The sequence below is a fragment of the Balaenoptera acutorostrata genome, chromosome 17, assembly GCF_949987535.1.
Source record: "Balaenoptera acutorostrata chromosome 17, mBalAcu1.1, whole genome shotgun sequence".
Classification (NCBI taxonomy): domain Eukaryota; kingdom Metazoa; phylum Chordata; class Mammalia; order Artiodactyla; family Balaenopteridae; genus Balaenoptera; species Balaenoptera acutorostrata.
The window spans coordinates 16,056,141-16,117,088 of record NC_080080.1 but is presented as its reverse complement, the minus strand read 5'-3'; the positions used below and the strand labels follow the sequence as shown (position 1 = coordinate 16,117,088).

Sequence of the window (60,948 nt, the reverse complement as noted above, 5' to 3'; positions counted from 1 at the left end):
GCATAGGCTTATTTCTGGGCTCTCTATTCTGTTCCATTGATCTATGTGTCTGTTTTTCTTGCCAGTACCATGATGTTTTGATTACTGTAGCTTTGTAGTATAGTCCAAAGTTGGTACTTCCCTGATTCTTGGCATTAGCCTTGGCCATGTAACTTGCTTTGGCCAATGGGATGCTAGTGGATATGATGTGAGCAGAGAATATAGAGGATATGATGTGTGCGCTTGTCTGATTGGGCTAGTCCTCTTGTACTTCTACCAGCACCCTGGCAAGAGCATACCTGAGGTAGCCACTGCTCCTCAAGCTTTGGTCCTAGGATGTGACACATGGAGCAAACACCCCAGTTGTCCTACAGTTATGTTAGCAAGAAATAAATGTTTATTATCGAATGCTACTGAGATTATTGGCATCTTTTATTATACAGAATTATTGTGTCAATAGCTGACTACTACAAAGGGTTGAGTAGATAAAAGTTTGTGAAAGTTTTAATTTGAAAGATTCAAGATTCAAGCACAAGTAGGAAATCACAGTTTTTGGGTCCTTGTCTTTTTGGGTAAGAACTAATCTCAGGAAGCCTCAGTGTTTGTCTCTAGTCCTTTGGTTTTCTCCTTCTCAAAAAAAAAAATGTGGCTATCATATCTTAGCTCAGCCTTTACTGAAGTATGAGTGACTGCTTTAGATTTCCCACACCATTAAAAATCCAACTTGACACTTCTTCCAACACATGGTTTCTAACTAGGAAGCCTTGTAATGCTGAGCCCTTCAAGATAAAGAATGTGCTAGGCCATGTCTAGACCAGTTACCTTCACATTAGATGTTGACTTGACTTTGCAAAGCCTCTGGAATTGGAATCCTTATCATGGCTGAGCATTTGAGAACCACAAAGACAAAATATCAGTGTAATGGCTTTGGACTCAAGATATAGAGGCAGAAGGATACTCTGAGAATTTCACAAGGCACAGACTGGGGAGGACAAGCGAGGCCTGATGGTTTGAGCAACGCACAGGATAGTTTGGCCATGAGTTCCATTGCACAGATACCGAGCCTCTGCCACTCCTGAACAGCTTTGTGCAACAGATTGACCAGATCACATGCTGGGTATTTGATTATTTACATGTGCTTCTCCCCTATGGGACTGTGAGCTCCTTGTTGTCAGGGCTGTTTCTTAGTGGTTTAGTCGTCACAGTGCCTAGCATGGTGCTTGGTACATGACAGACAAACCAGAAATAACACAATAAATGTTGAACTAATGTGGGATGCTGTTAGTCCCATGTCTTTACCTATTGACATATTATTTCTAAGGACATCGCAGAATAGAGAGGTGGGAGAGTTCAGATATGCAGTCCTGCCCTGCATATCTGAATTCTCCAAAAATGGTGCCTTACCAGTTGGTGAGACAAATAGAGAAGGTGGTCAAAATCCTAGAAAAAGATGTTTTAATGTGCTTGTTACCTTGATGGCAGATATTAGCCATGCTAAAGATGTGTGCCAAGCACTTTGCAAACATAATCCTGTTTAACACTCCTCACAAAAGCCTGTGAGCTAAGTATCATTATTCCCATTTTATAGATGAGGAGACTGAGGCTCAGAAAAGTTAAATAGCTTGCCTAGGATAACTCAGCTAGTATGTGGTGGAACCCAGGCTGGTACCCAAGTCTACCTTCAACCCCAACTGGAGCCAGATTGACTGGGTTCAAATCATAGTTCCCTACTTAAATAGCTGTGTGACCTTGGGCAAGTTACTTAACCTCTCTGTGCTCCTTTTCCCTCATTTGTGAAATGGGAATGATGACAGTACCTACCTCAGAGGGTATTGTGAGATTGAAGTAATATGTATAAAGGTACCTATAACAGTGCTAACATCAGTAGTAGTTATTCTTATTTATCTTTATGCAAAACTTGCTTAAGTCCATTTATGTCTTCCCCACCAGATTTTAAGTTTTGAGGGCATGGAGCCCAGCTCACTTAGCTAATTTCCAGATATGGGAAAATGTGTCTATTGGAGCAAATTGTACAATGAAATGATAGTTTACATATTATTAGTTATTATTTGTTGCACTTGAACTATGGAAGTGGGCTTTATTCTGTTCCAAAGACTACGTTTTCAAAGGTAAAGCTGACAAAATTTTAGCCTGGCTGCTACCTCATAAGGCTGTTTAGAGAAATTGTTTGTAGAAAGGACTGTGAAAAACTTGATAAGTATAATAAATATGATAAATACGTTTCTAATCCAAAACGACATTTGTTTATAGCTTTGGCCGAGGGACTGACTACTTCTCACTGAAATGTAATGATATTTTGTTTTTTCATAGTTTCTCTTTCTAAAAAGGTATTTTTTGGTGTGAAAAATACTTAACAGCAGTAGTTGTAAGTTAAAAATAACTTTAGCTTGTTGGGTTGGGCGGGGACTGGAATCAACCAAATCTGTTGGCTCACCCTGTTCAAGTCAGAGTAAATTTGATAAAGGAGGAGCTAGTGTATTCGCAACCTGCTAGTGCTGTCACGAGGAATGTTTAATGCCACAGCAATTTGCATATGACCTTGTGCCCTGGCTGTCTAGGGTAGGGCATCCTTGAAACAGTGTGAAATACGTCCGTTAGTTGTGTTTGAGCAGGAACTGCCAGCTGTGTGTTATTTCTGGGTCTCTGGCTGCCAGGAGTCCTGCCAACTAAATTAAAATCAGTCAGACACATGTCACTGAGAATATTCTCATTACTTTAATGAGAATCATTTGCTATTCCTCAAATGGGGGCCTGGTTCTGTTTCTGAGAGAGGGTCAAGGACATTTTGCTATAATCCTCCTCCTTTTATAGCTCAATGGCTCAATTTTAATGAAAATTCTTTTTTTTCTTTTGGTAAGTAGCAAAAAGGATTTGGAGACAAAACTACTAACTTTTGTATAATATAGGGAAATGAATAAAACCACAACATTTACACCAATAGCCCAGACTTCTAGTGTTTTTTAAAAAATCCACAGATTTTAAAATGTGAATGTTAAATTTGTTATATTAAATTTTTGTTACATTTGTTATAGATGTAAAACTTTAAATACAGTATTAGTTCCTGAAATTGGTTAAAACTAGCCTATCTATAATTCTTCAAATGGTATCTTGAATGCCTGAGTAGCAAATTTTAATTCTGAGATTTAAAAAAATAGCAAAAATAGCTCAGACTGAAATTCATCTAGACATTGTGTCTTGTGATTTACTTACTTATATTATCACTCACATTCACATAACTTTGAAAAATGGTGTTTTATTCCCAGTTTACAGATGAAGAGACTGAGGCTCAGGTATGTTAACCACTTACTTGAAACTCTGCTTATAAAAATCAGAACAAACTTTTAGAGGTTACCTAGTCCAATTCCAAAGAAGAAAAACTCACTCAGGAACACAGAGCTGGTTAGTAGCAGTCCTGGGAACTGGGTACCGTGAGACCAAACCAATAAGGTTAGAATATTCCATTAACCTTTTCTACTGACCAATGTCCCTGAGAAAAGTAAATTTCAAAGTAAAATTCAAACCCTTTGATTCACACATTCCAATGATTGGATTTTATCAGGACTTCTCATCAGTGAGTTTGGTCCAAAGAGTAGAAGAAAAACAGTGACAGGTATTTGAGCCCTTAAAGAGACTCCTCTTCAAAGTCAACGAGGATCCTTAGAGAAACAGAAGATTTGAAAAATCAGGTGCCTTGTAAGTCCTTACCTGACTGTCAGATTGAATGCAGATCTATAGTTTGTTGTATTTTGACAAATTGTGATAACTGCATATTTGGACTTGTCAACCCTAGTTATTGGAGAAGAAGTTTGTTAGTCATGTTAAGTGTGTTTCCTCATATGAGTCAGCTACTGATTTGTCAAATCCTGGAGAAGTCACTTAACCTATTTGGTGTTCAGTTTTCACATTTATGTACATGTACATGTTACAGAGATCATTAAATTATTCTATGACATCATTGGTTGAAAGGTGATCAATAACAATAATTACAAATTTTCATCGGGAAATAGAAAAACAATTCTCTCCTGTCTTTTCTTGGGTGATTTGTATATCTCTGCCTGTCTTAGCCATTATTTTCCCCAGAAAGCTGAAGTCTGTAAGTGGATTCTGTTCACTGATGTATGCCCAATAGCGGGCACATATGGAGTCTCCATGTATGTGGAATTGAATTTCTAAGTTGTAGCCTAGAAATTGTGGTCTGTGACCTAAAAACCATTCTACTGTTAGTCTCAGGTTATTCGATAAAAATAAAAATAAAATGAACCCACGATTTCTTTTAAACAACAGTACATTCATTTCAGGAAGAAGAAAGTAATTTAAAAAGAAGTACAGAATGTTCATCTTCTTTCCCATTCTGACTACTGCCTGAGAAATTCAGTCCCTTAAGGGACTTAATATTTTCAACCAGAATTTACTGTTGATAGTAATTTAAGAAATAATTTAGTCTTTTAAACATCTGCTTTGCTAAAAATGGTATTCCATAAAAGCTTTTGCTAAACATCTTCAAATTGTGTGTTTATTGAAGAGATGGCACATAAATTAGATTGTTTCTCTCTTCTGTCAACTAAGCAAAAGGAGTGGTTATCTTTCGTTCTGTTTTTGATCATTTTACAGGCTGTAAAGTTTATTATAGAACGTCATTCATTCATTGTCTCAGCAGGGATATATCACACCCTTGCTATGTTCCTGGTCCTCTTCTATCTAAAGCAGCTTAGGGAACACAGATGAACATTGACCCTCAGGGGTGTAGAGGCCATGGGGAGAGAGAGAGACACATAAATATGTTCTCCTAAAACTATGTGATGTGTGCAGTGAGAGAGGTTTGCACAGAGGTCGTTGGGACACACACAAGGATAAAGCACCTAAGTCAACCTGGAACAGTCAGGCAAGGCTTCCTGGAGTTGCTCTTAAGCTGGGTCTTAAAGGATGAGTAAGAACTGATGAAGCAAATGGAGATAAAGATGGGAGTGGGGTGGCCACCCAGGTGGAGGAGACGGACCAATGACAAGAGGAGGGGAACAGCACTGGGTGCGGTGAAGGTCAGAATGTGAGGCAGGGACTGAGGAGAGCTGGGGATGAAGAGGTTGCGGGCAGACAGCAGAGGGCTCAGTGAGGATTGTGGGAAAGCCTGGGCTTGATCTGAAGCGGTGGGAGCCACGGAAGAGCTGTAAGCAGGGGAATCACATGGGTCAATTTTGCTGTAGGTACTTCTCTCTTGGGTGTCAGAGGGGTGAATGGAAGAAGCACAAGGACAGGAGACAGGACACAAGTTAGAGGATGTTGCTGTTTCCAGACAGCAGCTGATGAGCATCAGAGCCAAGAGAGAGGCAGCGGGGGTGTGAGGAGAAGAGGGACTTGAGATGTGTGTAGGAGGCAAACACTGCAGGATTTGGCGATCGGTTGGATGCAAAGGATGAAGTCAGGGAAGCACCAAGGAGGGCTCTCAAGATTCTAGCTTAGGTGAAAGGAGAAGTGAATGGTTGGATGGAAGGCTGAGGACTAGAGTCTCATTGTTTGCGTGAGGCCTCACTTTCACTGGTTTTAGGGCCGAGAACAGAGCAAACTCTGTATTTCCTCTGCCTGGGGGGGAGGTCGCCTGTGTTTCTGGAAGGACTTCTTCCTAATTGCCCAGACCTGCCCAGAAGGAGGCAGGAACTCTATTTGGAACAACATTTAGAGGGACCCTTCTCTTTTGCCCTCTTGTATCTGATCCATCTGAGATGGTTTTTCTCTGCCAGTGGTTACAGCACACAGCCCTGTAACCATGAGATGAAATGTTCCATTTTCAGGCCTTAAAAAATGTTACAAAATATATGTAGTGCTCTTTCTCACTACAAATAAGTTATAACAAACTTTCTTTTAAACAAGTCAGCCAAGGATTGTTAATTGCCTAAAACCAAGTGAATGAATGTCTGTTGAAAATTTGTTGTGTGTATATATTTACCATCCAGTTAGTAGCACCCTCCCGCTAGCCCCCTGATTTAGGGGGAGGCCCCACTGTGTCTTGGTGGGAGGTAGTGCTTATTTCCAGATACAGAACCTAAGGGGACCAGATTTTCTTGCTTCCTGCTGTGGTCAGGCCAGGGACAGGCATGGACTTAGACTTGACTGATCACACTCTCCTGGGGAAAGATGGAAGGAAGCTGGTGGTTCCTCACTGGCAGGCGTTCCTGGCCAGCATCACTGGAAGGGGTGCTGACTCAGGTGGTCCTTGTGGCAGCAGCTTTGCATGGTCCTTGCTGTCTGGTCCTCTTGGGCTGTCTTGGTTCCCACCTGTTTTCCACATCTGTTTCTTCAGCCTCTTTCCAATGCTATGGACCCTGGTAGTCTGATTTCTGTTGCTTGCAAACAACAATCTTGACAGTATGGAACTCCCATGCAGGAAAGTTATTCAAAGACTGGGTCACACACAAATACACATTCTCCCCTCCACCATTCTCTCCTCTAACCCCCTACAGTCTCATGTGCTTACGTGTATAACTCGGGCCAAGGGTTGAGTTAGACCAGAGGATGATTTGTAAGTATTAGGGCTTACCAAAAGAAATCATCTGCTGAGAAAACTGGACTCAAGCCCAGACAGGGGATTTTGGCTTGCACAAAACTGGCAGATTTAGAAACATTGAGACAGAGAAGAATGCTGAGCTGGCCATGTGTGAAAGTAAAAGATGAGGAATTGAAAAGCTGAGAGCTGTAGATTTTTATGATAAATCTATGCCATGCGCATCATCAGGGCAGCAAGGGTGAGGCAGAGAAAATTCAACTGGTATTGTTTTATAAATTTCCCTAAGGTACATGTTTTGTTATAAACAGTTTCTAAAATGGATGCTTCAGATGTGGAATTTAGTTTGAAGGCAGGAGGGAGGGAGGAATGTTTATTGAATGTGTATTGTGTACCTGACTTTTTATCTACATTAGTTTATTTAATTCACCCCAAAACCTGCAAAGTAGGTATAATATGCCTATTTTATTCACAAGGAAACTGCATAGTTAGAATCTCACAGGTCACATGGGGCAGAGCTGGGATTTGAATCTGGGACTTTTGACTCTAAAACTCACGTGCTTTCCTATGACACCATTCTGCCTCCTGAAGTTTACAGGAAACCAGCAGGGAGGATAAAACAAGGGTAGGCTGCTAGACCTTAGGAAGAGAATTCTTCTTCCATGTAGAGGAGAATCGGGACCAGAGACATAGCTGAGTGGTTTTTTTTTTTTTTTTTTAAATTTATTTATTTATTTATGGCTGTGTTGGGTCTTCGTTTCTGTGCGAGGGCTTTCTCTAGTTGTGGCAAGTGGGGGCCACTCTTCATCGCGGTGCGCAGGCCTTTCACTATCGCGGCCTCTCTTGTTGTGGAGCACAGGCTCCAGACATGCAGGCTCAGTAATTGTGGCTCACGGGCCCAGTTGCTCCGCGGCATGTGGGATCCTCCCAGACCAGGGCTCGAACCCGTGTCCCCTGCATTGGCAGGCGGATTCTTAACCACTGCGCCACCAGGGAAGCCCAGCTGAGTGGTTTTTAGCACAGCTGCCATGTGGACTCTGAAGGGACCTCAACTGCCTTGGTGTCCTACACCATCTCACCTCTAAATAACCAAGGAACTCACTTTATGGCAGAGGAAGTACAGCACTGGCCTCTTGCTGACAAAATTAGCTGATACTACTGTGTGACCCACCACTCAGAAGCTTAATAGAACTGTAGAATGACCTAAAGACCACCGGGAAATAACGTCCTTAAAGTTTGGGGCTTCTGTCCTGTGAAATATAGTAAATACAGTGTTTCCCCCATATCCAAAATACAAGGCCGTGGAACCAAGGGGGAGGTGGGAGTAACCCCATCTCATTTTTAGACTATTACACGTAACAACCCACTTAGAGTGTTTTGGCTTGCCATCCCTGAAATCCCTGGTTGGTGAGTTTGGAGGTCCTGGTTTCCACCAGGGACCACAGGCATAGTTCTATTAGAGCTGAAGCTGAAAGTGTCCCTGGCCATTTGAGGCTCCTCATGCCACTGGACCAACAAGCAGATGGAAGCTTACTGTGTTGACCGGGGCGGGGGGGGGTGGGGGTTGATCCTTATCATCAAGGAAAATTAGGTTACTGCTACCCAACAAAGGCAAAAAAAAAAAAACCATATCCAGAGCCCAGAAGACTCACTGGGTCACTTCTTAGCACTCTCATATACAGTAATAATGGTTAGTGAAAAACATGACAACCCAGTGAATATTGAGTCACTAAGGGCTCTAATCCTATGGAAATAAAAGGTTGACTCATCCTATCAAGTAAATAAAACTCTAGTCATCTGCAGTGCTGAGAGTAGGGAGAAGGTGGATTGGGTGGTGGAAGACGGAGGCTTGGTTGTCGATTTCAGTCCCTTGATCAGCAGGGGACCGAAAGGTGTGGATGGTAGTTGTTATGCATGTCTTATCTAATCAATCACAGTTTCCTTTTTCTGCTTGCCTTTCTGCTACCTCACGTGAAGGGTGTGTTACAATTTAGGTTCCAAGTGACAGTGTGACTGAATTGACATCTCCTTTCCACGACAGGGCAGTTTATGGAATTTGATGTCTCAGTAATGCTGGGGATGAGAGTTTCTTCATCCGAGTGAGGGGCAAGATGGATGCTGAGAGGATGCAACAGGGCGGATCATGCAGGAGACCCTCAGCATCCCTCCCCTTGCCTCCCCTCAGTCCATGTGCTGTCCTTCTCTAGACCTAGGGCTGAGCCCTGCAGATCACCTTACCTGGGCTCCCTTGCCCTCTGGTTTCCATTTTGGTTTGGTCAATGGAAGTTACGGGCAAAAAAATTAGAGGGTGGGAGGAGAGAAGTCAGAGTATTTCTTCCTCACTCCCTCTTTGCTTTGGCACCATCAGCTCGACCCTTCCATGACTTTGATTCCTGCCAGGCAGCTCCTCCGCCCTGATTTCAGTTCTCATTGGGTTCTGCAGAATTGCTTTTCTCCCCTTGCCCTTGAAGACCCAGAGCTAGCAACAGCTTCCTGCTGCCCTCATCTCTTGAAGGCTCCCTTAACTCTATCCACACCTCCGTAACTGATCCCTTCATTAAAACCTCTTAAATTAAACCATTTGAGCAGAGTTTTGTAACCTGCTGGGTCCCTGTGATACAAATTGGGAGCTGATTTCATTTTACTGAAGCATAACATTTTCATTTTATTCATTTTATTGAAGCAGTCTTCATTTTCTCAAAGGATATGTAGTAGTGTTTCTTGAAAAAGAGTTTCTACAATATTTAAATCAATTTGATCTACAAGTGTTTGATTTACATGCAGCCATGCCAGGAATAATACAAAATAATTATATGGCCATTCTTCACCTTGCTCTTTTGCACTTACCGATGTATATTAGAGATACACATCAGTAAACACAGAGCTGCCTTATGCCTTGAGCAAGTCTTATTCCATTGCGGACACACGACAATATATTTCACTGACCCCCCCCCCCCCCCCCTGTTAACAGTTGGTTTCCAGTCCTCTCTGACCATGCCACGGTAATTAACCTGAATATACACCCTTTCCCCACTTACCAAAATATTTGTTGGATAAATTCCTGGGAGGATAATTCCCAAGTCATAGGGTATAAGAATTTTAAATTTGACAGGGATGTCCAAATGTTATCCAGAGAGGCTTAATCAATGTGCACCCCATCAGCAGTGTGCCAGGGTGTGGGGCCGTTATTAAGTACAATAAGGGTCAGTTGAACACAAGCACTGCGATACCATGACAGTTGATCTGATGATAACCCTAACGGCTACTAGGTGACTAAGGGATGGAATGCGCTGGACAAAGGGATGATTCACATCCCAGGCAGGATGGAGCAGGATGATGCAAGATTTCATCACGCTGCTCAGAATGTGCGATTTAAACCTTATTACTTGCTTATTTCTGGAATTTTCCATTTAATATTTTCGGATGGAGGTTGGCCTCGGGTCACTGAAACCGAAGAAAGTAAAAGCGTGGATAAGAGGGGACTACCGTGATATGAAAAGTCAGCAGAATTAAACAGCACGAAATGATGGGGTGGATGTGTGTTGTTTTGGGACTCTAAAATCCATCGCCCTCCTTCTTTTGGCAACAGCACGCCGTCCTTGATACTTAACTTACCTGTGTTGTATGGGGCTGCCTCACCTACAGGTGACAGGGTGGGCGCTTGGCCCAGGTGAAGCATTTCTCCACAGGACAGGGTTGGGGGCTTGACAAAACCACCCCGGAATCTTACAGATAGCACAGTTTCCTGTGACAAGCACAAAGGGTACAATCTCAGCAAAGTGGACCAGGAAGTTTCAGGCTGGAGGATGCACTGGGAGGACTGCTTCTTATTTTTTTTCTTTTAATAAAGTTTTTTTTTTTAAATTTATTTTTTGGCTGCGTTGGGTCTTTGTTGCTGCTCGCGGGCTTTCTCTAGTTGCGAGCGGGGGCTACTCTTGGTTGCGGTGCGCGGGCTTCTCATTGCGGTGGCTTCTCTTGTTGTGGAGCACAGGCTCTGTAGGCACACGGGCTTCAGTAGTTGCGGTGCATGGGCTCAGTAGTTGTGGCTCAAGGGCTCTAAGCGCAGGCTCAGTAGTCGTGGCACATAGGCTTAGTTGCTCCATGGCACGTGGGGTCTTCCTGGACCAGGGATCGAACCCGTGTCGCCTGCATTGGCAGGCGGCTTCTTAACCACTGTGCCACCAGGGAAGTCCCAAGGGAGGACTGCTTCTTTAGGTCACCCCATTTCCTCCTAGGAGATACATTTGGATTTGTGGTGATGGGCTTCTGCCTGTCCAGGGTGAGGTCCGGTTGAAACTCCTGTAGCATCATTTCATATGATTGCAAAAAGTGCCTTTGTCAGGGTATGTCATCTGGATCTGAAATCTAGGTCCTGGGAACAATTTCTTACAGGGTCACCAGCACCATCTTGTTATACAGTTGCTAGGTTATATATCTTGTTATACAGTTGTTTATATGTTTGTCATCTATGTATCAATCATCTTTTATGCACTTATATACATATATTTTGTTATGCAGTTCCAGGCATCGCACATGGGCATCAAATTACAGCAATGAAATAGTGACCAGTGTGTGGTCTTGTGTAGTCATTTCTCTACAAGGTCTAGGAGAAGCTGAGCACAAGCCTGACCTCTTGGATATAGTGAGGCATTCAGTACATGTGACCCAAATCTGGCCAATCAGAGAGGACTGCAGGACTCCTGCTGGTGATACTCAGATAGCCCTTTTCTGCAGGAGTTCCTGAGAGGGTGGGACATAGCCCTGCAGCCATCTTGCCTCTGTGAGAGAAGATGGAGAGGACAGCACAGCTGAAGAGATAGACTAGAGTGACCAACTCATCCCAGACTGACCTGATTTTGGAACATAAAGTCCTGCATCCTGGGAACCCCCTCAGTCCTGGGCAGATCAGGACAGTCTCTACCTCAAGTAGAGAGTGGGAGTGTGTCATGATGACGTCATCTGATCCCCCAGTTCCAGCCCTGCCTGTGGACTTTTCACTGGCTCTGCCCTTTACAACCAAATGGGTCCTGACTGAGCCAGAAATGGACAGCTTAGGGGACAGGAGCATCTGTGTAGCTTTGACCAAGTCACTAAAATCTTCCAGTACGCCTTGATTTTTCCCATCTTTAAGACGAGCGGGTGGATGACTTTTACATTCTCTTCCAGCTTCATACAGTCTATGCATCGTATCAGTCCAGCTTTGCAACGCCCCCACTTTTTAACATTAAAAAAAAACCCCAAAACCCCGCTGTGCAGAGTTCCAAGATGCAAGCAATATGTTTGAGCTGACATTATCGACTGTTGTTGGCACAGTTTTACATAGATGGAAGTGAGGATTATGAAAATATCTGCTTGCAACCTTTATGTGGGAAGAGGGATGGAACACTAGGCATGAAATGGTGTTTATTTCGCTTATGACACTAAACAGAGAGTCTTCTAGAATCAGGTACGTTACTCACCAGCAGTGACGGATCTCAGGTGGAGCTTTCCACAGGCCACTTGAGGCAGGGTGTGTTCTAAGTCACAGCTCTCCAAAGCAGAAAGGAACCTAGTCTGGGAGTCAGGATTCCTGGGTCCTAGAGTGATGATTACTTAGTGGTTTAGAGTTGATGTATTTTAACATATGCAGTTGACCCTTGAACGACAAGGGGGTTGGGATGCTGGCACTTTGCACAGTGGAAAATCTTAGTATAGCTTATAGTTGGCCTTTCTACTTGCAGTTCTACCCACCTGGTTCAAACCTGTGTTGTTCAAGGGTCAACTATATTATCTTCTCTTGTGAGTTGTTACCTACACCTGTAACATTCTTTCTCAGGTACAGGTTTTATTTCACTAGTTTCTACTTATTCTCTAGGTCTTAACAGCGCTTAGGGAAGTTTTTCTGGCACCCCTAGAACAGACTTGGTTTCTGTAGTGATCATGGTGAAGCAGGATAGATATTGGTTGTCAAGCATACCATCTCATCCCCACCTCTTTTGGTCACAGCCCCTCCTTTCCTTTGGGGGAAAATTTCCCCCTTTATTTTTTTAATTTTTAAAAAACATTTATTTATTTGGCTGCACTGGGTCTTAGTTGCGGCATGTGGGATCTAGTTCCCTGACCAGGGATCGAACCTGGGCCCCCCTGCATTGGGAGCATGGAGTCTTAACCACTGGACCACCAGGGAAGTCCCTGAAAATTTCCCCCTTCATACTGTGGTTCTGGTGGGGCTGATAATCGCAGAGCCCACCTCCTTCCCAACAGGGGTTTCCAGGTAACTAAGCTGAGCCAATCATAGTCTTACCCTGCCCCCCTTCCCCACAGTGATTAGCCTGTAAATGGGCATGTGACCTAAGTGGGGCCAATCAGGGTCTTCTCTGGAATTGATTTCAAGAGACCTGGAGAGAGGAAGGATCTTTGTTTCTGATGGGGCTGCTAAGCCAGAAGCCTATGCATCTAGGCATACCAGAGGCGATCTTTCTCAGCAGCGCTGAGAAAAACTATCTGCATTTGGAGAGAAGAGGATAGGGCACAAAGGGAAGGCAGTGATGAGGAATGGAATAAGAGTGAGAGCCCTCTTTAGAGATGTAATTCACACACTGTAAAATTCACCCTTTTAAAGTATACAATTCCGTGGTTCTTAGTAGCGTCACAGGTTTGTGCAACCATCGTCAATATATACTGTATAATTCCAGAACATTTTCATCGCCCCAAATGAAAACTCTCACCTTTCACACTCTCAATCCTCCCTGCCCCCCAGCCCCTGGAGACCAGCAATCTACTTTCTGTCTCTATGGATTTGCCTTTTCTGGACATTTCATATAAATGGAATTATACAAGATGTAGCCTTTTGTGCTTGCTTTCTTTCATTTAGGATAATGTTTTCAAGGTTTATCCATGTTGTAGTGTATATCAGTATTTCATTTCTTTTATGGGTGAGTAATATTCCATTGCATGGATATGCCACATTTTGTTTTTCCATTCATCGGTTGATAGACATTTGGCTTGTTTTGGGCTATTATAAATTATGCTGCTATGAATTTTTCCAAAAATCTTACACAACTGTAATAAATTACTTCCGTGAAAATTTGTTAATGTCTGTCTTTCCCATCAGACTATAAATGTATGAGTGTAGGAGAGCTAGACAGTGCCTAGCACCGAGCAGGTGTTCAATAATTACATATTTCCTGAGTGAATAAATGAAAGACATGAGTATAATCCCCATTTTACAGATAGGAAGGCTGAGGGTCTGGGAGATTAAGTAACTTGCCCAAGTCACATAACTAGTACCTCCATCAGAGTTCCTAGTTATAAACAACAGAAACCAACTCTGGCTGATTTAAGAAGAAAAATAGTTTGTTGAAAGGCTATTGGGGAGCTCACAGAATCACCTGGAAGATCCAGGCTTAGAAAATGAGCTGGAACAAGGGAGGCAATATGGCAGTGAGGACTAAGGCCAAAATCATGCCTGAGAAGCAGCCTAGTAAGGACACTGCTGACATCTCCCCTGAGCAGAGGACATTACCAGTGTACCGGGGTCACCATCACTGTTCCTGGATATCAGAGGTTGCTGCTTTGCTGCTGGCCTCACCAGAATGCCTTTCCATTGGCCCTACTTCTTTGCATCACCAGTTTCTGATTGAAAGCTCATGGGCCCAGCTGATTGGCTGTGACTTAGCTGCAAGGGAAGCTGGGGAAATGAATATCTTTTAGACTTCTGCAGTGGAGATGGGCTCTGCCTTACCCCAGAACTCTCAGTGGGAATTCTCTAGAACAGGAAGATTTAGTGTTGGGTAGAAACTTTTTTTTTTTACTCTAATAATAGGTGGCAAGCTAGGTCTCTCCAAATTGAATACATTGTAGTTGTTCAACAGCTTCTGACAAAATGCCCAGTTCTCTGAACCTTTTGAGTCAGTGAAAGCTTTACTGTGTTGTATTTCATCTACTCCCCACTCTCCAAATGTCGGGTGTCAAAGCTATGACAGGTCATCATGTACTCAAGAGGCCCATTAATTTCTTATCTATCCCCTACCTTTTATTTTAAAAGCAAATTCTGCCAGAACACAGTGCCCTTTTAAATGTAAACAGAATTGAGTGCCTTAAGAAAAGAAAAAAACAAAACAAAAATACCCAGAAAAACACTAGGCCTTCAGCCTCCGATCTTGCCATGCATATGTAATCGGGGGGTTTCCCTGATGCTTTAGACCTTGAGAGGCACGACCTGATGGCCATGTCCATCTCCCATGTGGCTCGTTCCTTGGGTGATGCTCCAGGACTTTTCATGAGTGAACACCCCGTGTCATTTCCTCAACATCACCTCAAGGGAAGCTGGCCCCAGACCATCCATCGGGTGCTCATGGAATCAGAATTGTTGCACATTCTGAATGAAGCAGGCTTTGATTAGATCAGTGTAAAAATGCAACCCTTCTCCTCTGCCCTTGGGCGCATGGATAGTTAAGTCTCATAATTACTCACAACCACTATGGTGGTGCCCACATGCCTGTATTTAAGCCAAGAGACCTCAGGTTTGCCAGACACAGGGGAAGGACATTCCAGAGAACAAGGCCATCTCTCTTCATTATCTTGGGTATTCCAGCACGGAGGAGGTGGGGATGGATCTTAGAGAGTGTCCGGTTCACCCTGACCATTTTACAGAAATTAGGGCTTGAAGAGGTAAAGTGCTTGCTCAAGCTTACATAGCTCAAAAGTGACAGGGCTAGTGCAAGCCCTGGTTCTCCTCCTCTAAAATGGAGGTGATAAAAATAAGAGAATTTTCGGGAATTCCCTGGCGGTCCAGTGGTTAGGACTCTGCGCTTCCACTGCAGGGGGGCCCAGGTTTGATCCCTGGATGGGGAACTAAGATCCCACAAACCACGCAGTGCGGCCAAAATAAATAAATAAATAAAAATAAATAAAATATTCGTTTGTGAATCACAAGTTTGCTATGACATCAAATAGAAAATATATGTGGAAGCAGTTTTATACAAATAGTCCATAAATTCAGCAGGCCCTGAGCAAGTGCTTAATCTCTCTGTGCCTCAGTCTCTTCACCTGTGCAATGGAATAACATCAGTCCCGAGTCATCAGCTTGTGTGAGGATTAACTAAATTAAAACATGTAAATTACTCAGGGTAGAGCTTGCACATTGTGTGCGCTCCCTGAATCCTGGCTATTATGTTGGCTTATTGAACCTAATACCCAAAGGAAACTTCAATTAACTCCTGCTACTTGACTGATAAATTAAAAAGTTAATTAAGTGGCTAATTTACTCCCTTCCAAATTCTTGTTCGAAATCTATCGAAAAACTGTCTCACTGTCCTATATTAATGAGCCCCAGGAGCAGTAGAGAGGGCTGTCGTGGAAATTGGGGAACTTGGCTGTGCCACCTTTCTAAACATGCAGCCTCTGGGTACTGTCCTAAGGGCTGAGCAGGGGTACTGTCCTAAGGGCTGAACTTGTTTCAGATCCTGGCTCTGTCAGTTGCTGGCTGGGTGCCCACAGGCTGACTCCTTCCTTTTTTTGGGCATCCATTTCCTTGATTGTAAAAAGAGGGGGTAAATAGACTCCTGTTAATTTTAGATGTGTCTGTAGGAGGTGTAGACATTGGAACTGAATTTACTGATTTCCTAGAACAGTTACGCTTGTGGATTCTAGAGTCAGAATCCTGGATTTGAGGGCAGTCTTGTGTGACTGGGCAAGTTATTTAACCACTCTGAGCCTCAGTTTTCTGATCTGTAAAATGGGGACAATAAGAGTACTTCCTTCAAGGGTTGTTGTGAGGACTGAATTAGATAATGCATATGTACTACTTAGCCTAGTGTCTGGCACTCTGTGAGCTCCTGGTAAGTATTGGCTATAATAAAAACAGCTACCGGAAAGGATTTGTTTTTTTTTTTTTAACATTTTAAAAATATGCTTTTCCATTATTGTTTATCACAGGATATTAAGTATAGTTCCCTGTGCTCTACAATAGGACTCTGTTTTTTATCTATTTGAAATGTAATAGTTTGCATCTACCAGTCCCAACCTCCCAATTTATCCCTCTCCCCCCCTCCCCTTGGCAACCACAAGTCTGTTCTCTATGTCTATGAGTCTGTTTCTGTTTTGTAGATAGGTTCATTTATGCCATATTCTAGATTCCACATATAAGTGATACCATGTGGTATTTGTCTTTCTCTTTCTGACTTACTTCACTTAGTATGATAATCTCTAGTTGCCTCCATGTTGCTGCAAATGGCATTATTTTGTTCTTTTTTTATGGCTGAGAAATATTCCATTGTATATATGTACCACATCTTCTTTATCTATTTATCTGTCGATGGACATTTAGGTTATTTCCATGTCTTGGCTATTGTGAATAGTGCTGCTATGAACATACGGGTGCATGTGTCTTTTTGAATTATAGTTTTGTCTGGGTATATTCCCAGGAGTGGGATTGCTGGATCATATGGTAACTCTATTTTCAGTTTTCTGAGGAACCTCCACACTGTTCTCCATAGTGGCTATACCAACTTACATTCCCAACAGTGTAGGAGGGTTCCCTTTTCTCCACGTCCTCTCCAGCATTTGTTATTTGTAGACTTTTTGATGATGGCCATTCTGACCAGCATGAGGTGGTACCTCATTGTAGTTTTGATTTGCATTTCTCTAATAATTAGTGATGTTGAGCATCTTTTCATGGGCCTACTGGCCATCTGTATGTTGGAAGAGCTTTGTTTCTAAAGCTCACCCTCCAGTATTAGCTTCTTTCCTCTTCGTTCTTAGGCCTTTCTTTTGAAGTCAAGTACAGAGTTTCGGTTAACTGAGAGTTCTGGTTGATTGAATACTGGTTAATCAAGAGCTGGCTCCCCTCCTGTTTTGTGGTTTATGCATATTTATGGTTAGAATCTGCAAGGAGCCTGCTGGGCATCAGATGGCACTTGTCTTGAGCACATTCATTCTGAGGGAAGGAAATAGACGTAGGTTCCCACACAATGGCCCCCACCCTGAAACCATGAAAGCAAGCAGCCTCTGGGAGATCCAGGTTAGACGCTATCTTACCAGAAGTTGAAGCAACTTCTTCAGAAAAAGAAAAATATGTCTAATATCATGTTTTGTCTAAGTGCCACAGGGAATATATTTTTCTTGGAGATGAATAAAAAAGAAGCAACTGCCCCATCCACACAGAAGTAATAAATAGTAATAAAATCTCCTGTGAACAGCCACTTCTTAGTAACCTGGACCCAAAAATGTGAGTTCAAAGTCAAGAGTAGAAAGATATTAGATGCATCGCATAAAAACATGAAGAATGTGGAGAACTGGTTATGAATTTATGACATGTTTATGAAGCTGAATATTTGCTTTTTAAGAGCCTCCTACCCGTGGCTTTGCAGCGAGAGGAGGCTCTGGGGAATGTTTCCACTCGGCCTCCTGGAGAGTGATGGGGGGAAGGGTGGGAAGAGGGCAGAGGGGCTGTTTGTCTGGCAATGGAAGAGCAAGTGAGCAAGTGAACTTTCTTGAGTCTCCACCCCTTTGTACAGGAAGTCAATTCAAGGGCCTTGGTGTTCCTCAGCATGTGGACGAGTGGTCCTTCTGGAAGAAAGGTCCTACGGGGCTTCTGCCTCCAGCCAGCTCTTGGGCTCTAGGCCGTGGCATCCTTGGCACCTTGGTACTAGAGCCATTTGTCTTCCCTGGCACTCACTGCTCCTTCCACAGTTCCTGGTCTACTCTGTAACTTTGCCCCTTGCACCTTGCTGTCTGGTGACTTCTGCCCTCTCCTGGGCCTTCTTTCAACGGGTTCTCTGCCCTCAACATCCTCCCATTCATCGAGCCCATCACTCTGTCCCAGATCAACCAATTACAGTACCTAACTACTGGTAAAACCATGCACTTACCATGTACTCACTGTGAGGCACTTTACAAATATTATCTCAAATCCCTACACAACCCCAGAGAGATGGATATTCCGAGCTCTACTTTTCATTGAGAAAACTGGAAGCTCAGCTTGCTTACTTGACTTATCCAAAATTGCACAGCTGTTAAGCAGCAGAGCCAGAATTTAATCCCAGACCTTCTCTCTCGCCAAGAACTGGGCTCTTTCTACAAGTGGTCTTCAAACGATGTGTCACCATGGGACTTTTCTCAGAACAAAGTCATACAGAAGACAAAGAAAGGAGGCGCTGTCCCCTGGGGAGCAGGGGTGAGCACTCCTATCAGATGTTGACAGCTGTACTGCTAGGTAAATTTTCTTTATTAATTAATTCAGTGGGATTGAGTTCTTTTTGAGGACATACCTTCTTGTAAGTGAGTTCCTGGGCAACTAACTTGTAAATTGGGGATAATAAACCTCCTGGTAGGTTGTAGTTAGGTTAAGTGGAGTGTCTGGTACATGGGAGGTACTCTGTAAATGGCAGTGATTACTATGACTTCACACTTGATTTTAGTCAAAGTACAAGTTAATTTCTCATTCAATAAATGACCTAAGAGGGTGTTGATTTCTTTAAAGACACCAGAACCCAGATGGGTCTTATAGGCTCTCCTGCCCCATCCAGCTGGGAAAAGGTAAAGGGGGCTGGGAGATGTTTAAGTCTCAGAGAGGCTGCTCACAGCTGCTCCCATGAGCCAGCCAGGTGTACTACTGACAGGAAATTTTGAAATGAGACACTTATAATAGCAAAGCAGCTCCCCAGGTGCTTTGTAAACTTCTTCAGTTCCGTTGCTCCTTTTGGCAACTCAGAAGCGCTCTGATTCTGACCTTAGCTTGGACAGGGGATGGCTGGGGATGGCTATGTCTTCTAAATTCCTCCTCTGTAGCTGGGTTCCCTGGAGGTAGTATTCCTGCTTTCGGTTACATTTAAAGGAGTGTCTTTTACTTGGAACCCAGCCAAGAGCTGGACTGCGGGGAGGGACTGAGGCCAGGAAAAGCTGTGCTCGGGAGGGGGCTGCGGGAGAGAGGAAGTAACTATAGGTTCTCACAGCTGCCACTCAGAGCAAGAAAGTTGTTCTTTCTCTCTTCCTTCTGCAGCCATGAGTTTCCATATGGATGTCCTACAAGAGCCACGCATGTCTCGGGTTACCTCTGGACTCTTTGTTAGTGTTCCCAGCAGATGCAGAAGGAAAAGAGCAGTTGAGTGGCCAGGAAGGGCCCCTGGTTACATGGGGGTTTTTCCCAGGCAGAGTAAATGACTTGGCAAAGTCTCCACGCATTTGGGCTGAGCTAGGCCGTGGGAGGCCAGGTGTTTGAGTATCTGTGAGGGCATATAGAAGCTGGAGGGCCTCGTGGGTCCTGATCCTTGGCTTAGAGGCAGAGCATTGAAGAGCTGGGATTCAGGAGACACTCCAGGGCTCTGGGAAGTTGTGATTTGCCCCAACAGGTATTTCTTGAGTGTATTAGCTGAGGCATTTGGCTGCAAGTGAAAGAAACTCAAATTAGTTTAAGGAAAAAGAAAAGAGCAGAGGGAATTTATTGGTCCAGGAGCATTGAAAGCCCAGGGGTGGCTCTCAGGCTGTGGGCATGGCTGGAGGTCCCCTGTGCCTCTGTCTCTTTCTCCCTATTACAGGTTCTTGCTCACCTTTGCGCTGGCTTCAACACCAGGCAGGCTTTTCTCAGTGGTGACAAAGATGGCCATTGGCCCCTCCCAGCTTCCTTTGTCCTCCAAGCCAGTGATCCTAGAACAAAGGGAGAGCATCATTCCCAAAATTCCAGCCTAAGTACTGAGAATGACGTGACTGACCTGGCTTGGGTCACATGCCCATTTCCTGAAGCAGCACTCCACCCAGGAGCAGTCTGAGAGGGTTGGGGCCATCCCACCTGAACCACCTGAACTGCACATAGGGGAGCGGGATCCTTAAGAGATGCTGGGCAGACAAGAAGGTTGACCTCCTCCTCAGTGGGCACCTCCCATGCCATCAGCATGGCAGAACTTGGCAGTGGGTGGGTGGGGTGTCGTGACACCCACTGAGATCACAGACTTCTTGGGAGTGTGGCATGTCCTTTGCCCTACTTGTATAGTGATAGGAGTTTTGCCATGGTTGCCTATGTTAAGCCTCTCAAAGATGTCCACCTCTTAACCCCCAGAACCTATGAATATGTTATGATATATGGGAAGGGGGAATGAAAGTTACAGATTAAATTAAGACTGCAAATCAGTAGCCTTTAAAATAGATTATCATGGATTATCCAGGTGGGCCCAATGTAATCACAAGAGTCCGTCCGTACATGCGGAAGAAGGTGGCAGAAGGGTCAGAACCGGAGAGATGGCATTGGGAGAAGTCTCGCTTGGCCAGTGCCAGCTTTGAAGATGGAAGGACGTCATGACCTAAGGAATGGGGTGACCTCTAAAAGCCGGAAAAGGCAGGACATGAATTCTCCCCTAGAGCCTCCAGAAGACAGCCCAGTCCTGATGACATCTTGATTTTAGCTCAGTGAGAACCATTTCAGACTTCTGACCTCCACAAGATAAAAATTTGTGTTGTTTTAAACATTAAGTTTGTAATTTGTTACAGCAGGAGTAGGAAACTAATATGTTGCCCGGAATAAAAGGGACGCTGCTTGGGCTTCTTTGCATCCAAGTGGGTACGACTGAGTTCTGGTTGTAGACGGAGCAGGTGTGTGGCAGCTCCTGGGAATCTCAGGCGGCAGGCAGCGCCCCTTCCCTTCTTCTTCTTCGTCTCCCTTTCATCCTACTGCCTAGATGTGGATGCCAGCTGGACCACGATGCTGAGGCCAGACCCCATAGAAGGTGGAGGTGTGGGCTGGAAGGAGCAGAGCCATGGACCAGCCTTGGAATTTCTACCTCCACACTTTGAGTTGAGTGAGAAATTTCAGCCTTGTTCAAGCCACTCTTATTAGGGGTGCTTTCAAAACTCACAGCCGGAGTCAATCCTAATTATTGTAGAAAGAAGAGGCATTAGCACTGACCTTTAAGGAGGTCCAACAGACCCAGGCTCTACAAGGTGGGAGCATCCCAAGGATATTTCAGTGATGATTCAGGAGCTTCTTTCCTGATCCCTGACTCTCCAAATCCAGCATCTTTTCCATCAGACGGCTGTAGTCTTGGCGTCGCAGCCTTCATTTCCATCCTGTCTCTTGCCCCTGCTGCTGATGTCTATTCTTAACTAACCAACCCTGATTCAGCTTGACTCCCTGGCTCTCTGGCTCCTATGCTGCCTTGGTGAGCACCCATGATCCAGTTCTGGCCCCAAGGAATTCATTCCTTCCCTGGCTGGCTTTCCCTTTATCCCACCCAGATAGAGCTAAATAAGAATGCAAGTTTTAATTAGCATTGAAGAGCTTGTCTCTAGGTGCCTGTGTGTGACTTCAGAGCAAATCATACTTACAGTAATTAACGTTTATTGAGCACTTACCATGGGACAGGAAATTAAGTGCTTTATATTTTAACTGCGTTTAATCCTCAGAACAACACTAGGGGGTAGGTACTAGTGTTATCTCACTTTACAGGCAAAGAAACTGAAGCTGTATTGCCAGAGAAGTTAAATAATTTGTCAGAGGTCACTCAACTGCTAAGTGGCAGAGCTAGTATATAAAACAGGCAGTTGGATTTCAGAGCCCAGAGCCCATGCTGTGATACATTAGGTAGATGCCTCCCAAGCCCAGCTACTGCCGTATTCTGCATAGCACTTGTCTCTGCAAAATGTTCAGGCAATCATGAGTAATGACTCAGGGCATGAGTAAATGACTCATGGCAGCCAGGGCTGCCATGTAAGGTTGTGTGGACTGTGCACTGCACAACTCAGGAGGTACCATTCACGTTGTCATCTATGTAATTGTAACCCCTGGAGTTGTGCAGTGGACAACCTGCATGAATATATGTGGCTACTCCAAGGCTTTGGGGCCTGCATAAGCTGATAGCCAGAGGTCACATGGAAATACCAGGAACTCAGTTGGGGAGCTATTAAAAAACTGTGCTTGGGAGTTGGTGTTGAAGATTAGGAATCAGGGAAACAAGCCAAGGTAATGGGAGACAGGAACGCGGAGGACTCTTGCTGGAGCAATCTGACAAAATCTGCTGGATGGTTTCTTTCACACCCAGACCTGCCCTAGATGACTCTTTAAAAAGGGGGGAGGAATTAGTTGTGTTGAATCATAAAAATAATACATGCTTATTGATGAACATTTAGAAAATATAGAAAAGTTTAAATAAGAAAGTAGTCACGCATTATCCACGACCCAGAGAAAACCACTGCTAATATGTTATTGGATTTTTTTCCAGTCTCTCATCTCTTTGTTTCTTGATGGGTGATAGATAAATAAATAGATATCGATGTCTCTCTCTCTCTCCCTCTCTATTTAGATAGATAGATAGATAGATAGATAGACATATTGATTTGTACATGGTTGATCATGTTAAAAGTATTAGCTCATGATATTTGCGTAATTTTCACCAGGTCCTCTAGAAATGGTTCAGATGGGATTGGGCTGACTCTTGCTCATCCTGGAGCATCTTTAAGGCCCCACCTGACTGCTAACACAAGCTACTGAGCAATTCTTTCAAGAGCTAGTGGACCATAGAATGGAAAGGCTGTTAATAGAACTGAAGGGAAGCAGGAGTGGTCTTTGGGATGACGGAGAATGCGTCACAGTCAGACCCAGGGGCGTTGAGTGTTGACGGGCCATTGGAACCCGTGGGCCAGCACACAGAGTCATGAGCCAGCTTGTACACTAGGGAGCTTGGTGACCTTCCAGATGATAAACTGGTCCTTCTGAAAGGGATCTTCAAGTTGATGTGGGCCAGCCTCCTCCCTCCTCTTCATCACCTTCTTGCCCCATCTTGACCACACAAACACATTTTCTGGATGAGGGAACTAAGACCTAGGGAAGTGACTTGACCTGCTTGAGACCATAGAGTGAGTCAGCAGCATCCAGGGACCAGAACTCAGGACTCCTGACTTCTTTCCAAGAATCCAGTATGTCTGAAAATATGTACTGGGAAAAGCCAGACTTACCATATACTCCGGAATAAAGAAGTGTTCCATGGTTGAAGCAGCACTTTGGTCAAAGGTTGCACACTGTAATCCTCTCTGAGACTCACAAGTACCTTAGCTTACTAAAGCCTCTGAGAAGGCCTGAAGCAAGGAAACCTATTGAACTTGGTTCAAGGCATTGTTTTCTGAACTTGTGTAGACAAGGAACTCTTTTCTCATTGATCATCTAGTCATGTTTTGAGGAATATACTGGGGGAAAGAGAGGCTGTGTTACACTATACGGCCTGTCCACTTAGGCCAGAAGGGATACCTGAGGACATAAGAAATGTCACACTGGGTCAGAGCCACAGTCTTCCAGCCCAGGAATGTGCTCTGTGATAGGGCCACCAAGAAAAGTGTTGCAAGAGCGTGTGGCTGCCCTCTGCCGAGGCCGAGCTTAGAGGCTGGACACTGGGTTTTCTTAATGGCCTAATAGCTTAATACGACACTGTTGTCCCCAAATGGATTTATTTATTTATTTATTTATGTTTATTTTTGGCTGCATTGGGTCTTCATTGCTGTGTGCGGGCTTTCTCTAGTTGCAGCGAGCGGGGGCTACTCTTCATTACGGTGAGCGGGCTTCTCATTGCAGTGGCTTCTCTTGTTGCAGAGCACGGGTTCTAGGCACGTGGGCTTCAGTAGTTGTGGCACATGGGCTCAGTAGTTGTGGCACACGGGGTTAGTTGCTCCGAGGCATGTGGGATCTTCCTGGACCAGGGCTCTAACCCGTGTCCCCTGCATTGGCAGGTGGATTCTTAACCACTCTGCCACCAGGGAAGTCCCCCAAATGTATTTAAACTTTTGAAAATTTCAAATAGCTTACACTAAATAAGTTTCATGGGAGCAAGTTCTTGTGTGTCTTGTTCTTTTCTGTATCCTTGGTACCTAGAACAGTGCCTGGTACATAGTAGGCATTCAGTAAAGACTTGCAGAATAAATGGAATTAAATTTCCAATGGCTCTTGAGGGCTGCAGAATTCCACAATTTCCTCTGAGTGACATAAAATCTTTAACTTTCCCCATACAGGCTTGGAGACTTACAACTTATGATTCAGATTTAACAAATACTTATTGAGTGCTTAATGTATGTTAACCATGGGCTAGACGTGTTCCCATATAAGTAAGGTCTTACTTAATATTTTCAATGACCCTATAAAGTACTATAATCTCGATTTTTCAGGTGGGGAGGCTGAGGCTTGTGGGTGTTAGGTGACTTAGCTGAGGTGATGTTTTTAATAAGTGGCAAAGCTGGGATTTCAGCCCAGGTGTTCTTAATAAACGGCAAAGCTGAGATTTATGACCCCATGGCCAGAGCCAGGTGTAGCTTATTCATGGCGCTCACATGCGATGATCGAGGCTGACTTGAGATGAATCAACAAGAGGCAGGCCCCGGATGAAGGCTCCTCCCGATTATAAAGGAAGGCATTTCCTCTTCTGAAAAGTTGTTTGCAGCGAGGCCTGGTCACCACGGCTTTCCTGGGTGCTATGTGGGGACCCCAGGCCAGCTGTCATGTGTCTTTGTGGAAAGTAATTCTGCCTAAGGCAGAGTAACTCTGAGAATTGAGAAACACGAATAGTTCACAGCTGATAGAACAGCTGAAGCCCTAAGCTAAGCCTCCCCAGCCCTGGTTACAGGAACACAGTGGCAGCAACACGCCAGCCTGCCTCGAATCAGCCTGTCCATTCAGCAGGTTGATATTTTCCATCCAACCCTTTGAATGCCCAGGCATTCATCTTATTAGCACTAGAGTAGCTTTTTTCAGTTTAATTTAAAAATTAAAGAAAGACAACCACTGTAACAGCTGGTTGCTCTCTGAAAAGTTCCTCTGAGCTAGAGCACAGAGAGGCTAATTAAACTGGCCTCAAGAGAAAGTGTGTGGTTGGATGGGAGGCCTGGCGGATGGAAGATTATGTCTCAGTAGATTCATGGGATGTCAGAGCTGGGAGAGCCCGGGAGATCACCGGGTTCCTCATCTTACAGAGGAGGAAACTGAGGCTCTGAGGTCGCCCAAGGTCACGTAGCTCTTGCCTGGGAAAGCTGCATTTCAAACTCAAGTCTCTTGATTCTTGGTGCAGCTTTCTTTAATCTACAACATCCTGCTGACTTGAATACGATCTTGGCTTCATCATTCATGCTTCATCATTACACAAGTATTTAGCCTCTCTGATCTTTGCTCATCTGTAAAGTACAGGCAATCATAATTACCTACCATGGATTTACGGTAAAGAATAAGTGGGATTTTACCTGTAAAGTGCTTTCCCAAGTGCCTGGCACACATAATTTCTTAGTAAATTAGAATTTTTTAAATTTAACAATATTATCATTATTGTTCTATATTCTAGAATGGCATAATCTCCCTAGTTGGGGGAATTGGCTTGTGAGAAGGAAGAGGTACCTCTGTCTGCCTGCCCTTTGCAGTCTGGTAGTGTGGCAAGGACACATCAAGGATGTTTGTATTGGGGGGGTTTCCTGCATGCTCATTTCCGTGCTTTGCCAGACGTACAATGTTGTTGTGAAACTTCAGGCTTTTCCTGCCACTGAGAAAAGTGATCTGATAAATCCACTCATATTAAGGTGACAATGATAATGTTTTACTCCTTTCAGAATGCCTGGGAGATGATACTTAATGCAGAGTAATTCATTTCCAAGGAGAGAATCTCAGGTAATGGGGCCAGGTGAGTAGGAGAGGAAAGTTGGCCTCTGGGTCTTGGTCTTCCTGGAGCCCCCTCAGTCAAGCTAGAGGAGGTGGTCATCTGCTCGGCCCATATCCGGGCCTCACCTCACCAGCCTCTCCCCATCATCTTGACTGTGATATGCCCTCACAACGAGCTTCCTGTCAGGGAAGCTGGTTCTTGGTGGTGGGAGGGGAAGGACTGACCCAAGTCAAAGTGCCTGGGATGCGGGCTGCACTGCACAGGCTTGAATGTGCAGCTTATCTACCATTGTCTCCTAGACTCTGCCTGGGCTCAGGGTTCAAAATCAGAAGCTTCCCACAAGTGAAATTAGCTGAGCGAGAACCTGGTGCACTTTCTAGAACTATTAAGAAACAAAAACAGAGAAAGTATCACTGTAAGCACTATTAGTATAAACAATCCATTTAAATAGCACAAATAGGTTGCAGTTTTATGACACTGTGCTAGTTTAATTCAACATTTGAATAAATGTACTTTCTTTGTAGAAAGCATAACTCTGTGCAAGACAGAAACCCAGGAGTGCTTCTGTGTCCTTCTTCTTCTCCATCCCCATTTCAATCCGGCATTGATGTATCAATACTTCCAAATATCTCTTGAATCCATCTACATCCCTCCATCATCGCTACTGTCACCCCATCATCACTCCATTCCGTACTGAAGTGGCCTCCTGGATGTCCTCACTGGGTCCCTCCTGTCTCCAAAACTTTGCTGTCTCTCCAAAACTTTGCATACAGTATAGTCCACTGGGGTGCAGGCAGAATTTTGATTTTTATTTATTTTTGATAAATAAAAGTTATTAAACATTTATTTTTAATAAAATTAAGAATAAAGCTTTACTGATATTCATACAAACTACTATATATAGAATGGATAAACAAGGTCCTACTGTATAGCACAGGGAACTATAGTCAATATCCTGTAATAAACCATAATGGAAAAGAATATGAAAAAAATATATGTATAACTGAATCACTTTGCTGTATACCAGAAACTAACACAACATTGTAAATCAACTATACTTCAATTAAAAAAAAAAGCTTTACTGATATTCAACAAATGGTTTGACCTGGGCTCCTCACCCTAATCCTTGTGCCAGACAGATGCATGTCAGGTTTGGTTCAAGAAGTATCCTGGAAGCCTCTAGAACATGGCAGGGTTCAGGGGGTGCCCTCATGGTTTTCTGCTTGTTGTTTTTTTTTTTCCCAGCTTTATTGATGATTACAAGTTGTACATATTTAAGGTGTACAATTTGATGATTTTATATACATATGTATATGATTTTACATACATATATACATATACATTGTGAAATATTCAGAACAATCAAGCTAATTAACATATCCATCACCTCATTTGGTTACCTTTTTTTGTGTGTTGAGAACACTTAAAATTTACTCTCTTAGCAATTTCAGGTATACAATATTAACTATAGTCACATTGTTGTACAGTAATCTCTAGAACTTATTCATCTTGCATAACTGAAACTTTGTACCCCTTGACCAACATCTCCCCATTTCCCTCATTCCTTAGCCCCTGGTAACCACCATTCTACTCTCTGTTTCTATGAGTTTGACTATTTTAGATTCCACATATAATTGAGATCATGCAATATTTGTCTTTCTGCATCTGGCTTATTTCACTTAGCATAATGTTCTCCAGGTCCATTCATGTTGTTGCAAATGGCAGGATTTCCTTCTTTTTAAAGGCTGAATAATATTCCATTGCATATATAGGTACCACATATTCTTTATCCATTCATCCATCAGCGGACATTTAAGTTGTTTCCATGTCTTGGTTATTGGGAACAATGCTGCAGTGAACATGGGACTGCAGGTATCTCTTTGAGATCCTGAATTCATTTCATTTGGATATATACCCAGAAGCAGGATTGCTAAGTCATATGGTAGTTCTATTTTTAATTTTTTGAGGAATCTCCATACTGTTTTTCATAGTAGCTGCACCAGTTTACCTTCCCACAAATGGTGCACAAGAGTTTCCTTTTCTCCACATCCTCACCAACACTTGTCTCTTTCATCTTTCTGATAATAGCCATCCTAACAGGTGTGAGGTGATCTGCCATTATGGTTTTGATTTGCATTTTCCTGATGATTAGTGAAGTTGAGCACCTTTTCATATTCCTGTTGGCCATCTGTATGTCATCTTGGAAAAGCCTATTCAGGTCCTCTGCCCATTTGTTCTCAGTGTCTTACAATGTACTGCATTTTGTATCTTCTCCTGGAGAAGCCACTTATGGATTACATTAAGTAGCTTTAATTAAATGAACTTTCAAAAAGTGGACAAGCAACTTAAAAAGATTCCTGCATCACATTTGTAGATTGAAGGTAATACTAAAGACAAGCAAGAGGGAATGACAGGCTACTGGCTGAGCCATTACACCTCCTCGAATGAGTAAAGACAATGATGACCTAATCAAGTCAGACTCTAAGTTGGCCCCCGAATTCAGAGTGATCAAAAATATCACATGAAATACGGACAAACATCTACTAGTGTTGGTAACAAACCTCACCCTAAGTGTACATTGTGCTTTGAGATATTAACTAATGATAGTATCTAGTCATTGTCGTAATTTGCAAGATTTAAAGAAAATCTTTTCTTTGTGGTCATTTCCAAACATACACAAGATAGAAAATATAATAATGAAACCCCATGTACCTATTGCTCAGCTTCAACAATTATCAGCATTTTGCCAAGACAAGACTTTAAAAATTATTTCTTAGCTCCCTTTAAAAGCATTTCTATATTTGTCCAGTTTATAATGTACATGAACTATACAGTATATATGAATATACAAATATACAATACATAAGTTTGCATAAAACCTTTTTACTCTTAAGGATGTGTAATCCAATGTTTAGAGAAGGCTGCTGCATGCTGCAGGCAGGAGACCTTTTTGATGTGCAAATCTGATCATACCCCTCAAGGGCTTCTCATTGCTTTTAGGGAAAGTTCTACAAGGATCCACCTAAGTTTCTTGCCTCAGTCCCTTCCAGCCCCCTTTGCTCTCTCTGCTCTAGCCTCAGTGTCAGTCGACAGTGTCAACTTTTGCACAGTGCACATGTTGACCCACCGTTCCTCCTGCCCAGGGCCTTTGCACATTCTTCTTCATCTGCTCCCCGTCTCAGCTCCAGGGCCACTTTCTTAGGGAATCATTTCCTTCCCTCCAGTCCAGGTTGGATCTCCTAAATGTGATCCATTCTCATTGAACTGAATTATTTTCCTTCATTTTGCTGTCTCAGTCTGTAATATCTAACTATAGACTCATTTGAGTGATGGCTAACGTCTGTCTCTCTCTGTCAACTGAAATCTCCAAGAAGTCTACCCTGTAAATCTCAGTTGGTAGATGAATCATCATTGCATGAGAAGTTCAGCCCTGGAAGAGATAAGGAACAATGCAAGACAACACTTCAAGTTCACGGACAGTGTGTGGTTAATTGCCAAACAAGCACAGTGGATGTCAAATGCCTCAAGTTCAAAGGAAGAACACTGTCTGTGGGGTGGGCTGGGCTAATTTCAGATGGTATTATCTTTTGAAATATAAAAGCCACGTGTGAACAAACACATCTTGACATCCTGGACGCTGAAATCCTTGTGTGTGATACTGAAAGCATAATTTAATTTCAATGTACAAGAGTCTCTAATTCGACCCTGAAGTCATAATGATAATGTCACCTTCCCAGGTAATTCCAACGTGAATGAATCTGCCCTTTTCTCAGGCTCTGCATCCATTCCTGCCTTGAAGATGAGGCTGTGGTTTATTGGCAATAACATCTTTCCTTAGGTCTTGTAGCCATCCTTCCCAGTTTGACTTTTGACCGGGCTCTCACGTGGTGTTTTCTGTGGTTTTGTAATAAGGGGACTTGTTTTTATATAATCTGGTAAATAGAGAACCAACTTGGTATTAATTTAGAAGATTTGTATTAATTTAGGCTGATTTGTGAAGCTTAGCCTGACATTCATATGATCTGAGCTTGTTTTGCCCAAGAGAGGCTCTGTTTGCATCTGTTTTTGTTTCAACACATGCTTATTTATTTATTTTCCTTGTTTCTTACTTGTCCCCTGCCATTAGAATCTAAGCTTCGTGAGAGCAAGGACCTTAACAGTCCTGCACCCGTTGTAACCTCAGCACCTAGGACAGGGCTTGACCCAGAGCAGGTACTCAATAAACATTTATTGAATGAATGACTATAGGGCGAAGTTCTGAAGCAGAGTGGAGTTCATGGTTGTGTTTGAAAGCACATTGGCCAGAAGGCCCTTTAGCATTATTTCAAAATCTCTCAATCTTGTAACTTGAGGGAAGGGGACAATTTTTTCCCCCATTTCTTTATTTCCTATGACATTGGCTACTACCAGGTACTTGTTCTACTTGGATTCTACTCGGATCTACTTGTATAGTAGATCCGAGGATGTCTTCTAAATGGAATCAACAAGAATTCTGGATAGTCATTCGACCGTGGTAATGGAGAAGAAGGAGGAGCAGGTGGGAGAGGATTGGCTTTTGAATGAGTGGACCTGAAGTCCCAGTGTCCCTTCTTGCTCACTGAGCAACCTTGGGGTGAATCACTGGATTGCTCAGCCTCAGTTTATTTACCTGTACAATGGGTATATTAATAGCAGTAGTTCTTGTCCCAGGGCTGTTGTGAGGCTTTCTGTCTGGGAAGGGCTCTGTAAACAGTGAAATGTCTAGAGATATGAGTTGTGGTGGACTCTGGCCAAGGCAATTAGGAAATGCTGGAGATTCCCATAGGGCTGTTGTCAGTGCCCTTGGCCTTCAGATGGACACCAGGCTCAGAAGGTGAACCTGCTGGGTCCAGATTTCCAGGTCTTTGCCTCTATAAGCTCCTCTTGTCATCACCTTTTTTTACCCTGCTCTCCCCTGTGGCTTTTTCCTCCCTCCCCCACCTCCAGTCTCTCTTTATGCTGGCTCATCTAGCCAGTCTGGATTGCCAGATGAAATGTAACTTGATAGATAGCCTGAGTTATCTAGAATTACATTCCAAAAACATCTCTGCGTTTCCTTGGGGGGAGGAAGGAAAACAGACCAGGGCACAAGAGGGCATAGAGGACAATCTGTAGCCATGTTCTACCTTTTCTTGTATGAAATCTGGCCTTTGGTTTCCTAAAGCAGTTTCCCCAACCAATGCCAGCCCTGTAGGTGGAATAGAGAGTCTCCTGTTGGGTGTAATTTGAGGGGAATTAGAAGACCCTGCCCTGATCTCTCTTATTGGCCTGACATTCTCCCATTTCCTGCACTTTGGGTTCTGAAGCCAATATATTCCCAAATGAAGATCATAATTATTATTATTATCGCTATTATCACGTGAGCTCCAGTTAGGGCTATCTCAGACTCCAAGGGCCTGAAACACAGAAGACAGAAAAGACATGATCTTTTGATAGAAAAGACACGATCAGGAAAGTACAACCTTGAAAGAACCAGATGGAAGGGAGTCCAGAGTAGGGTAGGGCATATGGAGCTTTAAGATCTGAACTGGGGGAAGGATGGAAAAATTGAGATGGGGGAGCAGGGGAAGGGGCTGGAGGTACTTATAAAAGAAACTGATGGTGTCATGGACCTGCACAGAGTAACTCTGCCCTGCCTTTAAAATTTGAAGCCTCAACTAACTGGTTCATTATTGATTAATTATTATGAATTAAGGTTAGTGGGAGTATGGTTATGTTTCCTTCCATTTTAAGGTGCTCTTTATTTTGTCAGAATGAAAATAGTCCTGTTGACCTTTCCGATTTTCATGATAATGTTAATCTCTTCATCTCATAGTTAAATTATTTTTATTTATTTATTTTTTGAGACTATTTTAATTAAGCTCTTTTTTTATAGTAATCTTTATTTATTTATTTTTTTAATATTTATTTTTGGCTGTGTTGGGTCTTCGTTTCTGTGCAAGGGCTTTCTCTAGTTGCGGCAAGCGGGGGCCACTCTTCATCGCGGTGCACGGGCCTCTCACTATCGCGGCCTCTTGTTGCAGAGCACAGGCTCCAGACGCGCAGGCTCAGCAGTTGTGGCTCACGGGCCTAGTTGCTCCGCGGCATGTGGGATCTTCCCAGACCAGGGCTCGAACCCGTGTCCCCTGCATTGCAGGCAGATTCTCAACCACTGCGCCACCAGGGAAGCCCCATAGTTAAATTATTATAAAACAATGTGGAGAAGACTGTGAGCTCCCGAGAATAGCATGTGATTTCTGTGCCTCAAGCTTCCTCTTCGTGCTCATGGTGCCACTCTTTACCCTGGTCTGTGCCACCTCTGCACCTTTGCTCGGGTTTTCCCCTTTCCCTGGAGCACCCTCACTCTCCCTACATCTGTGTCTGCTGGAGTCCCTCAAAGCCAAGACCCGACTTCATCAGCCCGTGAAGTTTCTCATGATGCCTGTGCCACGTCCTGAGCTGCACTTATTTGCCTCTCATGCACCCATGTCACTCTCCCCATCACAGAGTTAAGGGTGTACCTGCTTTTCCACCCCACTCCCTGCCTCATGCCTCTGGCTGAGTGAGATGCATAGAGACTGTCATCCTCATCGGTGTAAACCTCAAAGGGTGCTTAATAATGTCTGTTGAATTGAATTTTATGCAGCTGGTGCACAATGCATTTCTGTAGTGATTTCAGGAGCCTCAGAGAGAAAATATCCAACTCCCTGATTGATGACTGAAACCCCCTTTCCCCCTTACAGTCCACGTAAGGCTTTCATTTCACTTCAAAACAATGCTTACCAAAAGGTACATTAGGTTTCCAGCTCTCCTGGGAATATCTGATCAAGCATCCTGACTACAAAGTTCTAAGCTGTTCTATATTGAAATATACACTGTTTCTGTAAAAAGGTACACTGCATGGAATATAGCCAATATTTTATAATAACTTTAAATGGAGTATAATCTACAAAAACATTGAATCACTGTGTTGTACACCTGAAACTAATATAATTTTGTAAATAAACTATACTTCAATAAAAAAAATAATAGAACGGGGCTTCCCTGGTGGCGCAGTGGTTGAGAATCTGCCTGCCAATGCAGGGGACACGGGTTCGAGCCCTGGTCTGGGAAGATCCCACATGCCGCGGAGCAACTAGGCCCGTGAGCCACAATTACTGAGCCTGCGCGTCTGGAGCCTGTGCTCCGCAACAAGAGAGGCCGCGATAGTGAGAGGCCCGCGCACCGCGATGAAGAGTGGTCCCCACTTGCCACAATTAGAGAAAGACCTCGCACAGAAATGAAGACCCAACACAGCCATAAATAAATAAATAAATAAATAAATAAATAAATAAATAAACCCAAAAAGATTAAAAAATAAAAAAATAAAAATAATAGAACGAATAAAAAAAACTAAAAGAGACACTGTATTCCATGCACTTCACGGAGAGGTCATATAGTATAATGATCAAGCTTGGGCTCTGCCACCAGCCTGTCCAGCTTCAAATCAGTTGCTAATCTGTATAGTTCCTACTGCATAGGGATATTGCGAGATTAAATGGGTTAATATTCATAAAGTGAGTGGAGCAGACACAGGCATGTGGTTGGTGCTCCTCAAGCGGGGTTGTTACTGTTATTGTTGTGTTATTATTGTTATTTTCCATCTGATCTGAATGTGACTGTGTCCCTTCAGGCAGCCCCTTCTCTCACCCCATACCCACCTTGAGACCAAACTCAGCACCTTACAGGATCTCTCCTCAAATCAAATTGAACTCCAGAAGTTTTAGTGAAAAAAATGCAGACTTTACTCAAGATTTCTTGGAGAAATCTGGAAGATAATGTTGCATACTACAAAGCAAAACTTAAAAAGAATTCCCGTTTTAAGCATCTTTGTTCTTTTTCCAGCGTTCCTCTCCCAATACTAGCAATCTCATCTCTCCCCCCTACCCAAATATCCTCTCATGACTTTTGGCAGCTTCTGCAGCCATCCAGACACACCCTCTTTGGGATTCATGCTCCTTGGGAAGGCAGGGAGAGTAGAGTACAAGTGACCTTTTCCCCTCTCACATATAGAATGTTAATTAACAGAAAGTGCTATTTATTATATATGTCAAAGATTAAGTGTGGGGACTACCCTGGTGGCACAGTGGTTAAGAACCCACCTGCCAATGCAGGGGACATGGGTTCGAGCCCTGGTCTGGGAAGATCCCACATGCTGTGGAGCAACTAAGCCCATGCGCCACAACTACTGAGCCTGCGCTCTAGAGCCTGTGAGCCACAACTACTGAGCCCAAATGCCACAACTACTGAAGCCCACACACCTAAAGGCCATACTGCACAACAAGAGAAGACACCACAATGAGAAGCCCGTGCACTGCAACGAAGAGTAGACCCTGCTTGCTGCAACTAGAGAAAACCCGTGCGCAGCAATGAAGACCCAACGCAGCCAGAAATAAATAAATAAATAAATAAATAAATAAATTTATTTTTTTAAAAAAAGATTAAGTGTGAATGCCAGGTACCCAGAATTCCTGAATGACCCAGCCTACAAAACTCATTCAGGTTATCTGCTTGGCCAGGGGGTGAGCTGGGGCTGGTTCAAGAGTGCCAGCTATAAGTGTTTCTTCCCAGCTCTGCTTCTGATAACTTGAAATCAGCCATGGTGGGAGTATTTACACCAGAGAAACGGGCAAATGCTACAAACCGGGGCTTTCCCCTGAGGTGTTTGTTAAGCATTGGCCAGGACACCACTGCTGTAGCCATTGACACACATCTTTCTCTGGCACTCATGCAAGACTTTTGGGGTGCCCTTGCTTTTCTTTCTGCCTCCCAAGTTCCTGATATTCTGCATCTAGGTGGCTTAGGAGAATTGTTCTTACTTCTGTAAGTTCTACCCTGGTCCAGCTGTCCTCCCTCCTTCTCTTTCTTTCCCTGGTATATGAGCTCTTCTTCTTCTTTCCTTGTTAATGAGTCTAGGTCATGCTTCAGACTGTTCAGGTCACTCTCCATTTTTTTTGTGGTGGGGGAGGTCTAAGTTCCTAGCATGCTCTATAGCAGAGGCCTTATTAGTTATGACACAGAGTGTGCATGATTTGATCAATGGAATGGGTCGGTAGATGATGCCGGAGAAGTTGCCCGACCTTGAGGATTGAGATTGCTAGAAAGTCATGGTTTTGCTGTCAGCCTGACTCTCATCATGGTCCAGAAGTCAGTGGTTTGCCACTGTAGCTGCACATTAGAATCACCTGAGGAGTTTAAAAGCTCTCACTGCGCAGGTACAGTCCGACTAAGTAAATCAGATGGGCCTAGGTATCTTAAGAGTAAGATAAGATTGACTTGAATTCCCCTTCCTTGGTCTGTGGAACACCCAGGATCCTCCCTGTTCACTGTTAATTTTATATTCTCATGCTCACCTCGTTCCTGAAACACTGCTTCTACTGCTTTGGTTTGGTTTAGGAATTATTTTACCATCCTACAGGTGCTTCTCTGTTTCATGAATTCATCCAAATGTCATTCCCTCAAGGAAGCCTTCCTTGATTCTCCAGACTAGGTCAGGTCTTCCTGTTTTTTTTTCCCCCATCTATCTATCTGTCTATCGATTAAACAACCCTGTACTTTTCTTTTGTAGCAGTTAAACCAGTTCGTGATTACATATTTAGTTATTTTTATTATTTGATTAATTAGATTGTATACACTATGAGGACAGGGATTTTGTCTATTTTTTTCTCATCACCTAGACCAAATGCTTAGGTCTTCATGCTCAGCACATAGTAGGTGCTCGATGGATAATTGTTGAATGTTGAAGAGGTATCTATGGGAAGGAATGAGACTGGGCCTCAGAAAGGAGGTGCAACCAGGAATAGAAAAACCAATCCAGATGTCTGAATCTGGTGTCTCTGTTTCCTTCTTCTCTCTCTGCAGACCAGCCTTCTATGCTTCCCAGTCTAGTTAGTGGGTCAATATACAGGTCTTTAGTTTGCATCACCTCCATCTGAGAGACCAACTCAGACTGAACTAGACTCTCTTAGTCCCACATGCTCTGTGAGAGAAGTGATTGGCTCCAGTTGGTTCAGGTGTCCAGTCCTGGTCCAGTCAGCACTGGTGAGAGCACAGGGTATGAGGTGTGCTGGTAAGCAGTATGCTTAAGGAGTCATGTAAACTGGGCAGACACCCCAAAAGCTGTTCACCATAGCCTATACATAGAGTCTCCACCAAAAATGAAAAATTAACCTACAAATGGTGCTAAGGAACTGGGAGAATGAGAGAGAGACAGGTGGGCCCAGGTAGCTAAGTGAGCGCAAGGAGTTCCCACCAATCAATTGGGGAAAGGGTTGTTGGCTTGTCTCCCTGGATCAGATTTTTATACTCTAATCCCAAGGGCCTGGAAAGGCCAAACATTCCCAAGACTGATTTCCTGGCTGCCTTTGGATCTCTCATGCCAGTAGAGGGGAGAAAATCAGATGGACTGGTGCCCAGTCTGCAGAGAGGAGCTGGCTGGCTCTGGAGTGGGTTGGCATTATCCAGATCTCATCTGACTAACATGGAGTTGTTGACAATGAAGGAGGGTAGAAATTCCTAAAGGAGGGAGAGAGAGAGAGCCATAAGAGGCCTGGGGCTGTCAGGGCGAGTCTGCTGTGGAATAAACATCCTGGGCTGTGAGCTTCCACACTGTGAGCCCTGAGAGGGCAGGGCTCTGCTCTTGTGTGTGATTCTGTAAATGACAACCTATCAAGTGCTTGGTGAGGCCAGGGGATATAACAGCAAATACGACATAGCCTCTGCCATCATGGAACGTAGTCTAACGTAGTACAACAGAAAGACAATCAAGTCATGATAGGACAGCGTGGTTGCTGAATGCTCTAAGAGGAATCAGGTGCCAGGGAGGCACATGAAAGGGACACCAACCCCTGGGTGTCAGAGAAGGCTTCCTGGAGGAGGTGATATTTATGTTGGGACAAAATAAATAGGATTAGCCAGGCGAATGAAGTTCATATTGTAGAGAGACATGAGAAACAGGATTTCAGGCAAAGGAAATAGTATTTACAAAGCCTACAGATGAAAAGAGCATGGTGTCACCCAGAAATTATAAGTGGTTGAGAAGTCCCGAGCACTGACCAGCAGGTCCTCCTGGGGTGGTCCTGTGCACGTGGTGCTACTCTCTCATTGTTTCATGGATGGGAACCTCGTGTTCCCCACACATGGAAGGCATACTCAAGTATCATGGGCTTTGACTTCCATGAGAGCAGAGCACGGCGGAGTCACAACATCTCAGTTAATCTCTTTGGGCTATGGTTGTCTCCTCTGCAAGCCGTCTGGGACAAAGAATGTGAAAGCAATTTTCAAATGGAAGGGGATATCACTACTTCTCTTTCCCTCTGCACTTCTGTGTTTGAGGCTGTACCATTGATACTCTTTGGATGATTGAATTGTTCACCTGACCAGCTCTGTTTTCTAGAGCTGCTCTCCGACGTCCTGCCCTGCTGTGTACGTGGCCTGCTCAATCAGTACCACTGATGGTGATGATACTATGGCCTCCTCTCCAACCCCATGACCTGCCAGAAAATACTTCTGGTAGTTCTTTAAACTAGGTGCACTGGAGCTTCATGCTCTGGATGTGCGGGATATTCCACTGTGGCATCAGTGGCCCCCTGGATCACCAGGGTTGGTTGGCTGGGCAGGTGTCCCCTGTCTCTCCTGCTGCTCTGTGCATGCTACCTCTTGAGCTACAGGACAGACATAGGCGGAGCCAAGGTGGAAAAAGACAACCTCTTGACTGCGGGAGGCACAATCTTCAGTCAAGGTTGAGAGAGGAGCTGTGTTCCCTGCTAGAAGCTCATCACCTCCCCTGGCCCCTGTTTCCATATCTATAAAACAGGAAAATTAGACAGATGCTCTTTGACCTGTTTGCCCACCTCCTTCCCAAGAGTCCAGGCCAGACAGATCAGAGGCAGCCCAGGTACAGTGAGGGGAGGTATACGAGTAGGGTGAGCTGAAAGTAAAGCTATGTGCAGACCAGGATGACAAGTCATAGGGATCAGGGTAATTGAGGCAAGTGGAGTGCGCCCCAGCTCCTCCTTCTAGATGGGGCATGAGCTCTCCAGTTCTTCCTGGTCTCCTTCACAGCCCTCCCATGACTCCTTCGTTCCATCTGGCCTCCATGGTTGAGGATATACAGTCAACTCTTCGGCTTCAGTTTCCTCCCTGATGTCCTTGTCATTCCCTTGCCCAGTTTCCTCACAACCTGACTCTGGGAATTTTCCCAAGCCCTCTGAATCATAATGGTTGCCTCCATTTGTTGAGTAACTTCCATTTGTTGTGTCTGGTGCTGCACTAAGATTTTCCATACTTTATCTCACTGAGTCCTTATGAAATACCCTCTGAAGTAGGTTCTGCCCGAATGTGCTCCTCCTCATTTTCACGTGGCTGGTTTGTCTCCATGCTTCATCCATCAGCTCAGTTGTTTCTTCTAATGTTTCACCGCCCTCTTTCTCCCACCACTTTCTATCACACCATCCTCCTTTGTTTTCTTTATAGCATTTGTTATGGAAATCATCCTCTGTTTTTCTGTATTGCTCATCACTCCTCCCTAGGATGTAAACTCCCCAAGAGCAGTGAACCATGAATGTTTTGCCCTCCATTGCCCACCCACCCCCAGCATCTAGAAGAGTGCCTGGCATATACCGGGCATTCATAAACATTTATTGAATGAATTGGTGCAATTATCACCATTTCACATAAGAGAAATTGAAGCAGAGAGAGACTAAGTAAATTGTAGTTAATACAGTGGCAGAGCTGGGGTTCGAACCCAAAGTTGCCTGTCTCCAAAACAGACACCCTTAATCCTCATGTGTTTCTGAGCCCATGATGGTGTGACCTTTTTCACCTGATTTCTCCTTCTGGGCTGAAGTGGACTGGACTACTTTTCTGCTCTGACATGCCACCTAATTGGTGCTGGGCCTCACTTTTCTTAACATGGAAGCTGATTTCCCAGAACTGTGCCTCTCATCTCTCCCTGTCCCCTCTCTGTGTAAATAGTCCGCAGTGAGGCTGAGTGTTTTCTCCACGGGCCTGGAAACTGCAGGAACCAACATCATGTTTATCTCTCCGCAAAACTAACTTTCAAGAGGGCTTCAAATTTGCCATCACTTTGGGTCTCTCCTCCCTAGATATCGTGACTCCAAGGATGAATAAGAAGATTGAGATTTGAGTCCCTGAAAAATATTCTGGAGGGAAGAAAAGATGAAAAATCCAGGGCCCATTTCTCTCTCTCTTTTTTTTTTTTTTTAAAGTTGAGAATTACGTTTTATTTGACGGTCTTGCTGAGGACTTAAGCCTGGAAGACAGCCTCTCAGATGACTCTGAGGGACTGCTCTAAAGAGGGAAGGGAGAGCCAGGCTATAGAGGAGTTTTTGCAAGAAACCAGGTAGTAGGAACATCAAAAGATTATTGTTAATTAAAGAAAAACAGGGACTTCCCTGGTGGTCCAGTGGTTAATACGCCAGGCTTCCACTGCACGGGGTGTGGGTTCGATCCGTGGTTAGGGAACTAAGATCCCGCATGCTGTGTGGCATGGCAGGGCCCATTTCTCTTAGTCATTTTTCAAGGAAATTGTAAAAATAGAAAATCTTGTTCTACTAGGAAACTATTTAAGGATGAAAGTACATGAAAATCACATATAGAATTGGGTAAGGAAGGCAACAGCAAAACATGAAATTCCATCCCAGTTCTGGGAAGAATCAGAGGAAAGTGATGTGTCTAGTTCTTTCCTTTCTCGGATTTTGTATTTATGGCACATAAATAAAGAAGGGATTGGACGAGGAGAGATGGGAACAGGAAAAAAACGTGGGCTTCCAAACGATACTGAAATGAGGTTAATGAAATCATGACGCACCCTCAGAAGTGTTTGTCTCAGAACATCCTAGGCCTATCCCAGCACTGTGACTTCAGAACAGACAAGGGAAGCTCAGCATTTCTTGAGCAGCTCCCTGCTGTGGTTTTTTCTTCATCCAGAAGTCCTCTGTCCCCGCAAAACTCAGTCTTGACACATGCTTTAAATGAGCCTTGATTGAAATATACTATATTTAACCGCCCCCCCCCCACATTAAAACATGAAATCCCTTAAATAAGAGAAAATAAAATTCCAAGGGAGTCTGATTTAGAAATAGAGCCTCCCGGGACTTCCCTGGTGACCCAATGGTTAAGACTCTGCGCTCCCAATGCAGGGAACCCAGGTTTGATCCCTGGTCAGGGAACTAGATCCCACACGCCGCAACTAAAGATCCCGCATGCCGCAACTAAAAATCCCGCGTGCCGCAATGAAGACCCTGTGTGCTGCAACTAAGACCCAGTGCAGGGACTTCCGTGGTGGCACAGTGGTTAAGAATCCGCCTGCCAATGCAGGGGACACGGGTTCGAGCCCTGGTCCGGGAAGGTCCCACATGCCGTGGAGCAACTAAGCCCATGCACCACAACTAATGAGCCCCTGTGCCACAACTACTGAAGCCCATGCACCTGGAGCCCATGCTCCGCAACAAGAGAAGCCACTGCAATGAGAAGCCCCGTGCACCATAACGAAGAGTAGCCCCTGCTCGCCGCAACTAGAGAAAGCCTGCGTGCAGCAACAAAGACCCAACGCAGCCAAAACAAACAAACAAACAAAAAAAACCTGGTGCAGCTAAATAAATAAATAAATAAATATTTTAAAAAAAGAAAGAAATAGTGCCTCCCATGTCCCCCACCCCCAATTTCTTTTCTTTCTTGCTAAGAGAAATTTCTTAAGCAAAAAAATCTCAAGAGGCAATATTGCTTGAAATGAGCCATTTGTTGTCTTTTTTTAAATTGGTTTACAACATTACAGAGGTTTCATGTGTACAATATTATATTTCAACTTCTGTATACACTACAGCGTGCTCACCATCAAAGGTTTAGTTTCCATCTGTCACCATACAGTTGACCCCCTTTAACCATTTTGCTCTCCCCCCATCTCCCTTCCCCTCTGGTAACCACTACTCTGTTCTCTGTATCTTCGTGTTCATTTTTGCATGGTTTGGTTTGTTCATTTAGCTTGTTAAAACACTTTTTTTATTAAAAATTTTTTAAAATTCACATATGAATTAAATTGTACAGTATTTGTCTTAACTAGAATTCTACTGGAGACAGAGAAGGCCTGGCATGTCATTTTCTTGTCTGGGTTGCTACTGGAGCTCATCTGGGGCAGGAGCTGTGAGCTACTCATTACAGGCAGCCATGAAAGGGCTTTCCTTGGACCTGGGAGTGTTAACAGTACGCTCACGGAGGTCAGAGAGATGCACAAGGCACCCTAGAGAAAGAAGACTCCCCAAGTAACTTCAAGCTCGTGGAAATATTCTCCTTGGATGAGATGAGGGAAGAGCAGGAAGTTGTGTATTCTTTATACCTTGGCAGGTGCCTGGGAGTGCACGAAGCCACAGGGTAAACTTGTGTACCTTCCCAAAGTTTACTATTTAGGGTTTAGGAAACGCATTTGCTTTTTGTTAAAATAAATATATACATATAACACAGAGCAGAAGGCAAAATCACATAGAGTTTTAAGGTGAAACACAATTTCAGAGAAATGATGTGTTTGTGGTGGTGCATTTGGGGCTCTGCTGCCCTCAGAGGTCAACTGCTTCTGTGGGTTTATACTCCTCTGCTGTTCAAGGTCATCAGCATGTTTAAGGAGCATTAGCAAAATTGATCACATTGGTTTCTCTGGGGGGAAAAAGTGCTGATCAAAAGTGCCCAACCAAGGTACTGTATAGGGACAGAGATTTCCCTGGAGTATGCGTGTGTGTGTGTGTGTGTGTGTGTGTGTGTGTGTGTGTGTGTTGGGAGTGGGGAGGGGTGCCTCAGGCTATCCCAGGCTAGAGTCATCAAATATTTAAATCATATATTTTTTTTAAAACTGCCTTTGTTCTGACTTCCTGCTCTCCTAGCAACCTTTCTTTGTAATTGGTTGCCCATGTCATTTTCCTGCAGTGCAACATCTGGCTGTCTTGGCAGTTATATTTCTCACTGTAAATCAGTGGTTCTTAACTGGGGACAATTCTGGCAACATCCCCACAGGGGACATTTGGCACCATCTAGAGACATTTTTAGTCGTCACAACTGGGGAAGGAGTGTGATCCTGGCATCTGGAGAGTAGAGGCCACGGATGCTGCTAAACGTTACACAATGCCCCCGCCACACACAACAGTTATCCAGCCCCCAAAAGTCAACAGTGCTGAGGTTGAGACACCTCAGCTGTAAATGACAAGTCGATATTTCTCTATCAGTCTCTTGTAAGCTAAGCTAGTTTGAATTTGCTGCTGGGAGACTAAACCACTCTCAGGTTTGATATAATAAAGTCTCTTAGCCTGTCAGGCTGAGGACCAGCACCTGGACTGAGACGAATTCACCAGTTAGAGCTCTGTGCAGCCTGCTTATCTCCTGTGACTTAAAAATTCTTTCCACTTTCTCTTGTCGTATTTTATTTTTTTATTTTTTGGCTGTGTTGGGTCTTCGGTTCGTGCGAGGGCTTTCTCTGGTTACGGCAAGCGGGGGCCACTCTTCATCGCGGTGCGCGGGCCTTTCACTATCGCGGCCCCTCCCGTTGCAGGGCACAGGCTCCAGACGCGCAGGCTCAGTAGTTGTGGCTCACGGGCCCAGCTGCTCCGTGGCATGTGGGATCTTCCCAGACCAGGGCTCGAACCCGTGTCCCCTGCATTAGCAGGCAGATTCTCAACCACTGCGCCACCAGGGAAGCCCTCTCTTGTCGTATTTTAAAATACTCTTATTATTTTTCTTTCACTTTAAAAAATGCAGTAAGTGAAATATGAATACATGTTGTAAAATTTTAGATAACAAGGGACAGGCAACCACTCTCTTTCTTGGACATTTGCATTTACACAAACACATGTAGATTTTTAAAAACACAAGATCACACTCTGTACTTTTATCATACTTGCATTCTTCACTTACCATTCTACCCATGACAAGACAAAGAGATCTGCTTGATTCTTTTAAATTGTTGCACATGGTATTCCCTAAGATGGATAGGTTGCAATTGAGTTAACCATTTCTTTATTGATTGGCATTTCAGTTGTTTACAGTTTTCTGCTATTATAAGCGTCTACGTGAGCATTTTGTCCATATATCCTTGTGCAAGGATGTCCTTGTGGGTTTACATGTGAACTTTGTGTAGATGCTTCCACTCGTCCTCCCAGAGGTTAAGCCAGTTTCTGCTACAACCGGCAGTGAATGGGCGTGTCCTTTATCTTGCATCCTCAACAACATAAATTTGCTCAGTCTTTAGGAATTTTGTCATTCTGATGAGTAGAAAATGGAAGCACCAGGTTGCCGTGTCACTGGTTACTAGGGAGGTTTCCACAACTTTTCGTATGCATGGGGCTGTCTGTTTGCATCTTGTTTTTAGAAGCCCTCAGTTCCTAAGAAAGAATAGAACTCACTCATTGGCCCAGATTTCCAGGGATCTAGGCTCTAGGGAGACTAAGAATGTCCTCTAGTTCCCTGGCTCCTAAAATAACCTGGCTCTAGTGAAGCAAAGGCAGGGAAAGGATTTCTCTTTGTGTCTGGATCCCTGGACTCTGCTTTACCTTGATCTGGCTGGAGCAGGATGATGAATGGGGAGAAGTGAGTCGGGTGTCTTTCGGGTCCCAAACCTCTGGACAAGAGGAAGTAACTTCTGAACACCTCCCCGCCAAGGAAGAGCTCACACCTGTGATTGGTGCTTCTTTCGGCATCGTCTTGAGTAATTGCCCTTTGCTTCAGTTTTGCCACTTACTGCATTCGTGTTGTCTTCATAGTTAGCCATTTGCATTTTTGACCTTCTTCTTAATCAGAAACCTTTGGAGTTATTCATCCCTGCCTCTCGAGGCCTAGCACCTTGTCTTCTGGTAATTGTAGCTGCTCTATAAATGTTAGAGGAAAGGGTGTTTTTCTTTCTTCATCTAAATAGAAGGATCTTTGACTAGAAGCTCTGAGTCACTCTTTTTTTTTTTGTGAAAGCATACAGATCTTGATGAAAAGACAGCATTGGCTGTCTGAAAATAGGTACCCATATGGGCTTTACAAACACCCTTAAGGGAAAAAGAATATTTGAAAGGATAGATGTGTATATATTTATGTGCATGTATTCATGATATGCATGTTTCCATGTACACATGTGTATGTACATGCACATGTATACACGTATGTAGATAGACATATGTATACACACATTTTTATAATTTTTGGTCCTTTTATTTTTCTATTATAACAATAATACCTATTCCCTATTTAAGATTTCAAATAGTATAGAAGGGTATATGTGAGATTAAAAAGTTTTTGCTCTCCCCTGACCTTACCACCCCACTTCCTAGAGGGGCACATTACCCCATCTTCAAATGTTAATTTTTACAAATTAATGGTATAGTTACAACTATAAACCTAAATGTTGTTATACCTTTTTTTTTGATTTGTCAATATTTTATCAATTGGAAAATAGCTCTGGGCATCTTACTATTGTGGCTGAAATTTAGCAATTACATTACCTACTGCCGCTCTTTTCCTCTCCTTTTCCTGTCTCATTCTTCTTTTTTCAGAGTCACTTCTTGATGGTTGCCACCTTTACCACAGCCAGACTCAGGAGGGCAACCCTTTGTAAGCAGACAGAGCAAATTCCTGGCAGGTCAAATCATTAGGTAGAAATTTTAGTGGGTTGCCATTTCCCAAGCCTGGAAAAGCGACAAGAAAACTAGTTTCTGTTTTGATTTGTTTTGCTTTCCCCGGGAAGGTAACTCAAAAATATCTTCTTTAGCAGACTGTCGCCAACAAACCAAATTCCACCATCAGGTGTGCATACTCTCGGTTTCATTAAAACTTTTCCCTTTATTAAAATAACATTTGCTTACTATCTACCCAGCTCCTAGAACGATTCCACTCTGCTTCCTCTAGGTAGCCTTTTTAAAATTTAAAAACATTTTAAGAGAGGGGATTTGGCACTTTAAAAATTTTCTGAAAAAGCAAAAAATAATGCACAAGAATCACATTAGAAAATGAGACAGATACTTAAGTCGAAAAAATAAAAATACCAGGGTTGGAGACATGAAGGTATAAGGTTTTAGAGCAATTACTTTTTTTTTTTTTTTTTTTTTTTTTTTTGAAATTTCATGTAATGTCTGAAACATTTATATTAACATATTTCCATACATATTTCCATACAAATACAAATATAAGATTTTTAGAAATTTCATGTAATGTCTGAAACATTTATATTAACATATTTCCATACATATTTCCATACAAATACAAATATAAGATTTTTAGAAATTTCATGTAATGTCTGAAACATTTATATTAACATATTTCCATACATATTTCCATACAAATGCAAATATAAGATTTTTAGAAATTTCATGTAATGTCTGAAACATTTATATTAACATATTTCCATACAAATAACCCAATGAAAGTTTAGTATTAGTTGTTTTGTTTGTTTTTTTATACTGCAGGTTCTTATTAGGCATCAGTTTTATACACATCAGTGTATACATGTCAATCCCAATCGCCCAATTCAGCACATCACCATCCCCACCTCATCGCAGTTTTCCCCCCTTGGTGTCCATATGTCCATTCTCTACATCTGTGTCTCAACTTCTGCCCTGCAAACTGGCTCATCTGTACCATTTTTCTACGTTCCACATACATGCATTAACATACGATATTTGTTTTTCTCTTTCTGACTTACTTCACTCTGTATGACAGTCTCTAGATCCATCCACTTCTCAACAAATGACTCAATTTCGTTCCTTTTTATGGCTGAATAATATTCCATCGTATATATGTACCACAACTTCTTTATCCATTCGTCTGTTGATGGGCATTTAGGTTGCTTCCATGACCTGGCTATTGTAAATAGTGCTGCAATGAACATTCGGGTGCACGTGTCTTTTTGAATTACGGTTTTCTCTGGGTATATGCCCAGTAGTGGGATTGCTGGGTCATATGGTAATTCTATTTTTAGTTTTTTAAGGAACCTCCATATTGTTCTCCATAGTGGCTGTATCAATTTACATTCCCACCAACAGTGCAAGAGGGTTCCCTTTTCTCCACACCCTCTCCAGCATTTGTTGTTTGTAGATTTTCTGATGATGCCCATTCTAACAGGAGTGAGGTGATACCTCATTGTAGTTTTGATTTGCATTTCTCTAATAATTAGTGATGTTGAGCATCTTTTCATGTGCTTCGTGGCCGTCTGTATGTCTTCTTTGGAGAAATGTCTATGTAGGTCTTCTGCCCATTTTTGGATTGGGGTGTTTGTTTCTTTGATATTGAGCTGAATGAGCTGTTTATATATTTTGGAGATTAATCCTTTGTCCGTTGATTCATTTGCAAATATTTTCTCCCATTCTGAGGGTTGTCTTTTCGTCTTGTTTATGGTTTCCTTTGCTGTGCAAAAGCTTTGAAGTTTCATTAGGTCCCACTTGTTTATTTTTGTTTTTATTTCCATTACTCTAGGAGGTGGATCGAAAAAGATCTTGCTGTGATTTATGTCAAAGAGTGTTCTTCCTATGTTTTCCTCTAAGAGTTTTATAGTGTCCAGTCTTATATTTAGGTCTCTAATCCATTTTGAGTTTATTTTTGTGTATGGTGTTAGGGAGTATTCTAATTTCATTCTTTTACATGTGGCTGTCCAGTTCTCCCAGCACCACTTATTGAAGAGACTGTCTTTTCTCCATTGTATATCTTTGCCTCCTTTGTCATAGATTAGTTGACCATAGGTGCGTGGGTTAATCTCTGGGCTTTCTATCTTGTTCCATTGATCTATGTTTCTGTTTTTGTGCCAGTACCATATTGTCTTGATTACTGTAGCTTTGTAGTATAGTCTGAAGTCAGGGAGTCTGATTCCTCCAGCTCCATTTTTTTGCCTCAAGACTGCTTTGGCTATTCGGGGTCTTTTGTGTCTCCATACAAATTTTAAGATGATTTGTTCTAGCTCTGTAAAAAATGCCATTGGTAATTTGATAGGGATTGCATTGAATCTGTAGATTGCTTTGGGTAGTATACTCATTTTCACAATGTTGATTCTTCCAATCCAAGAACATGGTATATCTCTCCATCTGTTGGTATCATCTTTAATTTCTTTCATCAGTGTCTTATAGTTTTCTGCATACAGGTCTTTTGTCTCCCTAGGTAGGTTTATTCCTAGGTATTTTATTCTTTTTGTTGCAATGGTAAATGGGAGTGTTTCCATAATTTCTCTTTCAGATTTTTCATCATTAGTGTATAGGAATGCAAGAGATTTCTGTGCATTAATTTTGTAACCTGCAACTTTACCATATTCATTAATTAGCTCTAGCAGTTTTCTGGTGGCAGTTTTAGGATTCTCTATGTATAGTATCATGTCATCCGCAAACAGTGACAGTTTTACTTCTTCTTTTCCAATTTGGATTCCTTTTATTTCTTTTTCTTCTCTGATTGCCGTGGCTAGGACTTCCAGAACTATGTTGAATAATAGTGGTGAGAGTGGACATCCTTGTCTCGTTCCTGATCTTAGAGGAAATGCTTTCAGTTTTTCACCATTGAGAATGATGTTTGCTGTGGGTTTGTCATATATGGCCTTTATTATGTTGAGGTAGGTTCCCTCTATGCCCACTTTCTGGAGAGTTTTTATCAGAAATGGGTGTTGAATTTTGTCAAAAGCTTTTTCTGCATCTATTGAGATGATCATATGGTTTTTATTCTTCAATTTGTTAATATGGTGTATCACATTGATTGATTTGCATATATTGAAGAATCCTTGCATCCCTGGGATAAATCCCACTTGATCGTGGTGTATGATCCTTTTAATGTGTTGTTGGATTCTGTTTGCTAGTATTTTGTTGAGGATTTTTGCATCTATATTCATCAGTGATATTGGTCTGTAATTTTCTTTTTTTGTAGTGTCTTTGTCTGGTTTTGGTATCAGGGTGATGGTGGCCTCATAGAATGAGTTTGGGAGAGTTCCTTCCTCTGCAATTTTTTGGAAGAGTTTGAGAAGGATGGGTGTTAGCTCTTCTCTAAATGTTTGATAGAATTCACCTGTGAAGCCATCTGGTCCTGGACTTTTGTTTGTTGGAAGATTTTTAATCACAGTTTCAATTTCATTACTTGTGATTGGTCTGTTGATATTTTCTGTTTCTTCCTGATTCAGTCTTGGAAGGTTATACCTTTCTAAGAATTTGTCCATTTCTTCCAGGTTGTCCATTTTATTGGCATAAAGTTGCTTGTAGTAGTCTCTTAGGATGTTTTGTATTTCTGCGGTGTCTGTTGTAACTTCTCCTTTTTCATTTCTGATTTTATTGATTTGAGTCCTCTCCCTCTTTTTCTTGATGAGTCTGGCTAATGGCTTATCAATTTTGTTTATCTTCTCAAAGAACCAACTTTTAGTTTTATTGATCTTTGCTATTGTTTTCTTTGTTTCTATTTCATTTATTTCTGCTCTGATCTTTATGATTTCTTTCCTTCTGCTAACTTTGGGTTTTGTTTGTTCTTCTTTCTCTAGTTTCTTTAGGTGTAAAGTTAGATTGTTTACTTGAGATTTTTCTTGTTTCTTTAGGTAGGCTTGTATAGCTATAAACTTCCCTCTTAGAACCGCTTTTGCTGCATCCCATAGGTTTTGGGTCGTCGTGTTTTCATTGTCATTTGTCTCTAGGTATTTTTTTATTTCCTGTTTGATTTCTTCAGTGATCTCTTGGTTATTTAGTAACGTATTGTTTAGCCTCCATGTGTTTGTCTTTTTTACGTTTTTCTCCCTGTAATTCATTTCTAATCTCATAGCGTTGTGGTCAGAAAAGATGCTTGATATGATTTCAATTTTCTTAAATTTACTGAGGCTTGATTTGTGACCCAAGATGTGATCTATCCTGGAGAATGTTCCGTGTGCACTTGAGAAGAACGTGTAATCTGCCGTTTTTGGATGGAATGTCCTATATATATCAATTAAATCTATCTGGTCTATTGTGTCATTTAAAGCTTCTGTTTCCTTATTTATTTTCATTTTGGATGATCTGTCCATTGGTGTAAGTGAGGTGTTAAAGTCCCCCACTATTATTGTGTTACTGTCGATTTCCTCTTTTATAGCTGTTAGCAGTTGCCTTATGTATTGAGGTGCTCCTATGTTGGGTGCATATATATTTATAATTGTTATATCTTCTTCTTGGATTGATCCCTGGATCATTATGTAGTGTCCTTCCTTGTCTCTTGTAACATTCTTTATTTTAAAGTCTATTTTATCTGATATGAGTATAGCTACTCCAGCTTTCTTTTGATTTCCATTTGCATGGAATATCTTTTTCCATCCCCTCACTTTCAGTCTGTATGTGTCCCTAGGTCTGAAGTGGGTCTCTTGTAGACAGCATATATATGGGTCTTGTTTTTGTATCCATTCAGCCAGTCTATGTCTTTTGGTTGGGGCATTTAATCCATTCACGTTTAAGGTAATTATCGATATGTATGTTCCTATGACCATTTTCTTAATTGTTTTGGGTTTGTTTTTGTAGGTCCTTTTCTTCTCTTGTGTTTCCCACTTAGAGAAGTTCCTTTAGCATTTGTTGTAGAGCTGGTTTGGTGGTGCTGAATTCTCTTAGCTTTTGCTTGTCTGTAAAGCTTTTGATTTCTCCATCAAATCTAAATGAGATCCTTGCTGGGTAGAGTAATCTTGGTTGTAGGTTCTTCCCTTTCATCACTTTAAGTATTTCATGCCACTCCCTTCTGGCTTGCAGAGTTTCTGCTGAGAAATCAGCTGTTAACCTTATGGGGGTTCCCTTGTATGTTATTTGTCGTTTTTCCCTTGCTGCTTTCAGTAATTTTTCTTTGTCTTTAATTTTTGCCACTTTGATTACTATGTGTCTCGGCGTGTTTCTCCTTGGGTTTATTCTGTATGGGACTCTCTGCGCTTCCTGGACTTGGGTGGCTATTTCCTTTCCCATGTTAGGGAAGTTTTCGATTATAATCTCTTCAAATATTTTCTCTGGTCCTTTCTCTCTCTCTTCTCCTTCTGGGACCCCTATAATGCGAATGTTGTTGCGTTTAATGTTGTCCCAGAGGTCTCTTAGGCTGTCTTCATTTCTTTTTATTCTTTTTTCTTTAGTCTGTTCCGCAGCAGTGAATTCCACCATTCTGTCTTCCAGGTCACTTATCCGTTCTTCTGCCTCAGTTATTCTGCTATTGATTCCTTCTAGTGTAGTTTTCATTTCAGTTATTGTATTGGTCATCTCTGTTTGTTTGTTCTTTAATTCTTCTAGGTCTTTGTTAATCATTTCTTGCATCTTCTCAATCTTTGCCTCCATTCTTATTCCGAGGTCCTGGATCATCTTCACTATCATTATTCTGAATTCTTTTTCTGGAAGGTTGCCTATCTCCACTTCATTTAGTTGTTTTTCTGGGGTTTTTTCTTGTTCCTTCATCTGGTACATAGCCCTCTGCCTTTTCATCTTCTCTGTCTTTCTGTAACTGTGGGTTTTGGTCCACAGGCTGCAGGATCTAGAGCAATTACTTTTGAGTCACAAAACAGGGAGAATCTCAGGATGCCAAGAGCAGAAGTTCAAGAGTGCAATTTGTTGGAGTGTGTTAAGAACCATTTCTCCTTTGGAGACACAGCTGGAGCGATGGGATAGAACCGTATGGAAGGGGAAGGGAGTACACAGGGCGCTCTGAGGAAGACTGCCTGGGTTCAAGCTCAGCTCTACTATTATTAGCTGTGTAATTTGGGGCAAGTTATTCAGCCTCTCTGTGCCTCAGTTTCTGTGTGGGTCCTTGTGAATATTAAAGGAAATAATGAGTTTGGTACAGTGCTTGGCACATAATGAGCCATTACTATTCTAAATGTTATTTTTACTGAGGCGATTAACACCAACAATCTATTTTATGTACAATTCCGAACAAGCTGGAGCAGACCTGAGGAGCAGTTGAACTTGGCTGTATAACAGTTTAGTTACAAGGGTATTTCAATTAATTATATGAGCTTTGTTCTAACATTTATTATGTTGTTGCCAGAAGAAACTGAGATTAATAAAAAGGTTACACTGTTTACTGAGTAAAGAGCAACTCTATATATGGTGAGAAAATGTATTAATTCTGTGACAGGATGCACATACCTGTTTCTCCATGTTAGATGTGCTGAGGTGCTGGACTTATTAGCAAATAAGCCTGTAGCAACTGCTCAGGGTTCAGACAGAGAGTCTAGATGGAATTGATGAGCCTTGGTAAGTCATTGGTTGTCATCCCAAAGTTTTCAGGTGATGGATGATCACAACACACGCCACACATCCTATTCACTGAATAGGAATTATTTTGTCACATCCTTTCAGAGACACACCTACCTGAGAGAGTAGCTCCTTAGAAGAAGTAGCACCCATGGGTCAGGTGTAATGAATCTGTGCTAAGGAGTCTCTGAGAAGGTGGGCGTGAAGTTGGAGTGAGAGAAAGTGACTGGGGAAAGGAAGGGACTGCATGCCTGGGGCCAGGAGATAGCAGATCTTCCTTTCAAACTTCACCCGAGAGGAAGGAGGAAGGTGGGAGGTAAAGCGATTGGGCAGAAGGTAGGGCTTCTTTAGCTTCAGAATCAACCAAACGGGCTCTGAATTAAAGAACAAAACATGGCACCGGTTATCTAATTTTCATTTTTACTCCAGCATTTTGCTGTATTTCCTTTTTCTTCTCCTTCTTCTTCTTTTTTTTTTTTCTTTTTTTTCTGGCCGTGCCATGTGGCATATGGGATCTTAGTTCCCTGACCAGGGATCAAACCCATGCCGCCTGCAGTGGAAACTCAGAGTCTTAACCACTGGACCGCCAGGGAAGTCCCTGCATTTCCTTTCTCTTGATCAACAAATTAATATGGACCCATTGTAGAAAACTATAGAAAAGTTACTGAAAAGTTACATAATTCCATCATGTAGAGACAACCCCTGTTAACACTTTGATAATTTCTCTTCAGCCTTTGTTCAGATAGAGACATTTTTCTTTATTTGTTTGCAACCGTGCTCTATATTGATTATTTTACATATATCTTTTCTTTTCTTTTTTAAATTGCATTTTATTAGTTTTAAAATTGAGATATAATTGGCATATAACAGTATGTAGTTTCAGGTGTACAGTAGGATGATTTGACATTTGTATGTATTGCGAAGTGATGAACACAACAAGTCTAGTTAACATCTGTCACCATACATAGTTACAAATTTTTTTTTCTTGTGATGAGAACTTTTAAGATCTACTCCCTTAGCAGCTTTCAAATATGCAACACAGTATTATTAACTATAGTCACCACGCTGCACATTACATCCCCGGGACATTTCTTTTATAACTGGAAGTTTGTACTTTTTGACCCCTTCATTCATTTTGCTCCTCACCCTCACCTCTGGCAACCAGCAATCTGTTCTCTGTATCTATGAGTTCAGTTGTTTTTTTTGTTTTTTTTAAAAATTTCACAGGTAAGTAAGATCATATGGTATTTGTCTTTCTCTGTCTGACTTATTTCACTTAGCACAATGCCCTCAAGTTCTATCCGTGTTGTCACAAATGGCAAGATTTCCTTCTTTTTATGGCTGAATAATATTCCATTGTAAACATATGGTACATTTTCTTTATCTGTTCATCCAGGGATGAACACTTTGGTGGCTTCCACGTCTTGGTTTTGTAAATAATGCTGCAGTGAACATGGGGGTGCTTATATCTTTTCGAGTTAGTGTTTTTGTTTATCTTGGTTAAATACTCAGAAGTGGAATTGCTGACATATAACATTATAGTAGTTCTATTTTTAGTTTTTTGAGGAATCTGCATAGTGTTTTCCATAGTGGCTGCACCAATTTACATTCCCACCAACAGTGCACAAGAGTTCCCTTTCCTCCAAGTCCTCACCAACACTTGTTATTTCTTGTCTTTTTGATAATAGCCATTCCAATAGGTGTGATCTATTGGAATAGAGGTGATCTCCTTGTTTTGATTTGCATTTCCCTGATGATTAGTGACATTGAACACCTTTTCATGTGTCTGTTGGCCATCTGTATGTCTTTGGAAAATGTCTATTCTCTGCCCATTTTTAATGGGATTGTTTGTTTTTACTACTGAGTTGTGTGAGTTCTTTATATATTTTGGATATTAACCCCTTATCAGATATATGATTTGCAAATATTTTCTCCCATTTGATAGGCTACCTTTTCATTTTGGTAATGGCTTCCTTTGCTGTGCAGAAGCTTGTGAGTTTAATGTAGTCCTACTTGTTAATTTTTGGTTTTGTTGCCTGGGCTTTTGGTATCAAATTCAAAAAATTATCACCAAAATTGACATCAAGCTTACCACTTATGTTTTCTTCTGTGAATTTTATGGCTTCAGGCCTTACATTCAAGTCTTTAATTTATTTTGAGTTGATTTTTGTGTGTGGTATAAAATAGTGGTCTAGCTTCATTCTTTTGCACGTAGATGTCCAGTTTTCCTAACATTGTTCATTGAAGAGATGCTCCTTTCCCATGTCTTTTCTGCATAACATTATGTCACCACATTTCCTCATAACTTTTAGGACCCCTTTGTGAACATTATTTTTAATGCCTGCCTAATATTCCATTGTATCGAAGAGACATGTATTACTCAGCTATTTCCTTAAAGTTGGACATTAAGTTGCTTCCAATTTTTTTTCTAGTTATAAATAACATTAACATGATGGTTCTTATATGTAAATCATTGTCCATATTTCTTTTTGGCCACGAGGCATGTGGGATCTTAGTTCCCCGACCAGGGATCGAAACTGCACCCTCTTCACTGCAAGCGTGGAGTCTTAACCACTGAAGTGCCAGGGAAGTCCCTGTTGTTCACATTTCTGATTGCTTTGTTAAGATAGATGCTTAGACGTGGAATTACTGGGTCAAAGGGGATGCCAGTGTGATTTCCGGAAAACTTACAGCAATTTGTACTCTCAGCTGGTTTTTATAAAGCATGGGAATTTTACAAGCTCTACTTATGTGCCTTCCCAGACTCTCAGCTCGTTATTTTATTTCTCCCTCCATAATCATGCAGGTTCTACTCCTTCCTTCCCTTGCTCTCCCTGCTCTGACTGGGAGTCATGTTGGAGTCACCATTTTACTTGGCTGTCAACTTACTGCCTGGAGGATGTTGAATCCTAGTGATTTCTCAGAGTTTGGGATGGTATATTTTTCTCACGCTTCCTAAGGATTCCCAGATACAGCCAGTGAAGAGGGAGGGGAATTCTAGTGCTAAAAATCAATCAATCAGCCAAACAAAACAAACAAACACAAATCCCCCCTGAGGCTCATATACGTATAGTCATCCCTAATTTCCCAACCTTTCCCTCCCTACTTCCAGGCTCACCTGAGAAGTAGTCAAAGGTTGAGAAAGAATGAGAATGGTTGTCTTTCCTCCTTCCCTCCCTTCCTTCCTTCCTTCTCTCCTTCCTTCCTTCCCTCCCTCCTTCCTTCTTTCCTTCCTCCCTTCCTTCCTCCATTCCTTCCCTCCTTCCTTCCTTCCTTCCTTCCTTCCTTCCTCTCTTTCTCCTTTCATTCACCCCTTTACACACATTACCTGTTAGATACTAGGCACTCTGCTAGATGCTGGGGTTAAGGGGCAGGTAACACCAGATTTGGCAGTCAGAGTTCTTAGTTACAGCCCAGAAACTGACTCCAGTAAACTTATTAGTAAAAGGGATGTGTCACAAGGATACTGGTCACTTAGAGTGATGGGGAGCTGGAGAGCAGGACTTGGACGACAAGCAGGGCCAAGGGAGCCAGGCTGCAGAGGACACAGCCCGGGGCCCCCCCCGGGGGCAGTCTGCTGGTTAGGGCTCCTGCCGGCGCCACCCCCCTGGGACAGCCACCACGACGGCTAGAGCATGAAAAAGCTCTGAATGAAGCTACCTCTTCGCTTTCCTCCCTCCAGCTTTTTATTCCTGGGTGGAGACCTCTGATTGGGTGAGGCCAGGTCATGTGATCATGAGTACAGGGAGGGTACGTTGGCGCCCTTGGCTTCTGTTGGGGGAGTCGAGGCCCAGCCTCTCACCATTTCTCACTCAGTGGAGGATTTTCCACTGAGTGGAAATAAGAAAGGGGTATTCATCAGTACTCTGTAATGGCCTATATGGGAAAAGAATCTAAAAAAAGAGTGGATATATGTATATGTATAACTGATTCACTTTGCTGTATACCTGAAACAAACACTGCATTGTAAATCAACTCTACTCCAATAAAATTTTTAAAAAAAATTTTTAAAAAGTCCCATTAATTGAGAACATCAAGGATAAAGGTGGAGAAACAGAAAACTGAAGAGGTACGAAATGTTAAGAAGATAGAACTTGGAGACTCATTGAAAGTGGGAGACAATGGAGAGCAAAGGAGATTCAGATGATGTGCAGATTTCGGGACTTAGCAAGAAAATGGGTGGTGGAGAGGGTCAACAAAATGAAGAACACAGGATTTGAGGGGAAAATCAAGTTTGGTTTTATATATGCTGAGTCCAGGACAGCGCCAGTGGAGATGTCTACAGGCTGCCAAGTTCGGGTTCATTCATCGATTAATCACCAGTTACGTTCCAGGAGCTGTTCCACGTGCTGGAGCTGCAGCAGAGAACAGGAGGTGACCGTCTTTGCTCTCATGAAGCTTCCATTCTCAGGCAGCTCTGGTCAGGAGCACAAGAGAACAGGAGAGCTGGATGTCTAGATTTGGGATTCACCCACACGGGGGTGAAGCTTTGGGCATGGATGGGGCAACCTGGAAGGGTGTAGAAAGGAAGAGAAGAGGGCCATGGATGGAACACGTGACACACAGGACTTAAGGAGGAAGAAGAGACAGCAGTGGAGCTTGAGAATGAGCTGCCATCTCCCATCTGTGGCCTCTTTAGTTCCGAAAGCCGTGGCTGGTATCTGCCGGGAGTTGTTAAAGGAGAGCCATGAAATGGTCCCAGAGCATCCAGACAACAGCTGGTGTGGGGCAGGCACTTCTGATGCAGCGGTCCTCAGATGGATTTCAGTATCAGCCTGCTCCCACTCTCCCTTCTCCTCCTTCTCCCAAATTCTATCTTGCAGAGACAGTCTCCTTGTCTCCTCTGCAGCAGACGCTCTGCTCTATAGCAAAACCTCATCAATCACAGTAAAAAAACCTGCTTCCTGCCTCTGGGATAACAGCGTCATAATGCGGCAAGTATCTGGGGAGGTCCTGACAGAAGATGGCAAAACCGGTGGGCTGTGAAGCTGCCTTCGTAACCTCCTATGTTGGATTCCTTTTGGCTGCATTCATATCAATTTATCTCTCTCCATAGCCCCACAGTACGTGGTGTCCCAGTTCTGGAACTACTGGTATTTATTGCTGTGCCAAGGAGGCTCATTGCATAAGTCCTCCTGAAAGAGGACATTGTCCTGATCATTTTGACATCCCTGCCCTGGGGAGCTGCAGCCTGATAAATGGGCCCCAACTTTCTCCTCTGCTACTAGTCAGATTCCCAGCATCTTAAAACTGGAAAAGAGTTTGGGGGGTGTATTAGTCAGGGTTCTGTAGAGAAACAGAACCAACAGGATGTATACACATACACACATATACATATATATAATATATACACACACATATATACATGTATACTTTTTTTTAAAAAAAGGAATTGGCTCTTACAATTACGGAGGCTTGGAAAGAATCTAAAATAAATCTGCAGGGTAAGCTGGGAGGCTGGAGACCCAGGGAAGAGATGAGTTCGAGTCCTAAGGCCATTTGCTGGCAGAATTCCCTCTTGTTCAGGGGAAGTCAATCTTCGTTTCATTCAGGCCTTCAAATGATTGGATGAGCCCCACCCTCCCAACTACATTACAGAGGGCAATCTGCTTTACTCAAAGTCCACAGATTCAATGTCAATCTCATTCCAAAACACCCTCACAGAAACATCCAGAATAATGTTTGACCACATACCTGGGCACCATGGCCCAGCCAAGTTGACACATGAAATTAACCATCACAGGAGTCATTGAGTTCAGCCCCTTCACTTGGCAAGTGGGGAGATGGGGGTCCAGGGAGGCTTGGTGATCTGCCTGTAGTTGTGCAGCGATTTAGTGGTGGGGGGGAGGATGGTTTGCAGGTGGAGATACAGGTGTCCTGGCTGCAGTCCTGCCCCCTTTGCACTAACACCACTCACTGGGGTATTTCCCCACTGGGGCTGGGTGGCGACCCAGGGCACGAGGAGATTGCTTATTGCTTTGGCATCAAATAAAGGGGAGTCCCACCACATCATCATTTAGTTGCCTTGGATTGGCTTGTTTATAGAGCTGCAGTGTACATTTTAGAGGAGAGCTCTTTGGGAAGCTTGGTGTGTATCTTTGGGGATCTTCCAGCTTGGTACCTCAGTTAGAATTCTGGGAAAGTGGGACTTCCCTGGTGGTGCAGTGGTTAAGAATCCACCTGCCAATGCAGGGGACACGGGTTCGAGCCCTGGTCCGGGAAGATCCCACATGCCACAGAGCAACAAAGCCCATGTGCCACAACTACTGAGCCTGCACTCTAGAGCCCACAAGCCACAACTACTGAGCCCGCGTGCCACAACTACTGAAGCCCACACACCTAGAGCCTGTGTTCCACAACAAGAGAAGCCACCGTAATGAGAAGCCCGTGCACCGCGACAAAGAGTAGCCCCTGCTCGCTGCAACTAGAGAGAGCCCACACCAGCCAAAAATAAATTTTAAAAAACCCAAAAAAACAAAACAAAGAATTCCAGGAAAGTGAATGGCTGAAGCCTGAGGATGTTTTACTGGAATGAATGCCTTTAATCAAGCCATAAATCCCTTCTGCAGTATATATCTTACTGTCTCCCTTGTTTTCCAGGGGAATTTTATAGTACAATTTTGAGCACTTGCCATGTACCTCAATAAATACTTGTTGGGTATTTATGAATAAGATAAAATTCATCCTGACTTTCAGTCCAGGTTGGGAAGATAGGGTGTGATTCTTTACCATGGCCCTGACTCATCTCCTGAATGGTCAGTCTAAGTCCTGCCTCTTTCTTCATGTAACTATCAGGCAGCTGCTCACTTACCAGCACCTGGTATTCCCCCCAGCACTAGGAACATACCGTGTCAGAAGGAATCCTGATCTCTAAGTCACAGAGGGTGGGTGGACTCAGAAGTATAGGGCTTGTCTATCCCTTTGTGGAAGAGCTGAATTTAGAAGTGACAGCAACCGTGCTATATAGTGATAATGGTCATGATCCTGGTAATAACAGTGGCCTTTCATTGAGAGACGACTAGGTACCAGCTACTGTGCTAAGTAAGTACTGTGTTAAGTTTCTATGCATTTGATCACATGTTCAGATCTCTCTGCCCTTATGGGCAATTGTGAAACCTGGTTCTCAGAATTTTTTCCATTGGAGCAGAGTGGAATGCCCAGGACATGACCCAGAATAGTGTTAATATAACATGTGAGACACATGAAGCATGGGATTGGTCAAGGCGGGGGTGTGTGCAAATATGGTGTCATATGGGAGGAATCTCTGAGAAGCATTTTTGAGCCATATTGGGCTAAGGGCTGCTCATTTGCTGATTGTGCTGGGATCCTTTGTAGAGGAGGACTTTATGCAAAATAATAGAGGGGCTCAACTTTACTGTGGATGACCTGGTCCAAAGTACTGCCTCTCATAGCCAAAGTACTTGGCTCCCTGCTCCAAGTCAAAGAAGGAACAATGATGAGAGCTTGGAGTAAATGATAATAGACAATATCATTGAATCAATTAGGGATGCTTTAGGCTGTGAGTGACAACTGATTAGTAGTGGCTTAAATACTCAAGCATTTATTATCTCACTTAAGAACTCTGGAGGAAGGCATTCAGAGGTTGGTTCATCAGCTCTAGGGTCTAGGGTCATGCTTCATTTCAGTTTCTCTGTCCTTAGATTTTAACTATTGCCTTCATGTTTACCGCTTCATGGTCACAAAATAGCTACCACAGCTCCAAGCTTTGCATCTGAATTCAAGGAAGAAAGATGAAAGAAAATTGTGTGTGTGCGTGTGCGCGTGCACATGTGCGTGCATGTGCATGCAGGTTGGGGACACTTATGTGTATTATCTCATGCCTGCCTCCTTTATAGGAAAGCAAAAAAATTTCCAGAAGCCTCTCAGATGACTTCTCTTAACTTTCATAGGCCAGAACAAGGTCAAATAGACATTCCCAGGCACAACGGAAGCTGGGGAAGTCAGTATCTAACAGAGAAATAGGATTATTATGACCATATCATATCAATTTTAATTCAGAGTCTGGGGCAGGCACAGTGCTTTCTTGAACAAAATTGGGGTTCTGAAAACAAGGAAGAAGGGTGTCTGTGTGTGAGTATCTTCCATAATAACAGCTAGCATCATCTCACTAAATTCTCACAATAACTCTTGCATTGGGAGTTATTACTATCCCTGTTTCACACTGAGGAAATGAAGGTTAGAATGGTGAAGTGATTTGTCTGAGGTCACGTAAGCTATTGGGTGTCTTTAATCGTGTGTCCTTAGGTCCTTAAGGTCCAGACCTCATATTTCCTTTGCACTCCCCTTAGTGCCTATGTAGCTTGGCAAGCATGCCCTTAAAGCTGGCTGATTGAATGATGGAATGATGGCAAATGCACGTAAGGCAGAGGGTCATGTATGGGGATCTTATACTGGGAATATGGGATCAGCAGCCTCTTGTTTCACTGGATGGAGAAGTTGCTTCCCCTGAGGAAGATTCTCTGGACTTCATGGAAACGACTTGAGATGAGAGACCTCCCTTGGGAAGAGGTTTCCAGCAGTAAGTAGAGGCTCTGAGAGGGACTCAGTGGATCCGGAGGTTGAGTTCCCCAACAGCCTCCCGGTGTGATCAACAGCTCTGCAGAATTTGGAGCTCAATTTGGAGGTAACTGTCACATAGAAGAGAAGTTGACTTCCTCGGGGTCCTTCCTGCGAGCAGAATTAGAACAAATCAGAATTAGAACATATTAGAGTTAGAACAGACTATCAGAAAGAAGTGTTTCATTGGGCCAAAAGTATAGCTTTTGGCAGCAGAAAGATCTGGTTTTGAATCCTGTTGTTGTGCCAGTTAAGTGAAATAATATATATAAGCTGAGAGAACGTAAATGCTTCCTGTCTTGAATCAAATTAAGGTTGTCCAATTATAGACTAGGATGCCAGTGAGACTGAGGCCTCCTTGTCACCCAGGTATTCAAGCATTTAACCCATTATTTGGGGTTAAATAAGTTAACAGCAATAGCACCACCACCAACAGCCCCAAACGGTCAACGTTTATTGAGAAGTTACTCTAAGAGACTATAATTACCTTTTACTGAATGTTTAGTATGTGCCAGGCACCTTGCTGAGCACTTTACATGGATTTTCTCACTTAATCCTCATAGCAATTCTAGGAGGTAGATGCTACTGTTATCCCTATTATATGACTGAGAAGACTAGAGTGAAAAAAGGAAAAGAAACCTGGCCAGAGTCAGCTGGTGATGGAGAGGGGGTTGGAGGCCAGATCCACCTCTTGCTGTGGCCCGAGTTGTTAATCAGCAGAGCACGTGGTTCCTGTGAAATGGACCCTTACTTGGGTGAAGATTGCAGGAGATAGTGGTTCCCAGGCTTTCCTATGTCTTATCAGGATTCTGTCAAAAAGCCGGAGCCTGTCATGACAGATTCAAAAAGCCCAGTTTTCCCAAGGACTTTCATATCTTTATAGATATTAAAAAATAAGTTTTAAAAGCAGATAACTCTGTCTTGTAGTAAATTCTATTGCTATAGCTTTAAAACACAAATGAAAGTAACAACTGCTCTGGCAGTTGAAGATGGTGGTGATAGTGAACGTGAAGCGTGCTACCGTCTGCATGTCCTTCCTTGCCCAGCCTAGAGCCCCTGGTTG

The 60,948-nt window shown here is 42.9% G+C and overlaps 1 long non-coding RNA gene and 1 other non-coding gene across 2 annotated transcripts; one reads left to right on the top strand and one right to left on the bottom strand.

Moving 5' to 3' along the window:
• Positions 1–12,588: 12,588 nt before the first annotated feature.
• Positions 12,589–12,662, bottom strand: TRNAW-CCA (transfer RNA tryptophan (anticodon CCA)). The gene has a single exon. It is a non-coding gene; the product is annotated as a tRNA-Trp (tRNA).
• Positions 12,663–23,919: 11,257 nt separating this feature from the next.
• On the top strand, positions 23,920–26,823 carry LOC130705504 (uncharacterized). Its single transcript, XR_009005772.1, has 3 exons — positions 23,920–24,007; positions 26,042–26,112; positions 26,616–26,823. It is a non-coding gene; the product is annotated as an uncharacterized LOC130705504 (long non-coding RNA).
• Positions 26,824–60,948: the final 34,125 nt, after the last annotated feature.